A 72,089-nucleotide genomic window follows, 5' to 3' on the forward strand; every position below is an offset into this window, starting at 1 on the left:
AGGGTTTTAAACTAGGGTTATGGTTTTAAAGTAGGGTTTTAAACTAGGGTTAGGGTTTCAAAATAGGGTTTTAAACTAGGGTGAGGGTTTCAAAGTAGGATTTAAATCTAGGGTTAGGGTTTCAAAGTAGGGTTTTAAACTAGGGTTAGGGTTACAAAGTAGGGTTTAAAACTAGGGTTAGGGTTTTAAAGTAGGGTTTAAAACTAGGGTTAGGGTTTCAAAGTAGGGTTTTAAACTAGGGTTAGGGTTTCAAAGTAGAGTTTTAAATAAGGGTTACGGTTTCAAAGTAGGGTTTCAAACTAGGGTTAGGGTTTCAAAGTAGGGTTTTAAACTAGGGTTAGGGTTTCAAAGTAGGGTTTTAAAGTAAGGTTATGGTTTCAAAGTAGGGGTTACGACTAGGGTTAGGGTTACAAAGTAGGGTTTAAAACTAGGGGTTAGGGTTTCAAAGTAGGGTTTTAAACTAGGGTTAGGGTTTCAAAGTAGGGTTTTAAACTAGGGTAAGGGTTTCAAAGAAGGGTTTTAAACTTGGGGTAGGGTTACAAAGTAGGGTTTTAAACTAGGGTTAGGGTTTCAAAGTAGGGTTTTAAACTAGGGTTAGGGTTTCAAAGTAGGGTTTTAAACTAGGGTTAGGGTTTTAACATAGGGTTTTAAACTAGGGTTAGGAATTCAAAGTAGGGTTTTAAACTAGGGTAAGTGTTACAAAGTAGGGATTTAAACTAGGGTAAGGGTTTCAAAGTAGGGTTTAAAACTAGGGTTAGGGTTTCAAAGAAAGGTTTTAAACTAGGGTCATGGTTTCTAAGTAGGGGTTTAAACTAGGGTTAGGGTTAAAAAGTAGGGTTTTAAACTAGGGTTAGGGTTACAAAGTAGGGTTTTAAACAAGGGTTAGGGTTACAAAGTAGGGTTTTAAACTAGGGTTAGGGTTTCAAAGTAGGGTTTTAAACTAGTGTTAGGGTTTTAAACTAGGGTTAGGGTATCAAAGTAGGGTTTTAAACTAGGGTTATGGTTTTAAAGTAGGGTTTAAAACTAGGAATAGGGTTTTAAACTAGGGTTAGGGTTACAAAGTAGGGTTAAAAACGAGGGTTAGGGTTTCAAAGTAGGGTTTAAAACTAGGGTTAGGGTTTCAAAGAAGGGTTTTAAACTAGGGTTAGGGTTTCAAGCTTGGGTTTAAAATTAGGGTAAGGGGTACAAAATAGGGTTTTAAACGAGAGTTAGGGTTTCAAACTAGGGTTTTACATTAGGGTTAGGGTTTCAAACTAGGTTTTTATATTAGTGTTAGGGTTTCAAACTAGGCTTTTACATTAGGGTTAGGGTTTCAAAGTAGGGTTTTAAACTAGGGTTAGGGTTTCAAAGTAGGGGTTTTAAACTAGGGTTAAGTTTTCAAAGAAGTGTTTTAAACTAGGGTTAGGGTTACAAAGTATGTTTTTAAACTAGGGTTACGGTTTCAAAGTAGGGTTTAAAACTAGGGTTAGGGTTTTAAGCTAGGGTTTTAAACTAGGGTTAGGGTTACTTAGTAGGGTTTTAAACTAGGGTTAGGGTTTTAAAGTAGGGTTTAAAACTAGGGTTAGGGTTTTAAACTAGGGTTTTAAACTAGGGTTAGAGTTACTTAGTAGGGTTTTAAACTAGGGTTAGGGTTTCAAAGTAAGGTTTTAAACTAGGGTTAGGGTTTCAAAATAGGGGTTTGAACTAGGGTTAGGGTTTCAAAGTAGGGTCTTAAACTAAGGTTAGGGTTACAAAGTAGGCTTTAAAACTAGGGTTAGGGTTTCAAAGTAGGGTTTTAAACTAGGGTTAGGGTTTCAAAGAAGGGTTTTAAACTAGGGTTAGGGTTTCAAAGTAGGCTTTTAAACTTGGGTTATGGTTTTAAAGTAGGGTTAGGGTTTTAAACTAGGGTTAGGGTTACAAAGTAGGGTTTAAAACGAGGGTTAGGGTTTCAAAGTAGGGTTTAAAACTAGGGTAAGTGTTTCAAAGTAGGGTTTTAAACTAAGGTTAGGGTTTCAAAGTAGGGTTTCAAACTAGGACGAGGGTTTCAAAGTAAGGTTTAAAACTAGGGTTAGGGTTTCAAAGTAGGGTTTTAAACTAGGGTTAGGGTTTCAAAGTAGGGTTTTAAACTAGGGTTACGGTTACAAAGTAGGGTTTCAAACTAGGGTTAGGGTTTCAAAGAAGGGTTTTAAACTTGGGGTAGGGTTACGAAGTAGGGTTTTAAACTAGGGTTAGGGTTTCAAAGTAGGGTTTTAAACTAGGGTTAGGGTTTCAAGGTAGGCTTTAAATTTAGGGTTAGGGTTACAAAGTAGGGTTTAAAACTAGGGGTTAGGGTTTCAAAGTAGGGTTTTAAACTAGGGTTATGGTTTTAAAGTAGGGTTTAAAACTAGGGTTAGGGTTTAAAACTAGGGTTAGGGTTTTAAACTTGGGTTAGGGTTACAAACTAGGGTTTTAAACTAGAGTTAAGGTTTTAAACTAGGTTTAGGGTTACAAAGTAGGGTTTAAAACTAGGGTTAGGGTTTCAAAGTAGGGTTTAAAACTATGGTTAGTGTTTCAAAGTAGGGTTTTAACTTAGGGTTAGGGTTTCAAAGTAGGGTTTAACATTAGGGTTAGGGTTTAAAACTAGGGTTTTTACATTAGGGTCAGGGTTTAAAACTAGGGTTTATAAATTAGGGTTAGGGTTTCAAAGTAGAGTTTTAAACTAGGGTTAGGGTTTCAAAGTAGGGTTTGAAAGTAGGGTTAGGGTTTCAAAGTAGGGTTTTAAACTAGAGTTAGGGTTACAAAATAGGGTTTTAAACTAGGGTTAGGGTTTAAAACTAGGGTTTTACATTAGGGTTAGGGTTTCAAACTAGGGTTTTATATTAGTGTTAGGGTTTCAAACTAGGCTTTTACATTAGGGTTAGGGTTTCAAACTAGGGTTTTACATTAGGGTTAGGGTTTAAAACTAGGGTTTTACATTAGGGTTAGGGTTTAAAACTAGGGTTTTTAAATTAGGGTCAGAGTTTCAAAGTAGGGTTTTAAACTAGGGTTTGAGTTTCAAAGTAGGGTTTTAAACTAGGGTTAGGGTTTCAAAGTTGGGTTTCAAACTAGGGTTAGGGTTTCAAAGTAGGGTTTTAAACTAGGGTTAGGGTTTCAAAGTAGGGGTTTGAACTAGGGTTAGGGTTTCAAAGTAGGGTCTTAAACTAAGGTTAGGGTTACAAAGTAGGCTTTAAAACTAGGGTTAGGGTTTCAAAGTAGGGGTTTAAACTAGTGTTAGGGTTTCAAAGTAGGGTTTTAAACTAGGGTTATGGTTTTAAAGTAGGGTTTAAAACTAGGGTTAGGGTTTTAAACTAGGGTTAGGGTTACAAAGTAGGGTTTAAAACGAGGGTTAGGGTTTCAAAGTAGGGTTTAAAACTAGGGTTAGTGTTTCAAAGTAGGGTTTAAAACTAGGGTTAGGGTTTTAAAGTAGGGGTTTGAACTAGGGTAAGGGTTTCAAAGTAGGGTTTCATACTAGGGATAGGGTTTCAAAGTAGGGTTTTAAACTAGGGTTAGGGTTTCAAAGAAGGGTTTTAAACTAGGGTTAGGGTTACAAAGTATGGTTTTAAACTAGGGTGAGGGTTTCAAAGTAGGGTTTAAAACTAGGGTTAGGGTTTCAAAGTAGGGTTTTTAACTAGGGTTAGGGTTTCAAAGTAGGGTTTTAAACTAGGGTTAGGGTTTCAAAGTAGGGTTTTAAACTAGGGTTAGGGTTTCAAAGTAGGGTTTTAAACAAGGGTTAGGGTTTCAAAGTAGGGTTTTAAACTAGGGTTAGGGTTACAAAGTAGGGTTTTAAACTAGGGTTAGGTTTTCAAAGTAGGGGTTTGAACTAGGGTTAGGGTTTCAAAGTAGGGTTTTATATTAGTGTAAGGGTTTCAAACTAGGGTTTTATATTAGGGTTAGGGTTTTAAGATAGGGTTTAACATTAGGGTTAGGGTTTAAAACTAGGGTTTTTAAATTAGGGTTAGAGTTTCAAAGTAGGGTTTTAAACTAGGGTTAGGGTTTCAAGTTAGGGTTTTAAACTAGGGTTAAGGTTTCAGAGTAGGGTTTTAAACTAGGGTTATGGTTTTAAAGTAGGGTTTAAAACTAGGGTTAGGGTTTCAAAGTAGGGTTTTAAACTAGGTTTAAGGTTTCAGAGTAGGGTTTTAAACTAGGGTTAGGGTTTCAAAATAGGGTTTTAAACTAGAGTGAGGGTTTCAAAGAAGGATTTAAAACTAGGGTTAGGGTTTCAAATTAGGGTTTTAAACTAGGGTTAGGGTTACAAAGTAGGGTTTTAAACTAGGGTTAGGGTTACAAAGTAGGGTTTTAAACAAGGGTTAGGGTTACAAAGTAGGGTTTTAAACTAGGGTTAGGGTTTCAAAGTAGGGGTTTGAACTAGGGTTAGGGTTTCAAAGTAGGGTTTAAAACTATGGTTAGGGTTTCAAAATAGGGTTTTAAACTAGGGTTAGGGTTTTAATGTAGGGTTTTAAACTAGGGTTAGGGTTTCAAACTAGGGTTTTATATTAGGGTTAGGGTTTCAAACAAGGGTTTTATTTTAGGGTTAGGGTTTCAAAGTAGGGTTTTAAACTAGGGTATGGGTTTCAAAGTAGGGGTTTTTAACTAGGGTTAGGGTTACAAAGTAAGGTTAGGGTTTTAAACTAGGGTTAGGGTTTCAAAGTAGGGGTTTGGATTAGGGTTAGGGTTTCAAGAAGGGTTTTAAACTTGGGGTAGGGTTACAAAGTAGGGTTTTAAACTAGGGTTAGGGTTACAAAGTAGGGTTTAAAACTAGGGGTTAAGTTTTCAAAGTAGGGTTTTAAACTAGGGTTAGGGTTTCAAAGTAGGGTTTTAAACTAGGGTTAGGGTTTCAAAGTAGGGTTTAAAACTAGGGTTAGGGTTTCAAAGTAGGGGTTTAAACTAGGGTTAGGGTTTCAAAGTAGGGTTTGAAACTAGGGTTAGGGTTTCAAAGTAGGGTTTTAAACTAGGGTTAGGGTTACAAAATAGGATTTTAAACTAGGGTTAGGGTTTCAAACTAGGGTTTTACATTAGGGTTAGGGTTTCAAACTAGGGTTTTATATTAGTGTTAGGGTTTCAAACTAGGCTTTTTTATTAGGGTTAGGGTTTAAAACTAGGGTTTAAAATTAACATCTTACAAATTACTTTTATATGTGTATGTGTGCCCTGAGGAAACTGTGGAGACAACATGCGCACAGTCACTGTTTGCGCATCTTGAAGAACTCATCACTATTATAAAAGAAAACATTTACTTTAGCAAAGGAAATGGACAAGTTATAGTATTTAATAATAAACCATAATCAGCAAAAAAAACACAGTAATAGTCACACGCTACAAATTTGGAAAAGAATCAAATAAAAAAAAATTGTGACTGAAAAGTCCTGGCTGTACCTAATCAATTGGCCAAGATGGCCGCTGCCCCGGGTGGGCGGAGGGGAGAGAATCCTTAGTGTACCTAATTATTTGGCCAAGATGGCCGCCGCCCTGGGTGGGCGGAGTGGCGAGAATCCAAGGTGTACCTAATTAATTGGCCAAGATGGCCGCCGCCCTGGGTGGGCGGAGTGGCAAGAATCCAGGGTGTACCTAATGAATTGACCAGAATCCTGGGTGTACCTAATCAATTGGCCAAGATAGTAAAAAAGAAACCAAACCGAAGTAAATCGCGCATTTAGCTAGCGCTGCATTAGTGACGTCACCGGCAAGCGCGAAGGCGCTTCTATCAATTTTATTATTTCTTTAATCTTCAAGTATCTTGCTTTTATATTCTTAGGTTTATTCACGTTTTTACAATTTCCGTCCATTCATTTGTATATTTCAATAACATATTTAATCATTTCTTTCCAATGTTTTACCGTCAAATTTTTTTATCATATAACTTTATTGAACAAATGTCAATGGACAATTTCCAGCCAATCCTGTAGCGTGACATCATCTGTAGGCGACCCCGATACAATCTAGCAGACCGATCACATCCGGTACCGACACCAAACCATGTCTCGAGTCACAGGACACTGTCAGTGCTGATCCACACCACTTTAGGTGAGGATGGCGGCTGCCATACAGATTCGTGTCCAAACCCCCGAACTATCCCTTTAAAGTACATTTCAATTCAGCTATAATTGAGTACATACATACTACAAGACTTATATAGCTTAACAGAAAAAAAGTTACAAACATCTACTGAGAGTTGTTTTATTTTTCGCATTGAGCAGAAGCTTCATTATTTATTTATTTACAGCGCGGTTAGACCCGTGCTGCTCGCAACCCAGACCTACGTGCCCCTAGCGCTTGCCAGCCCTTGTTAAAGTATAACAAAACGTGTGACTTCATTGTTTACATGATTAGCGGATAGCATCAATACAATGTCTGCCTTGCTGAGTTGGAGTCTTCAGGAAGGGGGGTTTAGTAAAATTCTGAGCTAGATACAAATTCCGACATATTCTGTGTACCTTACACGCATCAGTAGTTGTAGCAGAAGCAGTACACCGGTCACCGGAGATTTTTGCAGTGGCGAAAGTGGATGGGAAGGATCGTGGTCTTTATGAAAGTGTGGGATACATGTTCCTCGTACCCTCAGAGCCAACTTTATGGCGAACAACTTCCTGACAGAAGGTGGAGCGGTGAGCGACCTGGCTTCGAATGAGAGCGCGTCATCCAAGATCATAATCATTTGTTTTATGCAAATTATGTTGCTGAATTTTAGTCTTGCAAGGCAACAAAATTACTTTCACAAACAAAGGAAAAACAAATCATAATATATATATATATATATATATATATATATATTTTTTTTTTAAACTATAAATAAATAGATAAAGGGGCACTTTGGGCCAATAACCCCGCCAAGCTCCTTTAGCCATGTTGTGGCTACATTCACCATCGAAACTAAACAAAACATCAAGTAAAATTATAATAAAAATATAAATTTGTTGGGGAATAATATATATAAACATTTTTTTCAGGTAATACCACATGATGTCCAAATACATACATGTTGCTAAAAAGTTATTTATTTATTTATTTTACATAGTTGTGAGACAAACCTGATAGATGCTTCCATGGGTTCTTGGTTGTCTTGTGGATGATACAAACTCCTGTCTTTAAATGTATTTCAAAATAAAAGTCCCACATTGGCTATTTCTTTTTGGTTGCACCACATGATAATTCAATGGGCCTCGTCTGACAAATGCATCTCTCAATGGCCCATGTATTAAAAAAAAAAAATAGCCTTCAACATAAAGGGTTTAAATAATCAAAGAATAACCTCATACCCTCGTACATAAAAAAGACAGTTCAAGCTCAAGGATGGCACAAATTGGATTCACAGCAAACCAAAATTAAGTGCAAAAACTTATTTGTCCAGAAAAATCAACTCACTCAAAATATGAATAATATTCTGGTACTATGTTTGTCCTGCATGTCATTCCAGATCTGAAAAAAAGAAGAAGTTTTTCTCATAGCAATATGCCGGTATACTCTTTTATTGTCAGATTTAGTTGAGCATGCCTTTAAGTCCTCCCTATGTGCATGGCAAGCATACGCCACTCTTGATAAACTGGAACACTTGGCATCTCCTCTGTTGCACATGGAGAAGTTAGAACTCCATCAGGCTAAGGCCAGGATCTGCTGTTGGGTTACCGTTGTATTGATCTCAATTTCGCATTCCGGGCATATTCCACTGGTTAAATCAATGAGGAACTGTGAGAGAACAAACATTCATAATAAGAGCAAGAATGTGTACTTCTTTGCTGGGCGCGTCATGTATTGCATGCACTTACTTGTTGGATGATCTCTGTCACGTTAACTCCCAGGGCATGGATAACCTGAGCTTTTATATGCCCGTACACTGTTGGGCAATACGAAGAAACACAACAACTAAATTACTTATTTCTTTACTCTTTAGTTGAACGTGACTTGCTTTAGTCCACAACAAAATTATGCATAATGTCGATGGAAAACTGCTGTTTTTCTCTTTGAGTGGCAATATTATGTCATCAGCCCAATTAAAGTGATATCTAGACTACTACAACCATTAAGTGGAATAACATCGAGACGCTTCTGAGTCTGTTGGTGAGTTTTCACAGCATTTTCTCACAGCGCATGAGTGATAGCAACCATTTGTGCTTTGCTGGCATCTACTGGTGAAGGCACAGCAATGCTAGTTGTTTTTGATGAACAAGTAGAACGGAGGACGGAGTAAGGTAAAGGAGCCTCCCCTACCTGCCTCTGACCGCAAGTCCCTGATAATAATACATGCTAAAATTATAGTTGTAATGTAGCTAGCTAGCCGTAAATTCTTGAAACGATATTATGAATCAACTACAACAAAAGTTTGGCTGCGCTGTAACGAATTGACTCTAGAATTTACAAGAAATAAGTGGCAAAAAAGTTGCCAGCTAATTCTTGTAAAATCTCAGTACATTATTGCCTTTTTTACAAGCATTTACTGTATATAAATTAGTTACTGTATTTACTTTTACAGCAATTCACTATAATCTAGTTTACAACCGTTTCCTTTATTCTACATCATTTACTTATTTGATTTAAATACACAAATACAGTATGTCGTAGTAAAATCATCCATTCATTTTCTTAACCACTTATTCGTGCGTAGAGCAAGAATCGATGGGGACGGGTTACTAATAAGCCATGGCTTCTACCCGTCAGCCCTTCTTTCGTATGTCATTGTTACAAATGATATGATGTGATCGATGTAACCTGTAATAATGTGTTCGAAAGGAAAAAATGAATAAAACAAAACAAACAAAAATATATTATGAACCAACTGAAACAGTTATTTGGAAAATTCTGACTCCTTTGGCTGGATGCAGTTGAGTACTTAATGTTTGAGCTTCCCATGTACAATAGATCATTTTCTGGTGTACAATGTGCTAACGACTTAGGTTATGCGATAATGACAACGGTTGTGAGGTAGATATTAGTTAGTGGCAGCCAGATGAACTGCTAATAATCCATCTACTGTAGTAATAACGTAGCCATCCGGCTTCATCTAAGACTTTGAGAAAGACAATAACTGAAGTATTTTGGCTGGGGACAGTGTGCAATTGAGGGTTTGAGCTTCCCTTGTAGATAGCAGTTGTGGTGTACAATGTGCAAAGTGTAGGTTTGGTGACTTACTTGCATCTGAAAAGTAAATAAAAGAGAAAAACATTATTTATTCCATTATACTTGAGGAATATACAGTATTACCTTGTCTATACATGAGTATTTGGAGGGAAAAAAACGACTTAGGTTATGAGATAATGACAACGGTTGTGAGGTAGATATTAGTTAGTGGCAGCCAGATGAACTGCTAATAATCCATCTGTTCACCGTAGTTATAACGTATAGCTAACCTAGGCTCCAATTAATGGTTAGACTACATCAGATTTCACATTAGACCTTTAGGCATTCGCAAATGGGTGTGTTTAGCTTCCCTTGCAAATCATTATTCTGGTGCGCAATGTGCAAAGAGGTGTGGGAGGTTACCTGGGGCGTTAGTAGCTGAAAAGTAAATAAAAGAGAAAAGCATGTTATTTATTTCATTATACTAAAGGAATGTACAGCATTACTTTGTTTATCTATACATTAGGTGAAAACAAGTGAAAATGTCTTTGGTTATAAGATAATGACAAAGGTTATGAGGTGGATATTAGCTGTTTTTGTTTAATAAATATCTGCCTTGGCCTCAAACTCCTATCTCTGCGTCTGAGTCCTAAATCTGCCACGTCGTGTCATGAACTGCGAGTAATGCATCTACTGTAGTAATAATGTAACTAGGCTTAAACTATTAGTAAATTATGCAACAGCTACAACAGGCTTCATCTAAGACATTGAGAGACAATAATTAAAGTCTTTTGGCTGGGGACAGTGTGCACTTGAGGGTTTGAGCTTCCCTTGTAGATATTGTTCTAGTGTAGAATGTGCAAAGTTTAAGTAACGTAAAATGTATTCAATTTTAGTTTATGAATGTAAAGTGTTTCCTAATCTATACATTGGGTTTTTGGTGAGAAAAAAAGTGAAACCAACTGTATCTATGGGATAATGGAAAACATGAGGTGGATATTAGCTAGTGGCGAGGATGGATGAACTGCTAACAATGCATCCTTAAACTGTAGTTTTAATGTAACTAGGCTGAAATTATTGGTAAGATATGCAGCAGCTACAACCGGTTTCATCTAAGACCTAGACATTCACTAAAGACTTTTGGCTGAATGCATTTGGACAGTTGTGTGTTTGAACTTCCATTGTCGGTGTTTTTTATGGTGTACAATGTGCAAAGTATAGATGTGGAAGGTTACCGATCCGAAAAGAGAAAAACATGTTAAATATCCCAGTTTTATTTTTGTATAGTAGGGATGGGATGAGAATTCGTAATACGAGAATTTGCGGGATTAGAATGACACGAGATTTATCATCCTGCAAAGCACGAGATGTATTTTTTTCCGAGGCATAAATCTGCTTATTTGTGACAAAAGTGTGCTAATTGGTTAAGAAAAAAATTAAATAAATACAAATTTAGATATTCATATATTCAAATTCTACACTTATTTTCCTTTAAAATGATTTAAATACATGGGCGTACCTAAAAAATATACAAAGTTACACCAATTTTAATGTTGGCACGATGAAATTTGTTTAAAAAAAATTGAATAATCGATATTGAATCGATTTTCCTTTTTGAGCCTGATATCGATTCATAAAACCATGAATCAATTATTTTAAGAAAATATAATTTTCAAGGCCATTTTTTAGGTATCTTACTGTTTTCTTGGAAAGTTTTTGTAACCCACTCAAGTTGTACACTTCACTTGTTTCATATTGTTCACATTAATTTAAAAGTCTTTTTTTACATTTATGAAAGACCTAATTGGTTGAACTTTGAGTCCATTCAGAATCTTTATTTAGAATTATTAAATTAGAATTATGGAAATATTTTCATCAATGTTTGTGTAACACTTAAGTGATTAAAACTTGTGTTACTTTCATTAAACTAAATCATTTAACCAGTTACGACCTCAAAATAATTTAATTTGAAAGTTGTTTGTGGCGTTTTTAATCATTCCCTTGATTTTTAAGAAGAATTGATGTTCCATAATTAAGCAATATTGATTGAATCGAAGCGGATCGAATTGGGAAAAATCTAAATCGAATCGAACTGAACTCCTGTGAATCGAAATCAAATCGATTGAGGAAATTAGAATCGATACCCAGCCCTATTACATTATGTACAATATATACATTACATACAATACATTATTACATTAGCCTACATTATTACATACAATGTATTTAACAACTTTTATACTAGTCTGTCACTCTGCTCTGGTGGAAACTGCTTGGCTTCTCGCTTGAGTTTCACCCTCGCCAATGTGAAATGCTTTAGCTCATGAATCCATTCATTTAAATTAAAAGTAGAAATATATTTGTTTAAGAAAGAGATCCCAGAATTGGAGATTATCACTGTTTGGATTACAAACCTTCGCCCCGGACTGATGACATTTAGCTGTTCTACTCCAATGTTGGATGCCGTTGTTATGATGTGTGTCTTCTGTTCACTTTCATGCTGAAGGGTCACATTATGGTGTATTTTTATTTATTTTTTTACTTTTTTTTGGTTTCCATTAATATAAATTATTTGTTAAGTGACGTTAGAGGCGAGGAACTCTTGGTTATTTTGAGGCAGGTTTCCGAGACGGGCTACTAGCTAAAAACACGTTGCCCAAATTGTTCCAATAATGACTTATTTTCATTCATTTCTATTACAAATTTAACTTTGATGATGCTGGGAAATAATAATAGAGACATTAAGGAAGCTATTTTTTGGAAATTTTCAAAATCGACATTTTTGTCTAAACTATCTTTTTTTTTTTTTTTTTTTGCCCCAAACTCAAAACTAATGGCACCGTCATGCGGACCCTTTTTTTTTTGGAGCAGGTCACATTTAGCGTACACTGTCAGGAAGACAGTCGCAGCAACTTTTTTATGACGGTGTGAGAAGGCCATCTTCAAAATAAACCTTACTATACCAATAATATATGGACATCAATGCCTTGCTAGGCTCTTATTTTGAAGTTATTCTCGGCAGCGTGTCACGGCCTATGACGACTTGACTCGTCGTTGCCTTGAACTGGAAGATTTATATTAGCCATCTTTTTGTTACAAATCTCATCTCATTCTCGTGGACTCATTCTTGTGAGACATCTGGTCTCGTGGGATTTCTGTCTCGTCCCATGCCTAGTGTACAGTATTACGTTATCTATACATTAGGTATTTGGTGAAAGAAAAAGAGAATAATTGTAAAACGTGGTGTATTGGATATCAGCTGGTGGCAGGTGTAGGCTGATGAATATTGCATCCTTATACTGTAGTTATAACGTAGCTCGGCTCAAATTATTGGTTAGACATTATGCAGCAACTACAGCAATCAGTTTATGTCTTGCCATGTCAAGCCCCACTCTGGGTCTGGACTTTGTTCTGTTTTGTTCTTTTTGACCTGTGCCTAGTTTGCCTCCTTGTTTTTGCTCGATTAAAATAAACCTTTTTTTGGAGCTCGCCTGTGCCTCCTCATCTCTGCTGCCCGGCGTTTGGGTCCTCAAACACCACCCTCGTGACAAGATGATGGTCATCCATATTTGTTTTCATCAGCGCACACTGCGTGTGTTGGTGTGTGCGCTTTCCAAAGTATCCCGAAGAGGACTGGTACCGTGCTTCTTAGTTCCGCATTATTTTCAACGTTCTGTACTATATTAACCTTTGATTCACCAAATGTCAAAAGCCGTCATGACGTTAACACTAGGGGTGGGAAAATTTCAGATTCTTTCTGATTCAGACGGGGACAAATCTGAATTGATCCACAAACGTCCAAATTTCCATTATTAGACCAGTTTAAGGGGGCAACTGCGCTGCGTGCAGCTGCAAGGTTCAATAATGCGGATTGTGTCATACAACACTCGCGGGTTGCGAGTAGGACATACTGCTACATACAGGACAGGCTGTCTGGTAGTGGATGCGCTGCTTGACCAATTGTATGTGTTTTTTGCACATCAACATAAAAAAATAAATACATATAAAAAGATAAAAATTGTAATTCAAACATCCACTTTTTTAACCACTAAAAAGAACCAACCATTGTCTAATTCATATCTTTGTTTTCAGTGTTAAGGGAGTGACACATTTTAATTACTATGCATTTAAAATGATGTGATGAATCTGTTATTTTAATTTCAGCAATTATCACCTGTCTAAATTATTCAACACAGACAAATCTTTACAAGTGATGAAATGTTTCTACAAAATATCCAGTATTATATATTTTATTATTGGCTACATTGTACATGTCACTGATTTTTTTTTTTTAAGTATATTGAACATAAAACAATCTAGTTAAATGAACCTTCCAATTTGAATTTGTTGATTTACACCATTAACCAAATTTTATTAACATCTTACAAATTCCTTTTATATGTCTATGTGTGCCCTGAGGAAACTGTGGAGACAACATGCGCACAGTCACTGTTTGTGCATCTTGAAGAACTCATCAATATTATAAAAGAAAACATTTATTTTAGCAAAGGAAATGGACAATTTTTAGTATTAAATAATAAACCATAATCAGCAAAAAACACAGTAATAGTCACGCTACAAATTTGGAAAATAATCAAATAAAAACATTTTGTGACTGAAAAGTCCTGGCTGTACCTAATCAATTGGCCAAGATGGCCGCCGCCCTCGGCGAGCGGAGTGGCGAGAATCCTCGTCATACCTAATCAATTGGCCAAGATGGCCGCCGCCCCGGGTGGGCAGAGGGGAGAGAATCCTTGGTGTACCTAATTAATTGGCCAAGATGGCCGCCGCCCTGGGTGGGCGGAGTGGCGAGAATCCAGGGTGTACCTAATTAATTGACCAGAATCCTGGGTGTACCTAATCAATTGGCCAAGATAGTAGTAGTAGTAATAGTATTTGCAATAGTAGTAGTCGTATATAGGCCAAGCCTTGAGTACACCAAGAAAAAAAGGGGCTGAGTTGAGCTCAACAGTGAGAGATGATTGGCTGAGGCAGTTGCTATGCAAAAACGACAGATCATTCACGCACACACATTTGATTTTAACTTGTTGCGAGACGTCACGCACCCACATTCCATTGATTTTGTATAGGACACGCTCACCTCAAACAAAAGCCTCTCACGACCTAACGGTTGAAGATGCAGATTCCAGAAATGGCTCGTTAGAACGGCAAGGGTTTGGGGAACGCGAGCATGTTCTCAGTTTTTTAATCGGATGAAAAATGACCAACTTAGGAGCAGGTTGAAAACTTATGATTGATCGAAAATGAAGAGGGAAAAACGGCGAAAATAACATTGAAAAGAGATCGAAATAGTCCGACTTCTCCTCGCTTAAAGTGAAAATAAAGGTACTAAATGACACCTTAGCCAAATAAAACTTAGTTTTTCAGAAAGCAGAGGCTTGTGGCTACAAAATGTGCCAATTTGATGTCTAGTGAGCAAAGATTGTGGCCATGGTGACGAGTTGAAGTGAAACTTTTGGAAATATATTTTTTGGTTCCCGTCACTGAAGCCTTAATTAGTCACACTCTAAATAGGCGACTTTCACCCTTTGCTCACTGTCTTTGAACCCGCACAGGGGGGAGAGCTTTCATTCCTTAATTTTTTTTTTGACACTGAGCTAAAGATGACAAAAATTCCAACAAAATGAGCTAAAATTCATATCGGTCGGTCAACGTATGTGCGCGCAGCGTGTCTTGGAAAAAGGTGCTTGATTGGAGTTGATCTCTTTCGGATTCCCATTCATTCCTATGGGACTTTATTTGGGAGTTTTTTGGGAATAGCGTCCCCATGGTAACTGGGAATTCCCTTGCGGAAAAATCGGTGGAAGATTAAAAAAAATAATAAAAAGAAGAAGAAGAATAATACTAGAAAAATTTTGAATGGGCCTGCTGACTCTTGCAAGGTGGAAAGATGCATGCTCTGAACTGTTTGCCAAATGTTGGTGTACTTTACCTCTCAATTTGTGTCAGCAGAAATAGAGTTCAGGACAATTTGTAATAACTGCAGTTATTACATGTGTAATGGCTTCCCTTATGTCTTGATTGACATTTTAGTCATATCAAAAGGGAATCAGTTTAATTTCTTGCTTATAGTGTAAGTGATTAACTAAAATATAAAATGCAATATACTGTATCATGGAGCAAATACAGTATGAATGCAGTGTTTAAATTTGACATTGCATATTAAAAGGCATGTTGGTGCTGATCAATATTGCAGGAATATTACTCCAAAGTACATGTAAAACGGCTCTTAAAAGAGCCGTTTTGGGTCTTTGTTACACAGCATCTTCATCTTTTCCTGAGCACACAAAGGAACAAGTTGTTAGAAAATAGGCAGCAAAACTGAACAGTTAAAACTTAATCTAAATACTCATCCAATACACATGTGACGGTTTTTCAGTGAGGAATCCTGTAGAATAAATCATTTTGGTCTACGTTTGCGGGATCCCTTTTTTCATCTTTTCTCTCCACCAGTTGTACCGGACATAACAACCTTGATATCCTTGGCCATGTCAAGTAGCGCCCCTTGCTGCGCTCCATCCACCTGTATTGCATGTGAAAATGAAAAATGAGTGTTCAATGTTTGCCTAGATCAATTCAGTAATCAATCATCACTTACCCTCGCAGTTCATCCCTTACCATCGCAGTACCTCACTGACACCAACACTTTTCATTGTGTTGTAGTCACAATCACAATAAGGACAAACAAAACATTCAAGTCCAAATGCACGATGTCCTGCTAACAGAAAAGCACACTGATTAAAAGTACCGTCATACAACACTGCTCAAAATAAGGGAGCGCTTAAATGGCATATCCCATGTCTTAAATTCAATTTAAAGCTCAATAAGTTTAGAACTAACTAAATGATAAATATGTCTACAAAAAAAATGATTGGCCGCTCTGATTTTGAGTGTAGTTCTGTTATGACACCAATTTTGAACGAGCAAAGGATTTAACTTTTCAGCCTTTACAATTTAAAGTACAGTATCCCCCTCTTTTGAGCAGTGGTATGAAAGGCTCAATAACATTTGCAAAAGCACACTTGTGAAAATGGTGCCCTTGCGATCGACAATGAGCTGACACAAGAAGTTAACACACAGTAGACCGGACTGTGGTAACTGTAATAAGTGTGCAGAACGCCTGATTGAACACAACAATCTGGGTGAGATATGTAAATGTGATCAATCAGTGTCTGCTTTCCAGTTGTGGCCTGGGTGATCAGCTGTGAAAAGCGTCTGGACTGAAACAAGTCCAGAATGGATTTCTTTCCCTTTGAAAGCAAATCCTCATTAAAGTCTCCGCAAACAACAATAGGCTGGCAGTCCATCACGGCCAAGGCATCCAAGAGACTTCCAAGGTTTGGAAGAAATGTGCCAAGACTCAGGTTGGGTGGCCTGTAGACCGTAGCTATCAAAGCCTGGACGGGAGCGTCAACCCTGATGACAGCAAATTCCAGGTCAACCACATTCTGAATAAACCGACGGGGCTCCGCTCGAAGACAATCGCGATAATAGACTGCGACTCCGCCACCCTCTTTTTGGGCCATGTCCAGTCTATTTGAATACGAAACTTGTCTGTTGCGCACAAAAGTGCTGCATGCCTCCAGTTGCAAGGGAGGGGGGAAGAAGGATCCAGACAAATGAGTTTCAGTGAGGCAAAGGACATCTGCCAGCCTCAACTCATGATGAGACTTCAAGTCGTCAATATGAGATGGAAGCCCCTCGGTGTTGTGATGAACAATGGTCAAGGTGGGAAAAGCAGTTTGCGGCATTTTGGAAAAGTACAACAATGGTCTTGTACTTTGGAAAGAAGCGTGCGTCATACTGTCCATTGCCGTCGTGACGTTGGGATTGGCGTAGATTTTGGATTCGTCAAAGTCTATGACCCTCAATCCCTGAAGTGACGTCGTGCGGCTTAGGGCAACATAGGCCATTCCAGGTTCAAACACACGCTTAAGAGACACCACTGCAGAGGTCATCGTCATGCCTTGCACTTTGTGAGCCGTGCATCCAAAGGCAAGCTTCATGGGGAATTGCCGCCTGACCACGCCTTTCATGCCCAGGTTTTCCTCCGACCTTTCGATATAGACCAAGTCATCCGTCGGCCCCAGAATTTTATGGCGCAATTTCTGGCCCGCTTTGGGATTGTCTAGCCTCAGTCCGAGCAAGGTCACTTTCTCCGCCGACCCCTTTGGGGCGCTTTGAACAATGTTGCCTATTGTGCCAAAGGTCCCGTTCACCAATCCGTCTTCGATATCCAACTTCCGAAGAAGCATAACCCGTGCTCCTACACCAGCTTGAAGGGCATCCGGTAGATCCCTTCTCGACCCCATGATCACAGTGACCATCGCCCCCGACCGTGGGCTCTTCCTGTAGTCCTCTGCGGGAATATTGACCACAGTCAATTTGAGAGCATGCAGCTGCTGCATTGTGCCTATCCACCTCTTTATTGGTGGCAAAGATATGCAGAGTATCCGCAGGGAGGTCTCGCGCATCCGTGACAGCCGTGGTGAGTAACGCCCTGTCACCATCGCCGAGCGGATCAGCCTTCCCCTTCTCCCTGATCCTGTTCAAAAGCGACGACGTCTTTTTGCCGCATGATTTGAGTAAGCTTGACCATCTGAAAATCTGTCCAGAGGTCAAGAAGATCGTTGTCAGAAACGCAGAGGGGTTTGGACCTTCCGAGGGGTGGCAGTTGGTAGAAGTCCCCAACTGCAAGAACGGAGATACCCCCAAATGGTCTGTTGTTGCTCTTGATTTGCTGAAATCTCCGGTGGACATAGGCAAAGAGTTCCTTGGAGACCATGGAGATCTCGTCGATGATCAAAATTTCCACGTTGCAAAGGGTTGCTCTCAATGCGTCCAACGTATTCCCCAGCGCCTGGTAAGGAGGCTTTAGAGTCCTGGGGAGTTTCAAGTGGGAATGAAAAGTTTTCCCTGAGATGTTGTAAGCCGCCGTGCCAGTAAACGACGTCAGCAGCACAGCAGGCTTGGCCATATCCGCTTCGTCGCGGAACCTGGGAAGCTGATGGAGAATCTTACTGGCCTCCTGGTAAATGCACTTGATGACATGCGATTTACCACAGCCAGCTCCTCCGGAGATCAAATAAAAGAAGGGCTCGAGGAGACGATCCGAAACGCGTTTCAAACACCACTCGCGCACAGCGTAGAAGACGGACGCTTGCGTTTCATTGAGACTGCGGTACATGTTCCTCACAAATTCGGCGCTCAACTTTGGCGCCTCAAACGCCGGCAAGACCGCGCCGCTACCAGGAGCGTCCTGGTAGGCCGGAACCTCATCTTGCGGGTCTTCCTGTAACGGATTAGATTCGCGTTCGGCGGCACACTCCAAACGCTCTGCCTCTACCTCCGGCGCAAAAGTGCTCCACGCGTTGAGAACCGCACGAAGCTCTTTCAATTTTTCGAAGGCATTGTCCACGGTCTTTCCCCGTCCTTCGTACCGCCCCCGATTGCGGTCGACGATAGCCCGCACCCGACCGAACTTTGAATCCCCGGCACCGTAGAACTCCTCGTACGTTTTGAGGTTTTCAGACCTGAGCTCGGCGTCGTCTCTGTGGGGGAGGTACAATTTAAGATGGGTCCTGTAATACTTCTCAGCATACTTTTTGATTGAGAAGCGAGTGAATCTGATGACGGCATCTTTTCCAATCCGCTTCTGGATGAATCCCTTGCCGTGTGAGAGGGGAATGACATTCTTGCCCTCAGTCTGCTGACCGTAGACGACTCGGTATTCGGATGCGAATTCGGCGAGACACATCCGCTCAAACATTGCCGTTCTAGGTCTTGCCACATATTTGTCTGGCAGACCAGACATCCACACGTTGTCTGCGTCCGGATGCATGGTCCTCAGTCTACTCATGGGTAGACTCAATTTCACGCCATCCTCAGCAGTCTGGATGAAAACTACGCTGCGCGAGCACTTCTTCAGAGGGAGACTGCATGTCCGCGCCACCGCTTCTTGAGCGCTCACCTCTCTGTGCTTGGAATACGCCGCCATTATTTTCCTCATCTCGTCCTTTTTGTCGACAAGAGGCTTTGTCTTCAAGTTTTTGACGACAGACGTGAGGAACTCGTACATCTCGTGCTCCGGTTTGGAAATGTACGACATCATGTACATGAGACCCGCGACGTCATCGAGCACGTACTGAATATCCATGTTGGCGTTCCATGCCCGCAGCAGATGTGGGTTGTAAGCATTGATCCAGCTTTCCGTTGGAGCACGCTTCAACATGACAACCATTCCGGAGGTCAGATTAATGACGCTGTCCTTGTAGCTGTCCATTGTCAAATTGGCCTTTTTGAGAAGCTCCGGCAAGTCCTGCGGGACATCCGCGTCCATGAGGATCTCTCTGATGCGTTTGAGTTCTTCTTTAGCCTCCCTTTGTTTTTCGGTGAGGCGAGCCGATTTGGCCGCCTGCTTCCTATGCTGGCCTTCCACACTCTTGTCCGTTGGGACGTCTTCAGTCTCCGTCTGGAATGGCAACGTGATGGTGGTTTGGTCCATCGGCAGTTTGGGGTACCCAAATCTGCAAGAAACGTTTCCTTTCCGACAAGACTTTGTGTGTTTTTTGCTGTGTGCCTGAACGCTGGTGACAATGTCGTGCAGTTCAGGGTCCTCAATCGGGTCTGGTATTTTGCAAGTGATGTACTTGTCGATTAAGTCAATGGCTTCTTGACAACATCTGAGGTCGGGTTCTTCGATGACTGGCGCACCCTTAATCCAGAGCAGCATGTGAGCGTGCGGACTTCCTCTGGCTTGAAATTCTACACGATAGAAGTGGTCTTCTACCGGACCCAGGGACTGTGCAGGAGACAGGATGAATGCCATAAGAGCATCCATCCTTTTCTCAAAAAGGCGCATCACTGTGACCGGATTGCTGCGAAGAACATCGCATTTGGCATTCCAGTCGAGATGGGAAAAGTCCCCTTGTTCGCCTTGCTGCGCTTTGACGACCTCGATTACTTCAGGCCATCTCATTTCCGCAGCAGAAAAGGTAAGGAAGAATGTGGGCTTGCCCAACTGCCTGGTCATTGCATGGAGGTCCCTAAGGGCACCCTCCCAAAAAGCCGGCGTGCCTCTCAAGGGCTGCATGAAGCGCATCGCATGCTCTCTTTGGATGAGCTTCTCCAGTTCATCTTTGTCCTGAAGCATCCGGTTTGAAATCTTCTTCCCATCCCGAGTGAGGGCTGTCCCCTTGCGGGCCTGAATGGACATGCTGTTGGTGGCCAGATGCGTTTCTGTCACAAACTGCGCAAAGAAAAGGTAACTTTGATCTTTGGCAAATCGAGTGTCAACGGAGAATAACCTTGCATTGAAATACAAACTGGGTGACAGCTTAATTTCTCTCGCCTCATCGAGTGAATTCTGTCCTGTTGGGAACTGAACGGGAAAGGCCATGGCTTTGAGGTTTGGCACGGCAAAAAATCCCACCGGCTTGTTTCCTTGGGCAGGAGCGATGCTAAATATGCCGTCCCCATATGACAGCTTTTCCTGCGCGATGTCAGGAGGCTGCATACAGGTGTCGAGTGTCAAGCCCGGCCTGAGCTCCTCTTTGCTCTCTTGGGGTGTCTGTTGCCCTTTGGTTGCGGGGGTGTTGCTGCTCTCTGGCTGTGCATCGGCCTCAGGGATGTCCTCTTCTCCTACCCCCTCGTCTTCCTCTTCTTGGAGACTTTCAAACTGAGCGCTTTCATCTATCGATACAGTTTTGTATTCTGCATGAATGCGTTTCAGTGTCCTCAGCGCTGCCAAGACATTTGTCATGTTGACAGTGTAAAAATGCTGGTAACCTTTGTACACAATGCGGCGCTTCAGCTTCACCTGGAGAAGCTGGGCCTCACTGCGCGGCCTTGGGAGGGAGTTCACTACGGCTTCCATCTCTGATGGAACGCACACCACAGAACCGTGTACGGCCCTTTGCCGTCCTTTGGGCAACGCAACAATCTTTGCAAAAGGGATGATTTTTGCAATTAGCTGTCGTTCAAGTACATTTAATTCCGACAGCTCTTCGGGAATGGGTGCCAGTGCCAAGTTATTTGCCACCGCCTGGGGTGGCATGCCACCTCTGAACAGATGGTTGTCACAGGTATGACAAATCCACTCCTGCATCCGTTCTTGAGGAACGGTACATGGGGCGGGGCAACTACAAGTGTGAACAAACTGGCCTGTCAAGCACGCAAGCGCCACATCAACATTTTTGGTGTATCTGGCTAGTTTGCAACGCTTTACTTGATTGGGGAAAAGCGCACGGTGGCACACTGTGCAGATATACGTAGGCCCATGCCGAACCCTTTCCCGGAAAGAAGCGATGGTGGCTTCCATTTCTGGATCTACGAGTGCCTGCTTCAATTCCACAGAGACGTCTACTACACCATTTGCCTGATCCTGCTCAATTTCCTGACACTGGGGAATGACGCGACTATATTTATTTTTGATTTTCACAGCACAATTTAACTTGTGGCGAATACGTTGCAGCGCGTTTGAATCACGCCTGTCCTTTTTGTTTTGTAAACAGCGCCTAATATGAGAAAGCCGAATCTTTTTGGTACCTCTCTCGCACGTAATTTATCTTTTTACTTTGAAAAGATATATCCTTTCTGTACCTCTCTTGCATGTACTTTTTGTGTTTACTTTGAAAAGAAATATCCTTTCTGTACCTCTCTTGCATATAATTTTTGTGTTTACTTCGAAAAGAAATGTCTTTTCTGTACCTCTCTCGCAAGTAATGTTTCCGTTTACTTTGAAAAGAAAGGTCATTTCTGTATTTCTCTCTTACGTACCTTTTCATCAATATCTTCTGCTTTTGTTGAAAAGCAAGATTGTGTTGGTATTTATTAATCAGATATTGCTGCCGTTTTGCCTTAAAAGCAGAATCACTGTTATATCTATTCTTTTGATAGAGCTTCTTTTTTTCCTTAACGCAAGGATCACTGTGATATTTAGAATTAGATGACAGTTGTCGTTGGCACTTACGAATGTGTTGACGTTCCCTATACAAATGTTTTGCACGCCGACTTTTACTACATTTGGAAATATCTATATTAACATCCAGCAGTTTGAGTCCTTGCTGAGGTTCCGGAATATTTTGACTCTCATTAATTTGACTTGCTTGGCTATTTGGTTCAACATGTACCGCACTATGTAGCTCTTGATTTGGTACAATACCGATCACAATTTGTATCGCTTTAGTTGGGGAATCACCTAATTCAATTAGTAGCTCTTCATTTGCCTTTGATATGGTTGTAGTAGAATCCCGATGCGTGTTAATGGAACTGCCGTCAATATGAAAAGAGACTGGCACAAACTCATAGGTTGCAAACCGGCCATGTCCTTCAAAAAGCTGACGCAAATGCTCAACCAAGCCACACAAGTGAGAAAAAGTCAACATAATTGCAGTTCCGTTTGGGTGTGGCAAGCCCACTTCAGATCTGGAATGTGAATCAAATAACCCAAAGTATCCTGATCTGTCACGGAATACTGCAAAACACTCTGGATTCACAATCAAGAAAGCAAGAGTGACATTTTGTGAAAAGCACTCAAGCTGAGCTCCAAGAGACAATCCCAAGTCTCTTTGGGAATGACCGTCATCTATGACATAACCAACGCTGAGCTCATGCATCTGTACATTATAGACATTGGTGTCCGTCATGACTTGTTTTGGCATCTCCTCGACAGTCAAGTGATCATTCCCAAAGTTATGGTCCAAAATCAATTGCTGTTTAGCACCCATGTAAAGAGAGTCCCCGTGTTCAAGCACCCTGTCAAGGTCAAGCGAATTAAACTGCAACCCCTCAGCGTGGAAGGCCAAGAAAGTGAGAGCCATACAAGTACACTGGTGGTTGCGAGAAAAACTTGAGTACCTTTCATCCATCTGTGAATGTGTGGCCCTCACGGATAGCGTGCGTTGAGGAAGTCCCACAGCAGGATCCTGAAATGATTGAAACCATTTTAATTATCTTAAATTCTAACTAATATAATTTTAAACATTTCATATGTTAATGGTTAATGTTGTGAGTATAAAAAAGTTACCTCAGTCCCAGGACGACGGGGGGATGATGGTCTGGAAGGAACCTCCGCAAGGGCTGGCCTTTCCTCTGGCTGAAACGACAAGCAAACAATAATTCTTTAACACACAGCACTTGAGTGAAGAGTCACTAATTTCTGTTTGTGATTTTAAGTAAGACTTCTCAGGGCTGATAAGAATGCAATGCAAACCTGGTGCTCTCTCCGTGTGCTCTTATGGGCTGGCCGCTGTCGTCTGTGCCCTGCGGTGGATGTCTAACAAGAAAGAGCAAAAAAAAAAAAAAGAGAAATATATATATATATATATATTTTTGCTTTTACTGCGAAGCATTGTTACTACAAGAATGGACAATTAACTATACTTTTTTTTTTGTCATGAAGATAGATATGTAAACATAACGGGCAAACAAAATAGGAAAACTGAAATACCTTCTTATCCTTTGGATCCTGGGCAGTCCTCAGGGCTGGAAAGATGAGCTGGAGACAGCTTGTCCATCGCCTCCAACATGGGTGGGCTGAACCAGAGAGGGTTCAATGGGATGTTGCACTGTAAAAAACACAACAAAATAGAAATAGAGAAATAGAATTTTAACATGTGCCATGGTAAAAGGCTGAATGAATCCATGATCACCATCACAAACCTGGAGAGTGCCCATCCACCCAGTGGGCCCACAGGTGACCTCAGAGTCCACAACCGAGCTGCTCTGAAATGACTAGTGACATTATTGCAACACACACATTCATAAAATTTAAGGTTTTCAAAAACATGTTAGGAGGTTTTCAAAAACATGTTAGGCTTGCGTTTACCTCCTTGGCCTTCCCGACGAGTGTCCAGTCAAAAGGGTTGGAAGGCTGAGGCGCAGTGACCTCACCCTTAACAACCACTTTTGGTCTGAACACTCGAGCTGGTGGCGAACGCTGAGGAGCAGCCGGTGCAGGTGGTGCAGTCCTCTCCATCCGCAGGTTGACGGCAGCCCACAGCAACCGCGCAAGCACCGACATCCCATCGCTGTCACTGAGGTGTACCTTCCAGACATGATCAGAAAAAATATTATACATCTACAAACATACTTTTGATAGGAGGAGCACTAATAAAATGTTTGTTTTTTGCAGCAATTAATGTACTTACCCCGTCTCTACACCACAAGTGAAGATGTGACAGCGGGAAGTGGCCAGCAACAGATAGGTAGCGAATACCTACAGTAACAAAGAAAAAAAAACATTAGCCCAAGAGTCCCCCGCTGAGACACCAATGAAATCAGATCAGGAGGTGACTTAAAGAAAAGTAGAACACTTTGTGTGTGAAAACAATTTTCAACATGAAACGTACCCATAAGTGCTGCCACCCGGTTGTACTCCTGGCGAAGAAGGTCCTGCTGGGCCAGCTCGACGTTCAGACGAGGGGGGAAGTCCAGCACAACGACCTGCACAAAGTTTAAAACTGTAAAATATACATCTGGAGCAAGATGAACTTTCATTCATATTCCATCCTTCAATATTCATTAACTGTTTAACTACGGGAAAAGGCTGAAATGTATTTTAAACAGAACATATTTGACATATGCAAGTACATACTTGAAATGTAAATGTATGATCTATATAAAGGAAATGTGTGAACTTACGTTGGGCCAGCGGCTGCAGACGGTGTGCAAGAACTGGCCAAAGTCAGCCGCTGCCTCAGCGATGGGGCGGCCCAAGTTGTTGCTGGGAGCCAAAATGCAGACCACCTCGGGTGACCGAGGCAGAACAGCATTCAGCACCTCAGCACGCAACTCGGAGGCCCTGGCACCCGGGGTGGACATCACGGCAAACGAGAAACGTCCCTCCGGCATCTTCACAACCCCATCGGCAATGGCTCGCAGGTGGGAGTCACCAACAACCAGGACAAACTATTACAAAAGAAAAAAAAAAGTAGTAATTGAAAAAAGGAAAGAAGTAATTTAAAAAAATAGACACAAATGAAGGTTGTTAATTTGTTATAAAGGCAGAGTTGATTATAAAACATACCGTGTTGTCCTGGTTCAGTGCTGGAATGACCAGTTTGTGCCTCCGCCCAGTCACAGCTGAAACTGGCCATTCCCGAACTCTGTGGCGCCAGCCAGTGCCTCTGCCTAAAATGATGCACACACAGAATACCATGTCAAGTCTCAACTTCAATTGCTGACAATGCACAGTACAAGTACATGTTCCACTTTGAGTGTAAATGAACCTGCAAAATATTGGAATTGTTTAAAATAATCGATTGTAAAACTGCTGCAAAAGCAATTAAAATTATGACTGACCTGGTACCAGAGCCTTGGCACAAACAGGGGACACCTAAAACATAAAGCATAGACATTACACAATTGTAGGCATGTGCAGTCACCATAATGCAGAGTAAATAGCAAACATAGGTTAAATTAGTTTCAATTTAAATTGACCAGGTATTTTGTACATACAAGTGATGTTAATTCAGGCCAGGTTTATTCATGAAATTCTTAATCACAAAAGAGATTCAAGGACTTAACTGATACTTTTGTTTGTGTCTGAAATACAGTCACAATTGCTCAATTTTGCTAGAATTTTCTGATCAAATACATGAGCAGAAAGGCAGCAGATTGTACCAGATTAGATTATAGTATAAAGGAAGCATATAGAAATATGTTTTTGACAAAACAATGACATACACTGTTTAGATAGACATGAAGTCTAAAACAAAACATTAGATATTAAATATAACCGTCTTAGTTATTATTTACATCTGGTCTATGTAACTTAAAAGAAACCATGTGAAATATCTGTCTATCTATCCGGGCTCGGCATCTCACAAATTTGTGATCAATGTTAGTGAGTTCATTTTTGACATCAGTAAAATTTTTGAAATCTTGTAGAAAACAGACTTCATCACAATTAAATTCAGAATTAGTTTGACATGAATAAAGCAATGCACAAATATCGCTCAGTCATACACTCTATATTTGTCAAACTATGCCCTGGTGAAGACAATCTTGTGTTGAAACATGTTGGTAGTCCATTTTTAATAAAGGATTTTTTTACATTACTATTGAGTGTCTTGAATACACAGACTGCTTTTTACATTTTTCTGCTTGACTCTATATTTGTAGCCGGAAATAATGTGTATTGCACATTAACAAAGTTAATTGCAATTTGCCTGCTGTGGAACATACCTGGTGGGCAGCCACAGTAGAGGTATGCGGTGGGGAGCGGGCGTCCACAGTGGCGAGCCGACTGGCTGGAGCTGAAGTTCGGACTCTGGCCTTCTAAATACACATTGCAAATGTTTAGGATATTAAAAAAAAGTGTAATAGTAATAAAAAAATGATAAACTGTTGCTAAAATATGGCGTGAAACTCGTACCTTGTTCACTGGAGACTGCATCGTGGTCCCATCACTGGTGGCAGAGGGTGGGGACCGAGGCTGAAAACAAAATATACAGCACATTGAGGACCTAGCAGTGTGACTCAAAATAACTCAACACAGAATACACCACCGCCAAGTGCAGAATTGAATAGAGGCAAAGTACCTGCTGGGGTGCGATGTTTGGGCTCAGTTCCGGAGCAGCAAGGTCCAGCTTCTTCCATCGGCGCTTGGCTGCCTCGGAACGCTTCCCCTTCCGCGGCATGCTGCTACAGCAACCTTTACTGTAAGCAAAAAGAAAAGAAAAAAAACTTCCCAAGACAAAGTCAAAAGTAAACTGGCAGTAAAAAAAGGAAATCAATTTAAACACAACAAAATAGTAAAGTAATGATATTAGAGTGTTTGTAATGTGCTGTTGAGTGCAAGTTGAGCTGTATTTGCGTTCTAGACTCTGTGATGTAGAACTTATATATGTATTATGTTGTTTGAGGGCAAGATGGAAGCAGGTAGATGAGGTGGAAGTCCAAGGCGGTGCTGAAGGTTTGAAATCCAAGTATCACGGTCAACAGCTTTCCAATTCGCACAGTGCTCAGCGGATCGCTAAAAGATTCAAGATAAAATTTGTAGTTAATCTCAGATGTGTATGAAACATTAAAAATGTACATTGAGTCTAATGAGGCAGTGGTGTCATTGTAATAAAAATAAGAAACCGTCATCAATTGAAGTATAGTAACATCACACATTGTATAGTTCATTGATTATAAATAATGCAGAGCCTTGAATAAATCCTCAACAATAGAAAAAAATGGATCCACTATAGACTTCCTTGTTTACTTATTAACAAAGAAAACGGTATTGTAATAACATTGTTACTTTTTTTTTCTTTTAGATTAATTTCCATGAGGTGAAACGGTTTGGCAAAATGGATGGATATTCTGGATGGCCGTGAAAAAAACGATCGCTACAGAAACCAACGGTAATCTTTCAAGGGGGAAAATAAAGGCAGCTTTGACAATTTACAAATGTGTGCTGTAGTCAATCAATGAAGGTCATTTAACAGTGTAAAATACTTCCAAAATCCCTCATCGGCGCCGCTCCGCGACACGGTCGAGCAGGACACGCCACTCAACAACCGACGCCCCCCTCCCCCACCCCCACCACAACGACGACAGAATAATAGACAAAAGCCTTACTGTATATTGTAGCAACGAGGGATATACACAATTGAGATTTAGAGCCTACTCAAACTTTTCTTTGTTTTTGTTTTCTTTTACTGCACATTAAAACCTTAAAGTGAGATCTGCTAGCTCTAGCTAGCGCTAGCAGGTGTAGTTAGCATGTAGGCTACCATGTCTAGCACTTAACTTTACCTATCTTGTTAAAACAGCAGCCGGATAACACAACGTTCAAATATGGAGGTAAATATGGTGCAAAACTAACTTGTGCAAAAAATTTGTACCTGTAGAAAAAAGTCTAAATTTGTATCTGTAAAAGTCGTGATTTGTATCTGTAAAAAAAATGTGTGCCTGTAAAAAAACAAATTTGTGTCTGTAAAAGAAATTTGTACCTGTAAAAAAAAAATGTGTATGTGTAAAACAAATTTGTATCTGTAAAAACAAATTTGTACCTGTAAAAGTCATGATTTGTAATCTGTACAAAAAATTTTTTGTACCTGTACAAAAACTATAAATTTGTATCTGTAAAAGTTGTGATTTGTACCTGTAGAAATGACAACTTGTAGTCAAAGAAGTCGCCACTAGGAGTCACAAGTGGGTTTTCTGCTGCTGTTCAGTGACGTGAGTTTTGCCCCATTTGTCGCGCTACAAATGGAGCAAAACTAATTTGTACTTGTAGAGCGCCGTGATTTGTACTCGTAAAGAAGGGGGCGGGCTCTGGTGTAATGAAGGGTTGTTTTGACCAATCAAGTGAGAAGGATTTGAGCGGATTGGAGCGCAACCTCATTGGTTTAGCGAACGACGGTGGCGGGACTCGCGGAAGGATACAAGCAGGACACATCGTCGCCAACATACATATTAAGAATACTTCAGTCTCTTTTGGTTTTTGCTATTACAAGGTAAGTATTATGTTACTTCATCATTCTTTCAAATATTGACGATGGTCATCCAACCTGTTTTTATGATTAGCATCACATGTTTAGCTTTCTAGCTAGCTGGCATTTGATTTCATGCTAAAGCAGTCTAGTCATTATCGTCATTTCTGGCGCCACGGACTTAATTGCATCTCATGCTTTGGAATATTGTGGCTATATGACAACAATGAACAACTAAACTACTTCATTATATGCCAAGAATGGTGCAGTGCGCTGCTCCCCTGTGTTGGTTAAAATTGTTATTTCTTGTATTAGTTAGCTGGCTAACAAACGAATTCATGTAGCTCACATATGCGCCATTGACAGGTACTGGAGGGAAGATGCACCCAATCGATGTTATGTATGTACACATTTGACTCCATAGTGTTCTTTATCTTGTTTTGCCTTCTAGAAAAATGACCGATCAGAGCAACAGCTCTTCGCTGCAGCAGCAGGTGAGCGGAATATCGCTACTGCCTTGACATTAATGGTGTGTTTTTTGTTATTATTTCTTCCTGTTTGCATAATAATGTAATCAATAATAATGCACATTACACACGACCTATACAGAGTGTCCCAAAAGTCTCTTTACAATTATAACAATTTTGAGATATTTTAAGTACCTTCATTTGTGTGAGTTTTTTTTTTAACTTAATTTAATAGACCTCTATATGGGCATCATCATTTACACCAAGCACATGAAAACGGTACTCGATTTGTTGCCATGTTTGCTGCAGGTTTTCCATCCATCAACACAGTATCTGAAACAAATAAATTCAATATGAATGAATACTTTAATTAACAAACACTGGTTAAAATAAAACAAATCTGTTTAAGACATCTCAACAACTGCCTTTGTAATATATTGTTTTAAAAATTGTAAACATGTTATGGACACCCTATATTTCTCTCTAGGAACTGCTGCTGAATCTTTTACTGGCCCGACTCCATAACAGACTATCAGCTGCCCTTGGGCGTGCCCCTCTGGACCTGGACTATCTACAATTTATCATTTCACAGGACATGGTTTTACTGAGTGCACTAGCTAACCAAATTCAGATCCCTCAGCAAGTGTATGAAGCCCTTACTGATGTGCATGGTCTACTCTCTGCCCAAGATGAAATGGAGCTTCATGTAACGGTTCCTGTGGGGAGAACAAAACCTGGTTGTCCAAAAATTTTAATATGTAGGGAATATGTTTCGGAGCTCCTCAGCATAGGGCTATCTGCAGCGTACATTGCCAGACTTTTAGGAGTTTCTCGGTGGACGCTGCAGAGAAACATGAACAGCTGGGCTATGTCTGTTAGGGCCTTGTACGGTCAACTGACTAATGATGAGCTTGACAACCTGGTGTCACAAACACACCACTGCAACCCACATGCTGGGTACAGATTAATGATGGGATTGTTGCGGGCACAGGGGCATCGTGTACAGTGGCAGAGGATTCGTGCATCGATGCATAGGGTTGACACAGCAGGAATTGTGCTGAGAATGTCAGCATTGAGGTGTGTTGTTCGCAGAACATACTCTGTCCCAGGCCCAAGATCGCTGATGCATATAGACACAAACCACAAACTTATAAGGTTGGTTATGTTTTTCAAATCAAAACATATTACCTGTACATGACTTAACTATGTGCAAAAAAGTGATAATACCTAATGTTTTTCTTTATCTCAAATGTCATTGAAGGTACAATATGGTGATATTTGGAGGAATCGATGGTTTCTCAAGGAAGGTATAAATAATTGGATATTCCCTTTAAACGTCTAAACTTTTTGTCATTGAATCAGGCATTTCAATTGTGATTAGTTGTTTTTTGTTTTTGAAGACCTTCAGATTGTAGTACTAGTTTAGGATGGCTACCTCAGAAATCGGTTTCATTTTCTTTGGGAGCACCTTTGCATTTGTATTCTTCAATGGTAACATAATAGTACTGTAATACTCTTACTTACAGTCATTTTAGTTGAAAAGCTTTAATTGCACTTACAGTAACAAATCAAAACTCCTTCATGTTACCTGTGACTTTATGCTAAGACTTCGCTGGCACTCTTTGTCTGAGAATTAGATTACATGTTTTCTTTTTTGACATTTTATAAAGACTCATTTCTTATGGAATCTCTCAAAACAGATGCAAGGTAGAGAATGAGATATTCTCAAGTGCCATTACACCAATTGCATTGAGTATTATTGTTGCATTTTACCTTTTTAAATATAATCCTGTTTTAACTACTACATGACTGTTAAAGGTTATTGAAATTGTATTTGTTAAGAGCTTTGAAATTGACACTTAAAATTGATATTGTTATTGTTAACGTACTTTGATCATTTGAAAATAAAAAGTACAGTTGTTTGAAGTCACAATGGGACAATTCCATTCTTCTCACATAGATAATGTATCTTGCTGTTGCAAATAATAACAGAGCCTCCACAACCCTTGCCTTCTTCAATGAAGCTGTTGAGAAGTATGGCTTACCTCAAAGGTTAGTCAGACATCATCACCTAGCCTATCCTACCCTTAATAGTGTAAATCTACCTGTTCTAACCATTGACTTGTTTTAAGGTTTTCGTTTCAGTGAAGTGTAATGCATAATTAATAGGAGTTCTCATTTTTGTTACATTTTCTTAAGGGTTCGTGGTGACCATGGGGTGGAAAATGTGGATGTAGCCCAGCTGATGTTCTCCACAAGAGGAGTTGGCAAAAACAGCTTCATTGCAGGGAAAAGTGTGCATAATCAGAGGTACTTTAGAAGACACTTCATTTTTATGGAACTACCACATTCATAACCTTGTAAGTTTACAGGGTGAGTAAAAAAAGAAAGAAAAAAAGAATACGCCAAAATCTATGCAATATTAAAAAATAATAATAACAACAACACAGAAAACTTCCGGTTAGACACATGTAAATACATTCAAATTATTCTTGTTTTTGAAGTGGTTAATGTGGCCACCACCAGCAGCACGGGCAACATCTAGCCTATTTGAAGAAGAGAAAAGAATGAACTGAATGAAAACTTCACTTAGCAGTCGATGGCTGTAATTGGCCTGGCAGAACCTCTGTGTGTGTGATTTTATTTTTTTCTTCTTGTGGTGGTATGTTAAAGACAAAGTTTATGTTCCACCACTTCCATCAAATATCAATTACATGAAAGACCAAGTAACAGTTGCAATCAACATTGGCAACTTACGGTTGTCTTTACTGCCAGTGGTAAACACTAACACTTGTAAAACCTAAAAACTTGAATCTATTTACGACACAAGTCCAAGCTACAGTTTTTCATTTTTGCAATATCGCATGATTTTAAATTTTCATTTGATTTGTAGCTTTATAGGATATCCCCTTGAGATGCAACATCTAATTTTCAAAGGTGACATTCCAACACATACAAATAGTAATAATGTACAAAATAAAGGTAAAGAATTCTGCTATGTTCTTTTTTTTAATCACCCTTACTTTCTCATTACTTGAAATTAATGGAATGTTTGTTTCATTTATGAAACTGCATTTATCATTTTAAACTACTTTTTTTGTTGATAATAGAAAAAAAACATTTGCCATTGAAATGCTTAAATTTAAAATGATTTAGAACAATTCAAACATGCTCTCAAAAATGATTAAATAATTAATTGGATAGCCAAGTAGTTGATTAATTGTTGCACCCAGTTGCTTGTTTGTCCAAATATGATTCACTTTTTTACATGGTTTAAAATGTCTTCTTTAATTAAAAAAAAAAGGGGGGGGGGCACAATTACATTGACATTACAGAATTGAACGTCTTTGGCGAGATGTCTACACAGCAGTCACTTGCCTCTACTATGCTGCGTTGCACCAAATGGAGGAAGATGATCTCCTGGACCTGTCCAGCAGTGTTCACCTTTTCTGCTGCCATTATGTCTTCATTCCTCGCCTACAAGCCCAGCTTGATGTTTTTAAAGATGGCTGGGACAGTCGAGGGAAATCGTACCCCGAACCAACTGTGGCACACGGGACTGCACTATAATTTACAAGAGTCTAATGATGTTGTAAGTACTTTTAAAAAATTGGTAAGCAAAACTTACTTTAAACAGTAGACAATGAATTGTTTTTCATATCAACTACAGGATTTGAACATCCCCCTGATAAACTGGGAGAGTAGTGGCCTTGTGTCCAGCAACACCGACTCTTGTGTCTATGTGCCTGAAACTGACTGCCCTTTGACACCTCAAGAACTGGCTGGACTCCATGCTGCTGTGGATCCAGCAGGACCTTCTACACGCATGGGAGTAGACCATTATTTGGCTGCAGTGAACTACATGCACAGTATAAACTATGTGTAGGGTCTAGCCAAGCGCTTCTGGGCTGTTATTTTAAAACTGCCTGCACTAAATTACATTTTATAATTTAGTGCTATATAAAGTTTGTATTATTATTATTATTATTTTTTAATTGCTTACACTTTAAGAAAACAACCTGTTAAAAGTGGAGCACATTAATTTACAGTAAATGTATATTTAAAAAGAAACTATTCAATCAGCAAGCAGACTCTTTATTGACACTGACATAACAATTTGGTTCATTGATTGTGCTGCAAACTACACTAAAACGCTGATAGTTATTTGAATTGTCTTTTCGTACAAATTGACAATGAACTGTAATAAGAACCTATCTAGCAAAACATCAGAACTACATTATTTAAAGTAATGAAATAAAGATTTTGATCTATACCAAACCAAAACCAGTATCAGTTGTGGTGATGCAGTTCTTTAAATGGTCACTGAATTCTGTGTAATGGCTGTAGTGGCCAGGTAACTTTAAGTTTTGGAAGCATGTAGAAGACGTGGGATGTTCCGCTCTCACCACCTCCACTTTCATATCTGGCATGGGTATCTCCCATCCCACCCAGAACTTCAGGAGTCTTTTAAGATTCTCTTGAGACCCTAAAAAAAAGGAGAAAAAAAGTGGAATTAAGCTGTGCATGCTATTAAGTAACAATAATCAATTAGATTACTGTTTTTATAATTTAATTTATGTATTTTTTTGAGAAAAAAACAGGTTCTGCAACATCTGGGAAAAAAAGTGATCCCTGCTAGAGGATGATCATTTAAGAAAATCAAATCACAGATGTATCTATAAATTAAAATTCTGCCTTGTAGCAATATGTGTATGCTTATGCTTAATACTCATAATACAACTTGTGTTCATAAACAAGAAAAAAATGGTTAAAAAAAACTTGATTTTCAACCACATTTGAAAATCTGCATTTATGCATTACAAAATGTGCACAAATATCAACATGTAATTTACCTGTCCTCACAAACTGACGCAAGTACCCCATTATTCTACATCTACAGTCAACGGAGTAACCATCTTCATCGTCCAACCCAGATTCCTCAGGCCATTTGATTAGGTCCAAAACAACCTAGGACAGCAAATGAGACAATCATTATGGCACCATAGTTGGCATTGAACCAATTCATTCTATTTTACAATTTTCTCTCTAATTTATACATATGTTCAATCCACACATGGGTGTTAATTGTGTGAAGGCTGATGTTGTGGTCTCAACAGCCTAACAATGAAATGTGTATCCTGCTGAGGAGAACATGTGATTGTTGATTTCTCGTCAGACTTTGTTCAAGGTTGGAATTGTTCACTGAAAATGATTCCAAATCAAAATTTCCTTGGAACAAGGAAAAAACATTAAAAATGTTTAAATAACTGAACATATGATGACGAATATTCAATAATATAACCCTAACCCTAAGCAAACACTCTCCCTCTCATTTGGATATGGGCTTAAAGGTTGTATCTAACTGTGCATCAAAAGTTTGCATGCAAGGGACTGTGCATTGTTGAATTATTAACATTGTTTTTCTGTTTCAATATATATTCTTCAAAGTGTTTTTGATTTTAGTTAGATAAATACAACTGTGGTAGAATGTGGTCTGTTTTCCCCCTAAGGAAGTGAGGTGTTTGACTTAATCTGAATAATCTACAGGGCAGATATGCGGGAATCTCTGGTGCGAAGCTGCTACAGAGTTCAATAGTTTATCTAGGAAGCCAATAATTTACCTCACATCTGTTAAGGACTGAAAGAACTCAATGGGAGATGGCCTGATTGTATTTCACTCTGCTGACAGGACAAGATCAAAGGGGGGGCACAGTCTCTTCCTCCGGGGCTGTGCTCTGTGTGGGGTTTTATGGGGGGTCCCTGGTGCAGGGAGATGGTGGGGGCAAGGTGTTTTGCCCACATCCTTGAGGAAGTGTTTAAGATAGGGAGAGGGGGTGTGTAGACTTGTTTAGACAGGAAATGTTACATGTTCTGATAGACCAAATGGTACTTTCTTTGTCAATGAAGGGGGAGGGAACGTTTTCTGTATATATGCATGCATGAACTTTGAGAAGAACACATTTGTGGGTGAGCTGCATGATTGAGCAGTAGCTCCAAGTGGCTTTCAGAATCTGAAATAAAGCTGGCAAACTTGTTCACAGATTTCAACTTTGAATTTATTTGAACACGCAGAAATCAAAGAAATGATTTCCAACAGCATGTAGCGAGTTTTTCTTTGTTGTCAGTTTTTTATTATTATTTATTCTAAGGTTGCAAAGATGTTCTCAAGACACTTGCAAAGTATATTTACGGCACCAAACATTCTATGTAAATCGCAAAGGAATAATGAACATGTTGAAATTTCTTTGCGAGTGTCTGCCAAACAGCGGCCAAAATGAGTTTCTTCCGTTGGGTGTCCGGGCTTTCCCTTAAGAGATTTGGTGAGAAGCTCAGTCATCCGGGAGGGACTCAAGGTCGAGCCACTGTTCCTCCGCGTGGAAAGGAGACAGTTAAGGGGGCTGGGGTATCTGGTTCGGAAGCCTCCTGGACGCCTTCCTGGAGAGGTGTTCCGGGCATGTCCCACCGGCGGGAGACCCCGGGGATGACCCAGGACATGCTGGAGAGACTATGTCTCTGGGCTGGCCTGGGAACGCCTTGGGATCCAGCCGGAGGAACTGGTTCAAGTGGCTGAGGAGGTCTGGGCTTCCCTCCTAAAGCTGCTGCCCCCGTGAATCCGACTCCGGATTAGCGGTAGTAAATGGATGCATGGGTGGTGGGTCTGGCAAACATCTTTGCAACCTTGAACTAACCCTAATGAAAAAATAAATATTTTTTTGTTTTGCCAGACTGTCACATCAAATCAAAATTGATATAGCTCCTTTCATACATTACATTGCAACTCAAAAGCGTTGAGTGAGTAAAACATCCATAGTACAGCACAAAGAAAACCCTAACCTTCCCCCCAACATGCCCATGAGCAGGCTCACTCAAACTCGCACAACCTTTAAAAAAAAAAAAAAAAAAAGGTATTTATTTAACCCAAGTGTAATTAAGTTATCTGGTCAATCTTGACCTAATGAATTCCGTTTGCATTCCCATAAATTCCAGTTAATTCCCACGCAAAAAATGTTATTTTGAAAATTACAGACATTTTAAAATCCTAGACATGCTTCATTGAAAACCTCCACACTGCACTCAGACTTTGTTTCTGTTGGAAAAACTGATGCCACTGCATCGGGTCGAGACTCCAATAACAGCATAATGAGGGTTTCTTTTAGTCCTTGCTTCAGCTGTTTGAGTTGGCGGGAGTTTCGGCCGAGCACCCTAAAGTATCACAGGGGTGAGTGAGGTATGGATGAAGGGACTCCAAGTAAATATATACATGCAGTAAATTCAATTCAATTATTACTCTGTGCACATTCAAACACTGGTCTGTATATATTGCTGTACAGCCGATCGCCCATACACACCGTGCAAGCCATTGAAGCCACAGGGCGACCATCTTACCTCTCCCATCCTGAGAGAAGACTACTATATATACTATAGGTATACATACAGATTAGACATATACAGCTCCTAGGCTCTTAGTGTTGGGCCGGGAGGCAGGTGTGGCAAGGTGGTCACAATTTTTTTAACAAGTGGACACTGGACAGTATGTGCTGCTTTGACAACCCCTTTTTTCTTTTATCGCTCAGTTCTTTAGACCCCAATATTAGATTTGGCAGAGGCATCTTTTGTTGAGTTAGTTATAATTCATTTATTAAAAAATATACAATTTTCCTCCTACAACCCTCATTAAGCATATAATGTATACATGTATTTAAGGCAAGTTGTAAAATGTCTGAAGTCCTCTTGTTTATTTTTAATAAATTTATAAACATAAATCAAATGTTCTCCAATTTCAATACGGTAAATATATTCGAGGATCGTGTGTGACATATTGTTCATTGTGACGTATTGTGATGGCTGCGAGATATCAGGAGGGTATAATTTGATGCTCAAAGCCTGGTTTCCAGCTGATGCTGACAGGGTTTGTGAGGCTCACTTTATTACCGGTAATTACTTGAGCCTATAGATTTGTTATTTGGAGAGGATTTAAAAAACGAAGAAATCGAGTTTGTGCAGTAGCTATAAAAAAACACTAAGTCATATTTCTTTTTCAGTCTTATTCAGGTGTTCCAAAGCATGATCAACAGCCACCCTGACTTGTTCCTCGCCTTGAAATGGGCGATATTGTTTGACGTCTCATCTATACAGCGCGACTGAGCCCGCTATCATTTTCTGTCACACAACCAACCGCGCATGCGCAAACATTTTTCATCAAAGATCCTCCTATAGGATTGTATGCCGAGAAACATTTCTTGAGAGTAGTAATATGGAATTGGCCTATCGGCTATCCAGTTACATATACAGAGGTAATGTGTAAAATGTACATTTATCAAAGCATGATATACTGTTAGATAGGAGACACTTAAGTAGGACAACTTTTGATGGATATAACGCTAGTCAGCCACACTTACTGCATGCTGAAGTAGATTGTGAAGGAGCCAGGTGCTGTTACTAGCCGTTAATATAGGCATGTCCCATGCCAATGCCAGGTCATTAACAGCCGTTGTCTGACACTCATTGAGTCCTCTTTTTTCACTTGTTTCTTCCTTTCCAGCAGATTCTTGATTCTCAAACAGCTTTAAAAAGAAAATACCGCACATTTATTTCCAATAAATTACATTTAAAAAGTAAAAGTATAGTCCATATTTTTTCATTGAATGACAATGTTTTCCAATGGATAACCTTGCACTTTACCGTACTTACCGGGCGTATGGTCTCCCCGATGTCCATGTCTGCCACATCTTCTAACATGATTGTCGCTGTCTGTGGTGATTTACCAAGCAACACATGAATTACTGCTGGACTAATACCTAACAGACAAGGGCCCCCATGAAGGAAAGAATGTCCAATCATTCTTCCTGCCATGACAAACAGGTCATTCTGTGCAAATACTTGGGAAGTGGCAGGAATTAAATGATCTGGTTGGCCTTCAAACAGCACAGTGCCGCATGCGGTTCCTATAAAAAATTAAAAAAAATGTTAATGGGGTTTGCCATTTTATGTTCAATACGGTTATAATAACCACATGATTGCAATTTCCTGCCTATGATTGTGTATTAATCTTTAGATTGACAGATTTGTCATGTGTTATGGCTATGCTGTCTGTTGTTAGTTATTCATAGTATAGCTGAATGATAACTTGTATTTGCTGAATGATTAATTTACAATAATTTGCAATATAATCACTGACCATAACTAAAGCTGTCTGCCAGGATGGTGCACGTAATTCCTTCATAAAATCATGAGTCAATTATCTAACATTTATGTTCTATTTTGCCTTGCAACTTAAACAAACAAACTTTAGTGGAGTTGGGCCAGTGTCTTTAGGATTCTTTAAGACCTACCGCAATCAAGTTTGAAACCATGTTGTAACTTGTGCATTATCATACTGAAGAAGTGTCTGTTAACCCCTTCTCCAATGGCCACATCTCCTAAAAACACAAGCAATCACATCCATCTTTCAGGTCATGGGTTTTCTGGCCTTCAAATTTGTATTTTTCATGTTTTCATATGTTCATGTGGGATTGCTGTTACAGCATTGTACTCCCACAATAAAAATATTCATGCAACATGCAACATGGACCACTTTCGTGTCATTACATATTTTGAATGACTGCCGTAGCCACAGTACAGTGATGCGAAGATAACTGTCCTTCTGGCAGCACGTGTACGACGCCTTCAGCCACATCTCCATGCAAATGCATCAGTTTCCAGGGAGATAGGCTACTCAAGCTAGCTGTCTTAGCGGTTGTTCATAGAAAGCTTTAAGTGTGAACTTAAAAAAAAAAAATAAGTTTAACAAGTACATTACTACATTATTGTAATTTTGGTGCTCATGCGCACTAACATGCTACTTATCTGCACCCCTGCAAATATATAAAAAGCAAAACATGTTACGAATACAATACTCAAAAACAACATGTTTGAATTGAGGTTTGTTTACAGCACCTTTTAGTTTAGCTTGAAATGGTTTGGCCCAATCTATATTGGGAGTCTTGTAAAAAGTGAGGATTCTGGCTTCCTGGTCCATTACGTCTTCTCCAATGTCTATTATTATTTTTAGGTATGGCTTATCTTCATTGGTTTGCAAACACTGCCTTCTGTACTGGTCAGCTGCTAATTCAGGAATCCACTACGTTTTGCCATGCTGTAGTAACACACAAAAAATAGAAGAAAACAACTGTTTATTATAATTGAAGTTGTAATTTAAAAAGTAATGAATTGCACAACATTCACTACTCTACAAATTGTGCCTATAACCAATTTGTAGAATAAACAAAGACATATGCAAGTCTATGACAAACTCAATAATTGTAATTCGATTTTTGGTGAGATGGAAAAAAAATTACAGCACTGTAATGAATATTGGCATTTTAACATCTTTCAATGTGATTGTTTTTCTTAACTTTCACCAAACATGTCATTATTTATTCATAAATTTTTTTAGACAAATACTAACGCATCTCATCCATTTCATCAGGTCTGGACTGTAAAAGGGTATTGTCTGTTGAGAGGGTCGCTGTTGATGTCGTTATATCAGGTGATGAGCAGATAACTGATGCACCAGTGCTGCTTTGAGTCATGTGGTCACTCGGCATATATGATTGTGCAGAAGTGGAGCTACCACATGGAAATCTTGAAAAGGATTGAATGAACACATGTTTTAGCACACATATTAAGAAAAAAAAAACATTTTATACAGTTTGATTATCACACTTGCATCATCCAAAAAGGAAAACTCATACACAGTGGTCATGTGTCAAATTATGTACAATTTTATATCTTGAAAATGTACCTGACGATTTACATGAAGAAATTTACGCTTTACTTTTTTTTTTTTTTTTTCTTAAAGAGCTCAGTATTGTTCATTCGGAAATGTCATCATCATTGCTCTTCATTTATTTTTATTTTTTTATTTTTTTTGTGTGTGTGTGTGGGTGAGTATGTGTATGTGCGTGCGTGCGTGTGTGCGTGCGTGCGTGTATTTGTTAGCTCACCAAAAAAACCTATTAGAAAAAATCTCATACCGTTCACCTAAACCGAACACCGCCGTCAGGAGACCCGAGGGGACCAAAGAAAACCAAGGAAGGTGAAATCCAGCACCGACCAGGCACCACCCACCAGAACTCCTCCCCAACCCAAGAAACATCCAGACCCCAACAAATCCAAAAAACATAAAATCAGGGAGGCCTCAAGAGACCGAAGGAGAGACCGAGAAAAGGAAGGAAGGACAGACGAAGCCGAGTGAGATCCACAGACACCAGCCTCCACCGATTCAATGACCTGAGGAGGAAACAGATTGTGTCTGAGTTTCGGTAGATGCTGGTGTGGTGGATCTGGCATGCTTGAAAATCTCCACCAAAGAGGGGAGCCGTCGACCCCTGCCGGAACAGAGCAAGCGCAACACCTCAGGGCCCCCCAGGCCGCGGCAGCGCCAAAGGACGACCCCCGGGCCCCGCCAGGGCCACCGGCCAAAGAGCAATCCCAGGAGCAGGAGCGCCCCCCGCCCCAACACGGCCCGCGCCCCCGACCCAACGCAGCAGAACGGGGCACTGCAGGCCCGCCAGGCACCCCACCGGCCCCCAACCCCCGCACCCCCCACGAAAAAAGTGTTTTTTTTTATTGATTTATATCAACCACCGCGTATATTAGCAGATATGGGCAACATGCCACGGACTTCCAACTTCTGTAACGCTGTTTACGGTTACTGTTGCGACATATAGGTTGCGCCCCAATAATTGCACTTCCACCCTTGTGCCCCTCAATTGAACGTTGCCGTTGATAGGTGTGAGTGGAGTGTGTAGGCCAGGGTGTCTCAGTTCTCCAAAGCACTTCGGAGAACTGAAACACCCTACACACGAAAACAGCATAGGTGTCTGACTTACTCAATGCTGACTGAAAAAGAAGTGGGTATACTCAGTATACCCGCGTATACCCTGGACTTCACCACTGGGTGTTATCAAGGGCTTAAAGTTAAAAATAAAATCCTGAGCCTGAACTTTTCCAGGGAGCGGTGGTGCAGTGTCCAACATGCCGATTCGTTGTTCGACCGGCATCAAGCCGTTACTATTTGATTTGTCGCCGTGGATGGACTGGGCATTTGGGAAACTCATTAAATTCCCAATTGGCCAGTCCTCCCCAAGCGTCAGGTCATCTCTTTCATTATCCATTTATATTATGTATGGTACAGTATAGCATCCCCTCTAGTGCTGCAGCTATCAAATATTTAGGTATTCAAACATCATATGGAAAATTCTATTGAATAATCAGGTATTTGGATTAAAAATAAATATTTTCGCACGGTGAAAGAACAATTATGAATAAAGAAGACAATAAAAATATATTCCCACTTACTAATGATCGACCAACTTTCATTTCTAGATAATCAACTTTTTTGTTTTACTTAAATTTAACTTAACAGCACATTATTTTCCTCTAGAAAGTTTGGGAGATTTTACAAAAATCTCTCCCCATGGAAAAGAACTTCCGTTAAATATTAGGACACTTTCATCTCTACCCACTCTTAAAACACACTTACTTACCTACTTTTTTTTCATTTAATTGACTTATTCATTTACCCGCTTAAGATAATTATTGATTTTTTGGGTGATATTTTTGTTTTACCTCTTTACACACTTTTATATCCGCTGTCGCACACACTTGTTTTTCCCACGGACTCTTAGAAACAACCCCCAAACACTTCACCTTACCAGCGCTTCTGCAGAGCGTGAGAGCGTGCAAACGCCTGACGTCACGCTCAAGGAGAAACCTTACGTTTCCGTCCCGAAACCGTCATCATTATTTGACAAAACAGGAAAAATAGGGGCAACAGCCATTGTGCCACAGTAGTGCCTCCTGTCCTTTAACATTTTTCTTAAGCATGTGTGGGTGATAAATATGGTTGTTTTAACACTCCAAAATTTGACATGCACCTTTAAGTTACGTGAACTTCCTGCTACGCATATTCAGCCAACATTCAGCCAGTCACGAATGTACGTATGTATGTAGGCCGTGTGCCTCACAATTAACTGAAATAATAAGTAGAGCCATTATCATTGGCCAGTAAAGGAGTAGTCAAATACAACAAAAATCAAACCAAGTGCAGAGTAGACTGAGCTTTGCACTACATTAGAGCTGGGTACGAAAAGATAGCCCTTAGACTACAAAGATAAAGGGAAAAAATGCTACCACAGCTGAGCAAATGTAATAATTTGATTTTATCTATTAGGGAAACATTTGTAAAGACAACTTACATGAGCTCTACAGGACTCAATGTGGACCTGGATCAGGGGCAATGGAACCATCTGGCCACAGGTCATGCATCCATTTTTGGGCATTTTGTTGAACTCAGCAGCATCATACGGCAGTGGGGTAGTATCTATTTCTTCTTGAAGAGGGACAATGTACAGCACATTTTTCCCATTGTTCGAAGCAGTTTTGAGAGATTTGGCAGTGTATCCTTGTGAACCTTGAGCCACAGGATTTAATCTTCTTTGTCAACCGCCTCCTTAAAAAGTAAGAAAAACAAACAAAGAAACTGAGATCTGGTTTTGGTTGAGGGTCCCGATTGGTCCTGAGTGGGTTCCAGCCTTTCCGCGGGTTGACCAATCCGGGCCCTCAGCCACTTGTGCCTGGCCCCAGGTGTGGCGAGTTACCCAATTAGTGTGGGTGTATTTAGTTCCCGGGTGGTGATCAGTCGGCGTGCGATCATTGCCGCTTGTCACGGTCACCAACGGAGTTCTGGCTGTCAGTTTGAGTTTGTAACTTTTCAGTTTGTTGTTTAGTTAGCATTAACCAGTACCCTGGTTAGTTTTTTCTGAAAAATAAAGCACGCCAGTCTCGCTCCTGCTGTGGTTCTCCTGCCTCCCTGCATTTTGGGTCCTCCACTTCACACGCCGACAGACACCACACCGCCCCGTGACCACACCGTAACAGAAACTATACAAATTTGAAGGGCTTTCATCAACAAACAAAATATACCACCATAACCTTTTCAGATATTCACAAAAAATATATATATATTTCTGATATGCCGCAAACTATCGGTAGTTTGCAATTCCACTGATCACAAACAGTTGTGGCGATTACTTGACTACTTAGATCATGTTCAGAATAATAACGCATCACCAACTTGCTGCAGTTAAATAACCATCATTACTTTACAGCTTCAATTCGTTGGTGTATGCACATAATTATAATAAAGACAATTACTATGATGGTTAAATTTGCAGCTTGTAACAGCATTCCAGACATTAATAAATAAAATGTTACACTCACAATTAATTCAACTACGCAAAGTTGCAATAATACTAGGAAACCATTCTGTGGCATTAGTAGGCATAATTTAGAAGTATTAAATTGATCAACAAAATTAAAAAAAGAGGTATGTACCTGAAAGGGGGGGATTTTCAAAGATTATGAGTTTCTGCTGAGGCCTTGTGACAAATATGTCATGTTTTGTAACTTTCAGTGTTTTCATTGACAATTGTGATGCTACGTCAAAATGGCAGTCATATACTGCATATGGTTTGGAGTCAGATTTATCCCACTGGGAGTGACCCAGTTCTGGCCTAAAAGCGTTAGAGGCAAATGTAAACAGCAAAGATTGCTGATTACAGTAATTTATTTGTTCTGGTTAATACAGTCATTCCAAAACACATTGTGTCACGTGAACATATTATATCATGTATTTACTGTGCATTTTCCTTGAACGCTTTGAGGTCGGAACTGACAATCTAAGTGGGATAAATCCGATTTTCCACTTTCCTCAAGTGCAGAAATTATCGTTGGTGAAATGAAGCTTTCCACTCGTTGAAAAGTATTAGACTTTGGATCGTCGTAATTTGATTTGTGAGGATTGTTTTGTTTTGAGAACGTGAAAAACTATAATTTTAACAATATGCCTGCTTTGTATGCTTGTCACGTTGTTGTCACGGTGTTACATTGTGGAAATATAAGAGATGCCAGAACTTCGGAATTGTCAATTTGAGTTCGTAAACGGAGAAAGTTGTGAGCAAGCATGTGTGTTCCTGTTTTGATGTTAACTACGGGCGTACAGTAGCTTTGTTTTAGCTGTTAAAAAACACGAGTTAACTGACTAATGTTTACATTACACGTGGCAGTGTGTTAGCGCACCAAACAGGACATCGTGTACCATTACATCAAACACACATGACAACCTGTGTGTGCTCAGGCTATCTTACTGACACGAATGTACCAATGGATTCAGGCATCATCCGCAACGTGCTTTTCTTTTTATATATCACATTTGATAATGCAATTAATTGTCCATGTAGTCATGATTAAGCAACTTATCTTAATTTGCAACAACTGGCAGCGTTGAACCTGAACAAGTTAAACGAACAAAAGCCCATTAATGCATGTATATTGCTGCCCGATGCACACTTAAGTTAGTGTGGTTAATTTTGGCATCTGAGAATGGCAGTTCATTTTCATTATACACTGCCAGGTTTCACTAGACATCAATGAGAAAAGCTGTAAACAAGGCTTCAGATGAAGGGGACCAAATGCCTTATTTGGCAACCACAGCCTCGAAGTGTCACACTGTCGGATAATTTAGAGCTTGGTATAAAAAACAAAATTAAATCAAAGAAAATTGAAGTATGTATTGTTAGAGTTTACAATATTTGTATTCTACTCTTTGCGTGTTCAATTAACTGAATGGTGAGATTCTGTCCCTTTGCAAAGGTATTATAATTATCAGAAGCTTCTGATCACACAAATGAAGTCACCCAAGCAGTGTTCTGTTCAAAAGTGTGTGTCCCTCCTTCTCCTGCACATCATTATTTATTGAAAAGTGGGTGAATACGAAAAGTCTCCTCTCCCCTCCCATTCACAAAAAGGCAGAAGTTCCCAGGAATACAAATCAGATTAGACCTAAACAATAATAAGTCAGCCTGTCCTTGGACTCGACCGACTGAGACTGGTACAAACTCTACTCCCTCTTTCCCAGGCAAGAGAGACAGATAAGAATACAATAGACAATACTATTCATTGAGCTACACAGCTATAACTAAATCCAAAACGGCTAAAATATAAATTGAAACTGAAAAACAATGTTAATAATTCAACAGTATCCAATGAAGAACCATACCTGTAACTTTTTTAAGAAACCAGCCACCTTGTAAATCTCGCATCCTGGGATATTCTTCTTGGAGCAGTCTGCTTATCTGAAAGTAGTAAGCAAGTGCTGCTGACATAGTTAATTGTTATATGTATAAATTTTCATAAAACTTTGTTAGCTGCAAATGAAAATTAACAGTTTTGCGATATGGTGGAAAATTCAAATGACGGTATCGGGAGGGTAACCAAACAGACCGACCGACATCTTGTGATTATAATTCGTTGTCCGTTTGACAGAGGGAGTCAATGCGCACAAGGATCAGAATTAATTTATTTATTTGCAGTAATTGCGGAGCAGTTTTGCGTATCATGACTTCATTTGAGGAGCAAATTTCTTTTTTCCTCTCCTTTTTTTTTCTTTCTTTAGGGAGCGAATTTAGAATTTTGTGGAGCAATTTCTTTTTTCTTTTTGTACCCGGTTAATTCCAGGGATGCTTAGCCTGGCCGAGGGTCAAGAAAAGCCTGGCGGCTCACCGCTCTATTAAAACGCTGGGGAAAACACTGGTTTCCATTTAGTCTTTTCACGATAACGAAATTTTGACTTTGATACTAAAACCTGCATAAAATACCTCAATGCCGGAACTGAAACGCTAGACAAAACTCTAAAACATCAGCAAAAGCAGCAAAATTAAAACTGGCTAAAGAACTTCAAATTATTTTTACTTATTATTAATTTGAAATATTGGGATGTATACATGTTAAATTTATGTACATACGGTATATATTTATGTTTATACTGTATGTGCTTTCACATTGCATTCTGTATTCTTGAAGTGCTATATTTGACTGCATTTTATGTCATCCGTTTTAAAAATTGGCAATAGTGGCACTCCAATAACTCAATGTAACGTTGCTTGATTGTTCGTGCATGTCTCGGCTCTTCTCCATTTCGCTCCTAATTAGTCGAATGCATCATCAAATACTACAAATTGGGAACAAAATAATTCAAACTCCACTTATTTTTAAGGGAAGTGTCAAAAATGCGTCACAACCTGTGTCTGTTGCTCTGTCAGTCGTCTGAGCTTTTACTATGCATAAGTGTGATATCCTACTGTGTGCCTGTTCATTGAACGCACCGTGCCTAAGTCCACTGCAGGAATGATTGCTGCTTTTTCTTCTGCTTCTTCACGAAAAACATTTGCTCTTGTCACAAAACCTTTCTAAAACTGAAAATTGAAAACCACTCGTGTTCTTCGTGTGCTGATTGAAAACATGCGTAGGCAATGCCAATGCTGTTGCATAGCTTACGTGGACGTCCAGCGAGCACTACACTTAATAAGCTTAATTAGCGCTTCATGCTTCTCCACGAGGAGTGCACGTCCAGCAAGCGCTTCAGTGCGTGAAGCTATCTTCCTGCGCCCTCTCGCACACACGCTAAAAGAGGTGTGTCGCTTACTTAAGGCGTTTTCCACATATCGGTAGATAGAAAACAAGAGTTGGCGGGCTGTCTCGTATTTTTTTTTTTAAGTACCGGTACTAAGAAAAAAATTATACCGAGCCGTTTTTGACACCAAAACATAAAGGTACGGTACTGGCACCGGTATCCCGTGCAACACTATTTTCATTACACTTTTGCGAAATACTTGTATTTAGACATGTCTCAAAAACCATGGGAAAGCAAATTTTTTGGGCCGATATTTGCATTTTTTTTAAATTACAGTGTTTCCATTAACAGTTTGCTTTTGCACAATTTGCATTTTGCGCAAATCTGAGGGTAATGGAAACACACATATACAGAAGGAAACAAAACATTAAAAAACAATACAATGGCAAGACTCAAGTGTAGAATTGTCTTTTAGGCGTGATCGGCATTGTCACCCATATTTATGGTCCTCCTCCCAAGACCCGCTTCCAAGAGAAAAGTTTCCTCTTTTGGCGTTTTTTCCAGGTTTGTTGATAGCAGACAGAACTGCAGTTCTATCAACTTACACACAGAAACATTAGGAGGATTTGCCAAACTTCTTTTGCGCTTCTGACCTCGAGAAGCAAACACTGGGAAACATCTATGAAGCACAAAAAGTTTTTAATTAGTGAACATTAAATTGTCAAGGATCTAATATCTGTCAGTGACTCAAAGACAAATATATATTCTAAATATATTATATTTAATAATTTTTTTTAAATTCAATGGTACAAAGTTGTTGTTTTTTAAAGCTACATACCACATGAGTACTCTCATTCTAAAATCGTAATATCGTTAACCAATGTAATATTGGCTTCCATTTTTCAAAAACAAGCTAGCACATTGTAATGGCCACTTACCTCTGCATCTCTTGCTGCACTGTGCCTGGTCTGGCTATGACACTGCTGGTAGGCCTCATAGCTGCTGGTTGAACAGTGTGCTGGGATGTAGGTTGAGCAACAGGTGAAGAACTTGTGGTGCTTCCAAGCTGATGACTTAAGCAGTCAAGCAGCACACGGACTGCTGATTCCACATTTAGTGTATTCTGAAAATATAGAGGTATGTGAAGGCTGCATACAGCAATTAGAGACAGCTGGAACATGAGATTTTTGAGTGACTAAATGGATGTGTTGTCACATGTGCTGAACAGCTGAAAAATGAAAAGATACATTAATTAAATAATTGTTTAATGGATCAAATACAAGACATTCCCAAAAAAGAGGGGGAAACAACCAACTACAGCACTACAAATCACACAAAAGGGCTCATCTCGATTGTCTTAATTGAAACATACAACTACGAGCTCCAAGTTGTCCTTCAAATCTTTGGAAGCAACTCAAAAGATTTTCTTATGCAGCCGTTTTAAGGAGGGAGTAAATTGTTTTAAAGACACATCTTGGAACAAGGATGGACCACTGAAAAGATTTCATGGGTCAGCTTAAGTAACGGGTCCGCTGATAGATCCTCTAAGGAAGTCATATAGCTTCTTGATGTTGAGGTTTGAAAACCAGCTGGACTGTAAATGATCATAAACTAATATTGCATTGTTTATCATATTGGATAGTATATCATATTTCAGATTTAATATACAGTAAATATTTTGTTGCAGTATGTCTGTTCTTTTTTGTGAAGTGTTTGATACTAATATGACTTAATTATATGGGTGTTAAAAAAAGATTCAGCAATATATCACGAAATTACAGCGCACAGCACAATTCTTGAATTGATTTGATACGCGGCCGAATCTATTTTTAAACCTCAATTTTTTTAATGGAAATATTCAACCAACGTCTTACTTTAGGGTTAGGGTTCATACGTTAAACATGGAAGAATGTTATATTAATGGACATTAAGCCTTAATATTTTATTTCAATACTGTTCAAACATCAAACAGATTTCAACAGATTGTTGTTAAATACAGTGGCTCACAGTTATGAACCTGAAGTTTAGTATTAGTAAATAAATAAATGTTCATACAAATCTTACAGTGTACACGTACAAGTTAACTGATGAGTATTTTCTAAATTTGAGTTAAAAACAAACACACGCAATAAACAATTTATAGATTCGTATCAGGATTAATTGGTATCGAATAGAATCGTGACCTATGAATCGTGGTACGGATCAAATCGCCACGTACTAGGCAATTCACACCCCTACTTAATTACACTGGCTCATGATTACCACATCTAAGAAAGTGATACCACCTACGCCTGAGGAATTTGTCAAATTACACAATCAAGGGATGACGTCTCATTTTCCTGAATTATTTACAAAAGGCCAGTTGTTGTTTTTTAAGGTTGGTTGGGTTATTCGAAATGCTCGTCCTGTTGAGTGTAACAGTAGTAGTAGTACGGCATCATAACTGATAAATTAATATTAAAAATGGAAACTCCCGTTAGTTGTTATGTAACTATTGTATACATATATGCTATACATATAAACTTGCTACCGGTAACTCTCCTAAATTAAACTACATCAGGCTCACAACTTTGCGTTTAGACTACTGCATAACTATTACTTTGACAAGAACCGCACCAGGCCCATGGTGTGCGTGCTGAATACTGTATGCAAAATAGACCTGAAAAGAACTCAGACACTGAGTTGAAGCTACGAGAAGCTCAAGGGAGCGCTGGTGAACTATATGTCGACCACCCACTTAAAAAAAACACACCATTAATGTCAAGACAGTAGCGATATTCCGCTCACCTGCTGCTGCAGCGAAGAGCTGTTGCTCTGATCGGTCATTTTTCTAGAAGGCAAAACAAGATAAAGAACACTATGGAGTCAAATGTGTACATACATAACATCGATTGGGTGCATCTTCCCTCCAGTACCTGTCAATGGCGCATATGTGAGCTACATGAATTCGTTTGTTAGCCAGCTAACTAATACAAGAAATAACAATTTTAACCAACACAGGGGAGCAGCGCACTGCACCATTCTTGGCATATAATGAAGTAGTTTAGTTGTTCATTGTTGTCATATAGCCACAATATTCCAAAGCATGAGATGCAATTAAGTCCGTGGCGCCAGAAATGACGATAATGACTAGACTGCTTTAGCATGAAATCAAATGCCAGCTAGCTAGAAAGCTAAACATGTGATGCTAATCATAAAAACAGGTTGGATGACCATCGTCAATATTTGAAAGAATGATGAAGTAACATAATACTTACCTTGTAATAGCAAAAACCAAAAGAGACTGAAGTATTCTTAATATGTATGTTGGCGACGATGTGTCCTGCTTGTATCCTTCCGCGAGTCCCGCCACCGTCGTTCGCTAAACCAATGAGGTTGCGCTCCAATCCGCTCAAATCCTTCTCACTTGATTGGTCAAAACAACCCTTCATTACACCAGAGCCCGCCCCCTTCTTTACGAGTACAAATCACGGCGCTCTACAAGTACAAATTAGTTTTGCTCCATTTGTAGCGCGACAAATGGGGCAAAACTCACGTCACTGAACAGCAGCAGAAAACCCACTTGTGACTCCTAGTGGCGACTTCTTTGACTACAAGTTGTCATTTCTACAGGTACAAATCACAACTTTTACAGATACAAATTTATAGTTTTTGTACAGGTACAAAAAATTTTTTGTACAGATTACAAATCATGACTTTTACAGGTACAAATTTGTTTTTACAGATACAAATTTGTTTTACACATACACATTTTTTTTTTACAGGTACAAATTTCTTTTACAGACACAAATTTGTTTTTTTACAGGCACACATTTTTTTTACAGATACAAATCACGACTTTTACAGATACAAATTTAGACTTTTTTCTACAGGTACAAATTTTTTGCACAAGTTAGTTTTGCACCATATTTACCTCCATATTTGAACGTTGTGTTATCCGGCTGCTGTTTTAACAAGATAGGTAAAGTTAAGTGCTAGACATGGTAGCCTACATGCTAACTACACCTGCTAGCGCTAGCTAGAGCTAGCAGATCTCACTTTAAGGTTTTAATGTGCAGTAAAAGAAAACAAAAACAAAGAAAAGTTTGAGTAGGCTCTAAATCTCAATTGTGTATATCCCTCGTTGCTACAATATACAGTAAGGCTTTTGTCTATTATTCTGTCGTCGTTGTGGTGGGGGTGGGGGAGGGGGGCGTCGGTTGTTGAGTGGCGTGTCCTGCTCGACCGTGTCGCGGAGCGGCGCCGATGAGGGATTTTGGAAGTATTTTACACTGTTAAATGACCTTCATTGATTGACTACAGCACACATTTGTAAATTGTCAAAGCTGCCTTTATTTTCCCCCTTGAAAGATTACCGTTGGTTTCTGTAGCGATCGTTTTTTTCACGGCCATCCAGAATATCCATCCATTTTGCCAAACCGTTTCACCTCATGGAAATTAATCTAAAAGAAAAAAAAAGTAACAATGTTATTACAATACCGTTTTCTTTGTTAATAAGTAAACAAGGAAGTCTATAGTGGATCCATTTTTTTCTATTGTTGAGGATTTATTCAAGGCTCTGCATTATTTATAATCAATGAACTATACAATGTGTGATGTTACTATACTTCAATTGATGACGGTTTCTTATTTTTATTACAATGACACCACTGCCTCATTAGACTCAATGTACATTTTTAATGTTTCATACACATCTGAGATTAACTACAAATTTTATCTTGAATCTTTTAGCGATCCGCTGAGCACTGTGCGAATTGGAAAGCTGTTGACCGTGATACTTGGATTTCAAACCTTCAGCACCGCCTTGGACTTCCACCTCATCTACCTGCTTCCATCTTGCCCTCAAACAACATAATACATATATAAGTTCTACATCACAGAGTCTAGAACGCAAATACAGCTCAACTTGCACTCAACAGCACATTACAAACACTCTAATATCATTACTTTACTATTTTGTTGTGTTTAAATTGATTTCCTTTTTTTACTGCCAGTTTACTTTTGACTTTGTCTTGGGAAGTTTTTTTTCTTTTCTTTTTGCTTACAGTAAAGGTTGCTGTAGCAGCATGCCGCGGAAGGGGAAGCGTTCCGAGGCAGCCAAGCGCCGATGGAAGAAGCTGGACCTTGCTGCTCCGGAACTGAGCCCAAACATCGCACCCCAGCAGGTACTTTGCCTCTATTCAATTCTGCACTTGGCGGTGGTGTATTCTGTGTTGAGTTATTTTGAGTCACACTGCTAGGTCCTCAATGTGCTGTATATTTTGTTTTCAGCCTCGGTCCCCACCCTCTGCCACCAGTGATGGGACCACGATGCAGTCTCCAGTGAACAAGGTACGAGTTTCACGCCATATTTTAGCAACAGTTTATCATTTTTTTATTACTATTACACTTTTTTTTAATATCCTAAACATTTGCAATGTGTATTTAGAAGGCCAGAGTCCGAACTTCAGCTCCAGCCAGTCGGCTCGCCACTGTGGACGCCCGCTCCCCACCGCATACCTCTACTGTGGCTGCCCACCAGGTATGTTCCACAGCAGGCAAATTGCAATTAACTTTGTTAATGTGCAATACACATTATTTCCGGCTACAAATATAGAGTCAAGCAGAAAAATGTAAAAAGCAGTCTGTGTATTCAAGACACTCAATAGTAATGTAAAAAAATCCTTTATTAAAAATGGACTACCAACATGTTTCAACACAAGATTGTCTTCACCAGGGCATAGTTTGACAAATATAGAGTGTATGACTGAGCGATATTTGTGCATTGCTTTATTCATGTCAAACTAATTCTGAATTTAATTGTGATGAAGTCTGTTTTCTACAAGATTTCAAAAATTTTACTGATGTCAAAAATGAACTCACTAACATTGATCACAAATTTGTGAGATGCCGAGCCCGGATAGATAGACAGATATTTCACATGGTTTCTTTTAAGTTACATAGACCAGATGTAAATAATAACTAAGACGGTTATATTTAATATCTAATGTTTTGTTTTAGACTTCATGTCTATCTAAACAGTGTATGTCATTGTTTTGTCAAAAACATATTTCTATATGCTTCCTTTATACTATAATCTAATCTGGTACAATCTGCTGCCTTTCTGCTCATGTATTTGATCAGAAAATTCTAGCAAAATTGAGCAATTGTGACTGTATTTCAGACACAAACAAAAGTATCAGTTAAGTCCTTGAATCTCTTTTGTGATTAAGAATTTCATGAATAAACCTGGCCTGAATTAACATCACTTGTATGTACAAAATACCTGGTCAATTTAAATTGAAACTAATTTAACCTATGTTTGCTATTTACTCTGCATTATGGTGACTGCACATGCCTACAATTGTGTAATGTCTATGCTTTATGTTTTAGGTGTCCCCTGTTTGTGCCAAGGCTCTGGTACCAGGTCAGTCATAATTTTAATTGCTTTTGCAGCAGTTTTACAATCGATTATTTTAAACAATTCCAATATTTTGCAGGTTCATTTACACTCAAAGTGGAACATGTACTTGTACTGTGCATTGTCAGCAATTGAAGTTGAGACTTGACATGGTATTCTGTGTGTGCATCATTTTAGGCAGAGGCACTGGCTGGCGCCACAGAGTTCGGGAATGGCCAGTTTCAGCTGTGACTGGGCGGAGGCACAAACTGGTCATTCCAGCACTGAACCAGGACAACACGGTATGTTTTATAATCAACTCTGCCTTTATAACAAATTAACAACCTTCATTTGTGTCTATTTTTTTAAATTACTTCTTTCCTTTTTTCAATTACTACTTTTTTTTTTCTTTTGTAATAGTTTGTCCTGGTTGTTGGTGACTCCCACCTGCGAGCCATTGCCGATGGGGTTGTGAAGATGCCGGAGGGACGTTTCTCGTTTGCCGTGATGTCCACCCCGGGTGCCAGGGCCTCCGAGTTGCGTGCTGAGGTGCTGAATGCTGTTCTGCCTCGGTCACCCGAGGTGGTCTGCATTTTGGCTCCCAGCAACAACTTGGGCCGCCCCATCGCTGAGGCAGCGGCTGACTTTGGCCAGTTCTTGCACACCGTCTGCAGCCGCTGGCCCAACGTAAGTTCACACATTTCCTTTATATAGATCATACATTTACATTTCAAGTATGTACTTGCATATGTCAAATATGTTCTGTTTAAAATACATTTCAGCCTTTTCCCGTAGTTAAACAGTTAATGAATATTGAAGGATGGAATATGAATGAAAGTTCATCTTGCTCCAGATGTATATTTTACAGTTTTAAACTTTGTGCAGGTCGTTGTGCTGGACTTCCCCCCTCGTCTGAACGTCGAGCTGGCCCAGCAGGACCTTCTTCGCCAGGAGTACAACCGGGTGGCAGCACTTATGGGTACGTTTCATGTTGAAAATTGTTTTCACACACAAAGTGTTCTACTTTTCTTTAAGTCACCTCCTGATCTGATTTCATTGGTGTCTCAGCGGGGGACTCTTGGGCTAATGTTTTTTTTTCTTTGTTACTGTAGGTATTCGCTACCTATCTGTTGCTGGCCACTTCCCGCTGTCACATCTTCACTTGTGGTGTAGAGACGGGGTAAGTACATTAATTGCTGCAAAAAACAAACATTTTATTAGTGCTCCTCCTATCAAAAGTATGTTTGTAGATGTATAATATTTTTTCTGATCATGTCTGGAAGGTACACCTCAGTGACAGCGATGGGATGTCGGTGCTTGCGCGGTTGCTGTGGGCTGCCGTCAACCTGCGGATGGAGAGGACTGCACCACCTGCACCGGCTGCTCCTCAGCGTTCGCCACCAGCTCGAGTGTTCAGACCAAAAGTGGTTGTTAAGGGTGAGGTCACTGCGCCTCAGCCTTCCAACCCTTTTGACTGGACACTCGTCGGGAAGGCCAAGGAGGTAAACGCAAGCCTAACATGTTTTTGAAAACCTCCTAACATGTTTTTGAAAACCTTAAATTTTATGAATGTGTGTGTTGCAATAATGTCACTAGTCATTTCAGAGCAGCTCGGTTGTGGACTCTGAGGTCACCTGTGGGCCCACTGGGTGGATGGGCACTCTCCAGGTTTGTGATGGTGATCATGGATTCATTCAGCCTTTTACCATGGCACATGTTAAAATTCTATTTCTCTATTTCTATTTTGTTGTGTTTTTTACAGTGCAACATCCCATTGAACCCTCTCTGGTTCAGCCCACCCATGTTGGAGGCGATGGACAAGCTGTCTCCAGCTCATCTTTCCAGCCCTGAGGACTGCCCAGGATCCAAAGGATAAGAAGGTATTTCAGTTTTCCTATTTTGTTTGCCCGTTATGTTTACATATCTATCTTCATGACAAAAAAAAAAGTATAGTTAATTGTCCATTCTTGTAGTAACAATGCTTCGCAGTAAAAGCAAAAATATATATATATATATATATTTCTCTTTTTTTTTTTTTTGCTCTTTCTTGTTAGACATCCACCGCAGGGCACAGACGACAGCGGCCAGCCCATAAGAGCACACGGAGAGAGCACCAGGTTTGCATTGCATTCTTATCAGCCCTGAGAAGTCTTACTTAAAATCACAAACAGAAATTAGTGACTCTTCACTCAAGTGCTGTGTGTTAAAGAATTATTGTTTGCTTGTCGTTTCAGCCAGAGGAAAGGCCAGCCCTTGCGGAGGTTCCTTCCAGACCATCATCCCCCCGTCGTCCTGGGACTGAGGTAACTTTTTTATACTCACAACATTAACCATTAACATATGAAATGTTTAAAATTATATTAGTTAGAATTTAAGATAATTAAAATGGTTTCAATCATTTCAGGATCCTGCTGTGGGACTTCCTCAACGCACGCTATCCGTGAGGGCCACACATTCACAGATGGATGAAAGGTACTCAAGTTTTTCTCGCAACCACCAGTGTACTTGTATGGCTCTCACTTTCTTGGCCTTCCACGCTGAGGGGTTGCAGTTTAATTCGCTTGACCTTGACAGGGTGCTTGAACACGGGGACTCTCTTTACATGGGTGCTAAACAGCAATTGATTTTGGACCATAACTTTGGGAATGATCACTTGACTGTCGAGGAGATGCCAAAACAAGTCATGACGGACACCAATGTCTATAATGTACAGATGCATGAGCTCAGCGTTGGTTATGTCATAGATGACGGTCATTCCCAAAGAGACTTGGGATTGTCTCTTGGAGCTCAGCTTGAGTGCTTTTCACAAAATGTCACTCTTGCTTTCTTGATTGTGAATCCAGAGTGTTTTGCAGTATTCCGTGACAGATCAGGATACTTTGGGTTATTTGATTCACATTCCAGATCTGAAGTGGGCTTGCCACACCCAAACGGAACTGCAATTATGTTGACTTTTTCTCACTTGTGTGGCTTGGTTGAGCATTTGCGTCAGCTTTTTGAAGGACATGGCCGGTTTGCAACCTATGAGTTTGTGCCAGTCTCTTTTCATATTGACGGCAGTTCCATTAACACGCATCGGGATTCTACTACAACCATATCAAAGGCAAATGAAGAGCTACTAATTGAATTAGGTGATTCCCCAACTAAAGCGATACAAATTGTGATCGGTATTGTACCAAATCAAGAGCTACATAGTGCGGTACATGTTGAACCAAATAGCCAAGCAAGTCAAATTAATGAGAGTCAAAATATTCCGGAACCTCAGCAAGGACTCAAACTGCTGGATGTTAATATAGATATTTCCAAATGTAGTAAAAGTCGGCGTGCAAAACATTTGTATAGGGAACGTCAACACATTCGTAAGTGCCAACGACAACTGTCATCTAATTCTAAATATCACAGTGATCCTTGCGTTAAGGAAAAAAAGAAGCTCTATCAAAAGAATAGATATAACAGTGATTCTGCTTTTAAGGCAAAACGGCAGCAATATCTGATTAATAAATACCAACACAATCTTGCTTTTCAACAAAAGCAGAAGATATTGATGAAAAGGTACGTAAGAGAGAAATACAGAAATGACCTTTCTTTTCAAAGTAAACGGAAACATTACTTGCGAGAGAGGTACAGAAAAGACATTTCTTTTCGAAGTAAACACAAAAATTATATGCAAGAGAGGTACAGAAAGGATATTTCTTTTCAAAGTAAACACAAAAAGTACATGCAAGAGAGGTACAGAAAGGATATATCTTTTCAAAGTAAAAAGATAAATTACGTGCGAGAGAGGTACCAAAAAGATTCGGCTTTCTCATATTAGGCGCTGTTTACAAAACAAAAAGGACAGGCGTGATTCAAACGCGCTGCAACGTATTCGCCACAAGTTAAATTGTGCTGTGAAAATCAAAAATAAATATAGTCGCGTCATTCCCCAGTGTCAGGAAATTGAGCAGGATCAGGCAAATGGTGTAGTAGACGTCTCTGTGGAATTGAAGCAGGCACTCGTAGATCCAGAAATGGAAGCCACCATCGCTTCTTTCCGGGAAAGGGTTCGGCATGGGCCTACGTATATCTGCACAGTGTGCCACCGTGCGCTTTTCCCCAATCAAGTAAAGCGTTGCAAACTAGCCAGATACACCAAAAATGTTGATGTGGCGCTTGCGTGCTTGACAGGCCAGTTTGTTCACACTTGTAGTTGCCCCGCCCCATGTACCGTTCCTCAAGAACGGATGCAGGAGTGGATTTGTCATACCTGTGACAACCATCTGTTCAGAGGTGGCATGCCACCCCAGGCGGTGGCAAATAACTTGGCACTGGCACCCATTCCCGAAGAGCTGTCGGAATTAAATGTACTTGAACGACAGCTAATTGCAAAAATCATCCCTTTTGCAAAGATTGTTGCGTTGCCCAAAGGACGGCAAAGGGCCGTACACGGTTCTGTGGTGTGCGTTCCATCAGAGATGGAAGCCGTAGTGAACTCCCTCCCAAGGCCGCGCAGTGAGGCCCAGCTTCTCCAGGTGAAGCTGAAGCGCCGCATTGTGTACAAAGGTTACCAGCATTTTTACACTGTCAACATGACAAATGTCTTGGCAGCGCTGAGGACACTGAAACGCATTCATGCAGAATACAAAACTGTATCGATAGATGAAAGCGCTCAGTTTGAAAGTCTCCAAGAAGAGGAAGACGAGGGGGTAGGAGAAGAGGACATCCCTGAGGCCGATGCACAGCCAGAGAGCAGCAACACCCCCGCAACCAAAGGGCAACAGACACCCCAAGAGAGCAAAGAGGAGCTCAGGCCGGGCTTGACACTCGACACCTGTATGCAGCCTCCTGACATCGCGCAGGAAAAGCTGTCATATGGGGACGGCATATTTAGCATCGCTCCTGCCCAAGGAAACAAGCCGGTGGGATTTTTTGCCGTGCCAAACCTCAAAGCCATGGCCTTTCCCGTTCAGTTCCCAACAGGACAGAATTCACTCGATGAGGCGAGAGAAATTAAGCTGTCACCCAGTTTGTATTTCAATGCAAGGTTATTCTCCGTTGACACTCGATTTGCCAAAGATCAAAGTTACCTTTTCTTTGCGCAGTTTGTGACAGAAACGCATCTGGCCACCAACAGCATGTCCATTCAGGCCCGCAAGGGGACAGCCCTCACTCGGGATGGGAAGAAGATTTCAAACCGGATGCTTCAGGACAAAGATGAACTGGAGAAGCTCATCCAAAGAGAGCATGCGATGCGCTTCATGCAGCCCTTGAGAGGCACGCCGGCTTTTTGGGAGGGTGCCCTTAGGGACCTCCATGCAATGACCAGGCAGTTGGGCAAGCCCACATTCTTCCTTACCTTTTCTGCTGCGGAAATGAGATGGCCTGAAGTAATCGAGGTCGTCAAAGCGCAGCAAGGCGAACAAGGGGACTTTTCCCATCTCGACTGGAATGCCAAATGCGATGTTCTTCGCAGCAATCCGGTCACAGTGATGCGCCTTTTTGAGAAAAGGATGGATGCTCTTATGGCATTCATCCTGTCTCCTGCACAGTCCCTGGGTCCGGTAGAAGACCACTTCTATCGTGTAGAATTTCAAGCCAGAGGAAGTCCGCACGCTCACATGCTGCTCTGGATTAAGGGTGCGCCAGTCATCGAAGAACCCGACCTCAGATGTTGTCAAGAAGCCATTGACTTAATCGACAAGTACATCACTTGCAAAATACCAGACCCGATTGAGGACCCTGAACTGCACGACATTGTCACCAGCGTTCAGGCACACAGCAAAAAACACACAAAGTCTTGTCGGAAAGGAAACGTTTCTTGCAGATTTGGGTACCCCAAACTGCCGATGGACCAAACCACCATCACGTTGCCATTCCAGACGGAGACTGAAGACGTCCCAACGGACAAGAGTGTGGAAGGCCAGCATAGGAAGCAGGCGGCCAAATCGGCGCGCCTCACCGAAAAACAAAGGGAGGCTAAAGAAGAGCTCAAACATATCAGAGAGATCCTCATGGACGCGGATGTCCCGCAGGACTTGCCGGAGCTTCTCAAAAAGGCCAATTTGACAATGGACAGCTACAAGGACAGCGTCACTAATCTGACCTCCGGAATGGTTGTCATGTTGAAGCGTGCTCCAACGGAAAGCTGGATCAATGCTTACAACCCACATCTGCTGCGGGCATGGAACGCCAACATGGATATTCAGTACGTGCTCGACGTCGCGTGTCTCATGTACATGATGTCGTACATTTCCAAACCGGAGCACGAGATGTCAGAGTGCCTCACGTCTGTCGTCAAAGACTTGAAGACAAAGCCTCTTGTCGACAAAAAGGACGAGATGAGGAAAATAATGGCGGCGTATTCCAAGCACAGAGAGGTGAGCGCTCAAGAAGCGGTGGCGCGGACATGCAGTCTCCCTCTGAAGAAGTGCTCGCGCAGCGTAGTTTTCATCCAGACTGCTGAGGATGGCGTGAAATTGAGTCTACCCATGAGTAGACTGAGGACCATGCATCCGGACGCAGACAACGTGTGGATGTCTGGTCTGCCAGACAAATATGTGGCAAGACCTAGAACGGCAATGTTTGAGCGGATGTGTCTCGCCGAATTCGCATCCGAATACCGGGTCGTCTACGGTCAGCAGATTGAGGGCAAGAATGTCATTCCCCTCTCACACGGCAAGGGATTCATCCAGAAGCGGATTGGAAAAGATGCCGTCATCAGATTCACTCGCTTCTCAATCAAAAAGTATGCTGAGAAGTATTACAGGACCCATCTTAAATTGTACCTCCCCCACAGAGACGACGCCGAGCTCAGGTCTGAAAACCTCAAAACGTACGAGGAGTTCTACGGTGCCCGGGAATCAAAGTTCGGTCGGGTGCGGGCTATATTCGACCGCAATCGGGGGCGGTACGAAGGACGGGGAAAGACCGTGGACAATGCCTTCGAAAAATTGAAAGAGCTTCGTGCGGTTCTCAACGCGTGGAGCACTTTTGCGTCGGAGGTAGAAGCAGAGCGTTTGGAGTGTGCCACCGAACGCGAATCTAATCCGTTACAGGAAGACCCGCAAGATGAGGTTCCGGCCTACCAGGACGCTCCTGGTAGCGGCGCGGTCTTGCCGGCGTTTGAGGCGCCAAAGTTGAGCGCCGAATTTGTGAGGAACATGTACCGCAGTCTCAATGAAACGCAAGCGTCCGTCTTCTACGCTGTTCGCGAGTGGTGTTTGAAACGCGTTTCGGATCGTCTCCTCGAGCCCTTCTTTTATTTGATCTCCGGAGGAGCTGGCTGTGGTAAATCGCATGTCATCAAGTGCATTTACCAGGAGGCCAGTAAGATTCTCCATCAGCTTCCCAGGTTCCGCGACGAAGCGGATATGGCCAAGCCTGCTGTGCTGCTGACGTCGTTTACTGGCACGGCGGCTTACAACATCTCAGGGAAAACGCTTTATTCCCTCTTGAAATTCCCCAGGACTCTAAATCCTCCTTACCAGGCGCTGGGGAATACGTTGGACGCATTGAGAGCAACCCTTTGCAGCGTGGAAATTTTGATCATCGACGAGATCTCCATGGTCTCCAAGGAACTCTTTGCCTATGTCCACCTGAGATTTCAGCAAATCAAGAGCAACAACAGACCATTTGGGGGTATCTCCGTTCTTGCAGTTGGGGACTTCTACCAACTGCCACCCCTTGGAAGGTCCAAACCCCTCTGCGTTTCTGACAACGATCTTCTTGACCTCTGGACAGATTTTCAGATGGTCAAGCTTACTCAAATCATGCGGCAAAAAGACGACGTCGCTTTTGCCGAGCTTTTGAACAGGATCAGGGAGAAGGGGAAGGCTGATCCACTTGGCGATGGTGACAGGGCGTTACTCACCACGGCTGTCACGGATGCGCGAGACCTCCCTGCGGATACTCTGCATATCTTTGCCACCAATAAAGAGGTGGATAGGCACAATGCAGCAACTGTGGCTGCTCTCAAATTGACTGTGGTCAATATTCCCGCAGAGGACTACAGGAAGAGCCCACGGTCGGGGGCGATGGTCACCGTGACCAAAGTGATCATGGGGTCGAGAAGGGATCTACCGGATGCCCTTCAAGCTGGTGTAGGAGCACGGGTTATGCTTCTTCGGAAGTTGGATGTCGAGGACGGATTGGTGAACGGGACCTTTGGCACAATAGGCAACATTGTTCAAAGCGCCCCAAAGGGGTCGGCGGAGAAAGTGACCTTGCTCGGACTGAGGCTAGACAATCCCGAAGCGGGCCAGAAATTGCGCAAGAAAATTCTGGGGCCGACGGGTGACTTGGTCTATATCGAAAGGTCGGAGGAAAACCTGGGCATAAAAGGCGTGGTCAGGCGGCAATTCCCCATGAAGCTTGCCTTTGGATGCACGGCTCACAAAGTGCAAGGCATGACGATGACTTCTGCAGTGGTGTCTCTTAAGCGTGTGTTTGAACCTGGAATGGCCTATGTTGCCCTAAGCCGCACGACGTCACTTCAGGGATTGAGGGTCATAGACTTTGACGAATCCAAAATCTATGCCAATCCCAACGTCACGACGGCAATGGACAGTATGACGCGCGCTTCTTTCCAAAGTACAAGACCACTGTTGTACTTTTTCAAAATGCCGCAAACTGCTTTTCCCACCTTGACCATTGTTCATCACAACACCGAGGGGCTTCCATCTCATATTGACGACTTAAAGTCTCATCATGAGTTGAGGCTGGCAGATGTCCTTTGCCTCACTGAAACTCATTTGTCTGGATCCTTCTTCCCCCCTCCCTTGCAACTGGAGGGATGCAGCACTTTTGTGCGCAACAGACAAGTTTCGTATTCAAATAGACTGGACGTGGCCCAAAAAGAGGGTGGCGGAGTCGCAGTCTATTATCGCGATTGTCTTCGAGCGGAGCCCCGTCGGTTTATTCAGAATGTGGTTGACCTGGAATTTGCTGTCATCAGGGTTGACGCTCCCGTCCAGGCTTTGATAGCTACGGTCTACAGGCCACCCAACCTGAGTCTTGGCACATTTCTTCCAAACCTTGGAAGTCTCTTGGATGCCTTGGCCGTGATGGACTGCCAGCCTATTGTTGTTTGCGGAGACTTTAATGAGGATTTGCTTTCAAAGGGAAAGAAATCCATTCTGGACTTGTTTCAGTCCAGACGCTTTTCACAGCTGATCACCCAGGCCACAACTGGAAAGCAGACACTGATTGATCACATTTACATATCTCGCCCAGATTGTTGTGTTCAATCAGGCGTTCTGCACACTTATTACAGTTACCACAGTCCGGTCTACTGTGTGTTAACTTCTTGTGTCAGCTCATTGTCGATCGCAAGGGCACCATTTTCACAAGTGTGCTTTTGCAAATGTTATTGAGCCTTTCATACCACTGCTCAAAAGAGGGGGATACTGTACTTTAAATTGTAAAGGCTGAAAAGTTAAATCCTTTGCTCGTTCAAAATTGGTGTCATAACAGAACTACACTCAAAATCAGAGCGGCCAATAATTTTTTTTGTAGACATATTTATCATTTAGTTAGTTCTAAACGTATTGAGCTTTAAATTGAATTTAAGACATGGGATATGTCATTTAAGCGCTCCCTTATTTTGAGCAGTGTTGCATGAAGGTACTTTTAATCAGTGTGCTTTTCTATTAGCAGGACATCGTGCATTTGGACTTGAATGTTTTGTTTGTCCTTATTGTGATTGTGACTATAACACAATGAAAAGTGTTGGTGTCAGTGAGGAACTGTGATGGTAAGGGATGAACTGCGATGGTAAGTGATGATTGATTACTGAATTGATCTAGGCAAACATTGAACACTCATTTTTCATTTTCACATGCAATACAGGTGGATGGAGCGCAGCAAGGGGCGCTACTTGACATGGCCAAGGATATCAAGGTTGTTATGTCCGGTACAACTGGTGGAGAGAAAAGATGAAAAAAGGGATCCCGCAAACGTAGACCAAAATGATTTATTCTACAGGATTCCTCACTGAAAAACCGTCACATGTGTATTGGATGAGTATTTAGATTAAGTTTTAACTGTTCAGTTTTGCTGCCTATTTTCTAACAACTTGTTCCTTTGTGTGCTCAGGAAAAGATGAAGATGCTGTGTAACAAAGACCCAAAACGGCTCTTTTAAGAGCCGTTTTACATGTACTTTGGAGTAATATTCCTGCAATATTGATCAGCACCAACATGCCTTTTAATATGCAATGTCAAATTTAAACACTGCATTCATACTGTATTTGCTCCATGATACAGTATATTGCATTTTATATTTTAGTTAATCACTTACACTATAAGCAAGAAATTAAACTGATTCCCTTTTGATATGACTAAAATGTCAATCAAGACATAAGGGAAGCCATTACACATGTAATAACTGCAGTTATTACAAATTGTCCTGAACTCTATTTCTGCTGACACAAATTGAGAGGTAAAGTACACCAACATTTGGCAAACAGTTCAGAGCATGCATCTTTCCACCTTGCAAGAGTCAGCAGGCCCATTCAAAATTTCCGCGGAAATTTTTCTAGTATTATTCTTCTTCTTCTTTTTATTATTTTTTTTAATCTTCCACCGATTTTTCCGCAAGGGAATTCCCAGTTACCATGGCGACGCTATTCCCAAAAAACTCCCAAATAAAGTCCCATAGGAATGAATGGGAATCCGAAAGAGATCAACTCCAATCAAACACCTTTTTCCAAGACACGCGCATACGTTGACCGACCGATATGAATTTTAGCTCCGATATGAATTTTAGCTCATTTTGTTGGAATTTTTGTCATCTTTAGCTCAGTGTCAAAAAAAAAAATTAAGGAATGAAAGCTCTCCCCCCTGTGCGGGTTCAAAGACAGTGAGCAAAGGGTGAAAGTCGCCTATTTAGAGTTTGACTAATTAAGGCTTCAGTGACGGGAACCAAAAAATATATTTCCAAAAGTTTCACTTCAACTCGTCAACATGGCCACAATCTTTGCTCACTAGACATCAAATTGGCACATTTTGTAGCCACAAGCCTCTGCTTTCTGAAAAACTAAGTTTTATTTGGCTAAGGTGTCATTTAGTACCTTTATTTTCACTTTAAGCGAGGAGAAGTCGGACTATTTCGATCTCTTTTCAATGTTATTTTCTCCGTTTTTCCCTTTTCGTTTTCGATCAATCATAAGTTTTTAACCTGCTCTCATTTGGTCATTTTTCATCCGATTAAAAAAACTGAGAACATGCTCGCGTACCCCAAACCCTTGCCGTTCTAACGAGCCATTTCTGGAATCTGCATCTTCAACCGTTAAGTCGTGAGAGGCTTTTGTTTGAGGTGAGCGTAATCCTATACAAAATCAATGGAATGTGGGTGCGTCACGTCTCGCAACAAGTTAAAATCAAATGTGTGTGCGTGAATGGTCTGTCACTTTTGCATAGCAACTGCCTCAGCCAATCATCTCTCACTGTTGAGCTCAACTCAGCCCCTTTTTTTCTTGGTGTACTCAAGGCTTGGCCTATATACGACTACTACTATTGCAAATACTATTACTACTACTACTATCTTGGCCAATTGATTAGGTACACCCAGGATTCTGGTCAATTAATTAGGTACACCCTGGATTCTCTCCCCTCTGCCCACCCGGGGCGGCGGCCATCTTGGCCAATTGATTAGGTACAGCCAGGACTTTTCAGTCACAAAATGTTTTTATTTGATTATTTTCCAAATTTGTAGCGTGACTATTACTGTGTTTTTTGCTTATTATGGTTTATTATTTAATACTAAAAATTGTCCATTTCCTTTGCTAAAGTAAATGTTTTCTTTTATAATATTGATGAGTTCTTCAAGATGCACAAACGGTGACTGTGCACATGTTGTTTCCTCAGGGCACACATACACATATAAAAGTAATTTGTAAGATGTTGATAAAATTGGGTTAATGGTGTAAATCAACAAATTCAAATTGGAAGGTTCATTTAACTAGATTGTTTTATGTTCAATATACTTAAAAAAAAAAAAATCAGTGACATGTACAATGTAGCCAATAATAAAATATATAATACTGGATTTTTTGTAGAAATATTTCATCGCTTGTAAAGATTTGTCTGTGTTGAATAATTTAGACAGGTGATAATTGCTGAAATTAAAATAACAGATTAATCAGATTTTTTTAAATGCATAGTAATTAAAATATGTGTCACTCCCTTAACACTGAAAACAAAGATATGAATTAGACAATGGTTGGTTCTTTTTAGTGGTTAAAAAAGTGGATGTTTGAATTACAATTTTTATCTTTTTATATGTATTTATTTTTTTATGTTGATGTGCAAAAAACACATACAATTGGTCAAGCAGCGCATCCACCACCAGACAGCCTGTCCTGTATGTAGCAGTATGTCCTACTCGCAACCCGCGAGTGTTGTATGACACAATCCGCATTATTGAACCTTGCACGCAGCGCAGTTGCCCCCTTAAACTGGTCTCCTCGGATGCAGCGCGCTCCAACCTCACCATCCGGCTGCAACCCATCTTGTGATAGTTGGGACTTCGCGTTGTCTTCTCTCGCGCGTTTTTTTCTAATCCTAACCCTGATTGGTCCGCTTTTTTCCCTGTCTGTGCTGTGGCCAATGACATTCGCTTGATTTTGGAAGGTTCTAGACGATGGACCCCCTTGCTGATAGTTGGAGTTCATGTTGTCTTGTCTCTTTTCCCTGATTGGTCGTTTTCTGCTTGTCTGTGCTGTGGCCAATTAGAGACGCTTGAATGAGACTATTTTAGAAGGTTATCGACGACGGTCTCGTCCCATTTCATCTCGTCTGAGGTAAGTGTTGCACGGCAATTATTTTTAGTCTGATGTATAATGCTATAAGTGAGATTTTGCAAGTTTTCCCCCATCTTAAACTACATCACGTTAATAGGGTTTTAAACTAGGGTTAGGGTTTCAAAGTAGGTGTTTAAATTAGGGTTAGGGTTTCAAACTAAGGTTAGGGTTTCAAAGTAGGGGTTTAAACTAGGGTTAGGGTTTCAAAGTAGGGGTTTAAACTAGGGTTAGGGTTTAAAAGTAGGGTTTTAAACTAGGGTTAGGGTTTCAAAGTATGGGTTTAAACTAGAGTTAGGGTTTCAAAGTAGGGGTTTAAACTAGGGTTAGGGTTTCAAAGTAGGGGTTTAAACTAGGGTTAGGGTTTCAAAGTGGGGGTTTAAACTAGGGTTAGGGTTTCAAAGTGGGGGTTTAAACTAGGGTTAGGGTTTCAAAGTGGGGGTTTAAACTAGGGTTAGGGTTTCAAAGTGGGGGTTTAAACTAGGGTTAGGGTTTCAAAGTGGGGGTTTAAACTAGGGTTAGGGTTTCAAAGTGGGGGTTTAAACTGGGGTTAGGGTTTCAAAGTGGGGGTTTAAACTAGGGTTAGGTTTTCAAAGTGGGGGTTTAAACTAGGGTTAGGGTTTCAAAGTAGGGTTTCAAACGAGGGTTAGGGTTTCAAAGTAGGGGTTTAAACGAAGGTTAGGGTTTCAAACTAGGGTTAGGGTTTCAAACTAGGGTTAGGGTTTCAAACTAGGGTTTTAAACTAGGGTTAGGCTTTCAAAGTAGGGGTTTAAACTCGGGTTAGGGATTCAAAGTAGGGGTTTAAACTAGGGTTAGGGTTTCAAAGTAGGGGTTTAAACTCAGGTTAGGGTTTCAAAGTAGGGGTTTAAACTAGGGTTAGGGTTTCAAAGTAGGGGTTTAAACTAGGGTTAGGGTTTCAAAGTAGGGGTTTAAACTAGGGTTAAGGTTTCAAAGTAGGATTTTAAACTTAGGTTAGGGTTTCAAAGTAGGGGTTTAACCTAGGGTTAGGGTTCTAAAGTAGGGGTTTAAATTAGGGTTAGTGTTTCAAACTAGGGTTAGGGTTTTAAAGTAGGGGTTTAAACTAGGGTTAGGGTTTCAAAGTAGGGGTTTAAACTAGGGTAAGGGTTTCAAAGTAGGGGTTTAAACTCGGGTTAGGGTTTCAAAGTAGGGGTTTAAACTCAGGTTAGGGTTTCAAAGTAGGGGTTTAAACTCGGGTTAGGGTTTCAAAGTAGGGGTTTAAACTAGGGTTAGGGTTTCAAAGTAGGGGTTTAAACTAGGGTTAGGTTTTCAAACTAGGGGTAGGGTTTTAAACTAGGATTAGGGTTTCAAACTAGGGTTAGGGTTTCAAAGTAGGGTTTTAAACTAGGTTTAGGGTTTCAAAGTAGGGGTTTAAACTAGGGTTAGGGTTTCAAAGTAGGGTTTTAAACTAGGGTTAGGGTTTCAAAGTAAGGGTTTAAACTAGGGTTAGGGTTTCAAAGTAGGGGTTTAAACTAGGATTAGGGTTTCAAACTAGGGTTAGGGTTTCAAAGTAGGGGTTTAACCTAGGGTTAGGGTTTCAAAGTAGGGGTTTAAACTAGGATTAGGGTTTCAAACTAGAGTTAAGGTTTCAAAGTAGGGTTTTAAACTAGGGTTAGGGTTTCAAAGTAGGGTTTTAAACTAGGGTTAGGGTTTCAAAGTAGGTGTTTAAATTAGGGTTAGGGTTTTAAACTAGGGTTAGGGTTTCAAAGTAGGGGTTTAACCTAGGGTTAGGGTTCTAAAGTAGGGGTTTAAATTAGGGTTAGGGTTTCAAACTAGGGTTAGGGTTTCAAAGTAGGGGTTTAAACTAGGGTTAGGGTTTCAAAGTAGGGGTTTAAACTAGGGTAAGGGTTTCAAAGTAGGGGTTTAAACTCGGGTTAGGGTTTCAAAGTAGGGGTTTAAACTCAGGTTAGGGTTTCAAAGTAGGGGTTTAAACTCAGGTTAGGGTTTCAAAGTAGGGGTTTAAACTCAGGTTAGGGTTTCAAAGTAGGGGTTTAAACTAGGGTTACGGTTTCAAAGTAGGGGTTTAAACTAGGGTTAGGTTTTCAAACTAGGGGTAGGGTTTTAAACTAGGATTAGGGTTTCAAACTAGGGTTAGGGTTTCAAAGTAGGGTTTTAAACTAGGTTTAAGTTTTCAAAGTAGGGGTTTAAACTAGGGTTAGGGTTTCAAAGTAGGGGTTTAAACTAGGGTTAGGGTTTTAAAGTAGGGGTTTAAACTAGGGTTAGGGTTTCAAAGTAGGGTTTTAAACTAGGGTTAGGGTTTTTAAAGTAAGGGTTTAAACTAGGGTTAGGGTTTCAAAGTAGGGGTTTAAACTAGGATTAGGGTTTCAAACTAGGGTTAGGGTTTCAAACTAGAGTTAAGGTTTCAAAGTAGGGTTTTAAACTAGGGTTAGGGTTTCAATGTAGGGTTTTAAACTAGGGTTAGGGTTTCAAAGTAGGTGTTTAAATTAGGAATAGGGTTTTAAACTAGGGTTAGGGTTTCAAAGTAGGTGTTTAAACTAGGGTTAGGGTTGCAAAGTCTGGTTTTAAACTAGGAATAGGGTTTCAAAGTAGGGTTTTAAACTAGGGGTAGGGTTTTAAACTAGGGTTAGGGTTTCAAAGTAGGGGTTTAAACTAGGATTAAGGTTTCAAAGTAGGATTTTAAACTAAGGTTAGGGTTTCAAAGTAGGGGTTTAACCTAGGGTTAGGGTTTCAAAGTAGGGGTTTAAACTAGGGTTAGGGTTTCAAAGCAGGGGTTTAAACTAGGGTTAGGGATTCAAAATAGGGGTTTAAACTAGGGTTAGGGTTTCAAAGTAGGGGTTTAACGTAGGGTTAGGGTTTCAAAGTAGGGGTTTAAACTAGGGTTAGGGTTTCAAAGTTGGGATCTAAACTAGGGTTAGGGATTCAAAGTAGGGGTTTAAACTAGGATTAGGGTTTCAAAGTAGGGGTTTAAACTAGGGTTAGGGTTGCAAAGTAATGGTTTAAACTAGGGTTAGGGTTTCAAAGTAGGGGTTTAAACTAGGGTTAGGGTTTCAAAGTAGGGTTTTAAACTAGGGTTAGGGTTTCAAAGTAGGGTTTTAAACTAGGGTTAGGGTTTCAAAGTAGTGGTTTAAACTAGGGTTAGGGATTCAAAGTAGGGGTTTAAACTAGGGTTAGGGATTCAAAGTAGGGGTTTAAACTAGGGTTAGGGTTTCAAAGTAGGGATCTAAACTAGGGTTAGGGTTTCAAAGTAGGGGTTTAAACAAGGGTTAGGGTTGCAAAGTAATGGTGTAAACTAGGGTTAGGGTTGCAAAGTAATGGTGTAAACTAGGGTTAGGTTTTCAAAGTAGGGGATAAACTAGGGTTAGGGTTTCAAAGTAGGGTTTTAAACTAGGGTTAGGGTTTCAAAGTAGTTGTTTAAACTAGGGTTAAGGTTTCAAAGTAGGGGTTTAAACTAGGGTTAGGGTTTAAAAGTAGGGGTTTAAACTAGGGTTAGGGTTCCAAAAAAGGGTTTCAAACTAGGGTTAGGGTGTCAAAGTGGGGGTTTAAACTAGGGTTAGGGTTTCAAAGTAGGGTTTCAAATTAGGGTTAGGGTTTCAAAGTAGGGTTTCAAACTAGGGTAAGGGTTTCAAAGTAGGTGTGTAAACGAGATAGGGTTTCAAACTAGGGTTAGGGTTTCAAAGTAGGGTTTTAAACTAGGGTAAGTGTTTCAAAGTAGGGGTTTAAACTAGGGTTAGGGTTTCAAAGTAGGGTTTTAAACTAGGGTTAGGGTTTCAAAGTAGGGGTTTAAACTAGGGTTAGGGATTCAAAGTAGGGTTTCAAACTAGGGTTAAGGTTTCAAAGTAGGGGTTTAAACTAGGTTTAGGTTTTCAAACTAGGGTTAGGGTTTCAAAGTAGGGTTTTAAACTAGGGTTAGGGTTTCAAAGTAGGGGTTTAATTTAGGGTAAGGTTTTCAAACTAGTGTTAGGGTTTCAAAGTAGGGTTTTAAACTAGGGTTAGGGTTTCAAAGTAGGGGTTTAAACTAGGGTTAGGGATTCAAAGTAGGGGTTTAATCTAGGGTTAGGGTTTCAAAGTCTGGTTTTAAACTAGGAATAGGGTTTCAAAGTAGGGTTTTAAACTAGGGTTAGGGTTTCAAAGTAGGGGTTTAAACTAGGGTTAAGGTTTCAAAGTAGGATTTTAAACTAAGGTGAGGGTTTCAAAGTAGGGGTTTAACCTAGGGTTAGGGTTCTAAAGTAGGGGTTTAAATTAGGGTTAGGGTTTCAAACTAGGGTTAGGGTTTCAAAGAAGGGGTTTAAACTAGGGTTAGGGTTTCAAAGTAGGGGTTTAAACAAGGGATAGGGTTTCAAAGTAGGGGTTTAAACTAGGATTAGGATTTCAAAGTAGGGGTTTAAACCAGGGTTAGGGTTTCAAAGTAGGGGTTTAAACTAGGGTTAAGGTTTCAAAGTAGGATTTTAAACTAAGGTTAGGGTTTCAAAGTAGGGGTTTAACCTAGGGTTAGGGTTCTAAAGTAGGGGTTTAAATTAGGGTTAGGGTTTCAAACTAGGGTTTCAAAGTAAGGGTTTAAACTAGGGTTAGGGTTTCAAAGTAGGGGTTTAAACTAGGGTTAGGGTTTCAAAGTAGGGGTTTAAACTAGGGTTAGGGTTTCAAAGTAGGGGTTTAAACTAGGATTAGGGTTTCAAAGTAGGGGTTTAAACTAGGGTTAGGTTTTCAAAGTAGGGGTTTAAACTCAGGTTAGGGTTTCAAAGTAGGGGTTTAAACTCGGGTTAGGGTTTCTAACTAGGGGTTTAAACTAGGGTTAGGGTTTCAAAGTAGGGGTTTAAACTAGGGTTAGGTTTTCAAACTAGGGTTAGGGTTTCAAAGTAGGGGTTTAAATTAGGGTTAGGGTTTCAAACTAGGGTTAGGGTTTCAAAGAAGGGGTTTAAACTAGGGTTAGGGTTTCAAAGTAGGGGTTTAAACTAGGATTAGGATTTCAAAGTAGGGGTTTAAACTAGGGTTAGGGTTTCAAAGTAGTGGTTTAAACTAGGGTTAAGGTTTCAACGTAGGGGTTTCAACTAGGGTTAGGGTTTAAAAGTAGGGGTTTAAACTAGGGTTAGGGATTCAAAGTAGGGGTTTAAACTAGGGTTAGGGTTTCAAAGTAGGGGTTTAAACTAGGGTTAGGGTTTCAAAGTAGGATTTTAAACTAGGGTTAGGGTTTTAAAGTAGTGGTTTAAACTAGGGTTAGGGTTTCAAAGTAGGGTTTTAAACTAGGGTTAGGGTTTCAAAGTAGGGGTTTAAACTAGGGTTAGGGTTTCAAAGTAGGGGTTTAAACTCGGGTTAGTGTTTCAAAGTAGGGGTTTAAACTAGGGTTAGGGTTTCAAAGTAGGGGTTTAAACTAGGGTTAGGTTTTCAAACTAGGGTTAGGGTTTCAAAGTAGGGTTTTAAACTAGGGGTAGGGTTTCAAACTAGGGTTAGGGTTTCAAAGTAGGGTTTTAAACTAGGTTTAGGGTTTCAAAGTAGGGGTTTAAACTAGGGTTAGGGTTTCAAAGTAGGATTTTAAACTAGGGTTAGGGTTTTAAAGTAGGGTTTTAAACTAGGGTTAGGGTTTCAAAGTAGGGGTTTAAACTAGGGTTAGGGTTTCAAAGTAGGGGTTTAAACTAGGGTAAGGGTTTCAAACTAAGGTTAGGGTTTCAAACTAGAGTTAAGGTTTCAAAGTATGGTTTTAAACTAGGGTTAGGGTTTCAAAGTAGGGTTTTAAACTAGGGTTAGGGTTTCAAAGTAGGGGTTTAAACTAGGGTTAGGGTTTCAATGTAGGGTTTTAAACTAGGGTTAGGGTTTCAAAGTAGTGGTTTAAACTAGGGTTAGGGTTTCAAAGTAGGTGTTTAAACGAGGGTTAGGGTTTAAACTAGGGTTAAGGTTTCAAAGTAGGGGTTTAAACTAGGGTTAGGGTTTCAAAGTAGGGTTTTAAACTAGGTTAAGGTTTCAAAACGGTGGTTTAAACTAGGGTTAGGGTTTCAAAGTAGGGGTTTAAACTAGGGTTAGGGTTTCAAAGTAGGGTTTTAAACAAGGGTTAGGGTTTCAAAGTAGGGGTTTAAACTATGGTTAGGGTTTCAAAGTAGGGGTTTAAACTAGGGATAAAGTTTCAATTAGGGGTTTAAACTAGGGTTAGGGTTTCAAAATAGGGGTTTAAACTAGGGTTAGGGTTTCAAAGTAGGGGTTTAAACTAGGGATAAAGTTTCAATTAGGGGTTTAAACTAGGGTTAGGGTTTCAAAGTAGGGGTTTAAACTAGGGTTAGGGTTTCAAAGTAGGGGTTTAAACTAGGGATAAAGTTTCAATTAGGGGTTTAAACTAGGGTTAGGGTTTCAAAGTAGGGGTTCAAACTAGGGTTAAGGTTTCAAAGTATGGGTTTGTACTATGGTTATGGTTTCAAAGTAGGGGTTTAAAGTAGGGTTAGGGTTTCAAAGTAGGGTTTTAAACTAGGTTTAGGGTTTCAAAGTAGGGGTTTAAACTCGGGTTAGGGTTTCAAAGTAGGGGTTTAAACTAGGATTAGGATTTCAAAGTAGGGGTTTA

The 72,089-nt window shown here is 40.4% G+C and overlaps 3 long non-coding RNA genes across 4 annotated transcripts; 1 reads left to right on the plus strand and 2 right to left on the minus strand.

Annotated features, from left to right (window-relative positions):
* Positions 1-6,967: 6,967 nt before the first annotated feature.
* LOC147155445 (uncharacterized) lies at positions 6,968-7,982 on the minus strand. Its single transcript, XR_015092338.1, has 2 exons — positions 7,758-7,982; positions 6,968-7,677 (listed from the first exon to the last, which is right to left on the minus strand). It is a non-coding gene; the product is annotated as an uncharacterized LOC147155445 (long non-coding RNA).
* A 25,057-nt stretch (positions 7,983-33,039) lies between these two features.
* On the minus strand, positions 33,040-38,560 carry LOC147155446 (uncharacterized). 2 transcript variants are annotated; one of them, XR_015092333.1, is made up of 6 exons: positions 38,293-38,560; positions 37,652-37,905; positions 37,360-37,524; positions 36,022-36,163; positions 33,814-33,928; positions 33,040-33,446 (listed from the first exon to the last, which is right to left on the minus strand). It is a non-coding gene; the product is annotated as an uncharacterized LOC147155446 (long non-coding RNA). The 2 variants fall into 2 exon arrangements; XR_015092332.1 differs by having other exon boundaries at positions 37,652-38,554.
* A 15,163-nt stretch (positions 38,561-53,723) lies between these two features.
* LOC147155447 (uncharacterized) lies at positions 53,724-54,183 on the plus strand. Its single transcript, XR_015092265.1, has 3 exons — positions 53,724-53,773; positions 53,907-53,974; positions 54,078-54,183. It is a non-coding gene; the product is annotated as an uncharacterized LOC147155447 (long non-coding RNA).
* The last annotated feature ends 17,906 nt before the right edge of the window (positions 54,184-72,089 follow it).

Source organism: Leptonotus elevatus, chromosome 22 (genome assembly GCF_054856555.1).
Source record: "Leptonotus elevatus isolate MCC_2025b chromosome 22, RoL_Lele_1.0, whole genome shotgun sequence".
Classification (NCBI taxonomy): Eukaryota; Metazoa; Chordata; class Actinopteri; order Syngnathiformes; family Syngnathidae; genus Leptonotus; species Leptonotus elevatus.